At 41.6% G+C, this 70,837-nt stretch overlaps 5 protein-coding genes and 2 pseudogenes across 6 annotated transcripts in view; 3 read left to right on the top strand and 4 right to left on the bottom strand.

Moving 5' to 3' along the window:
- pgfa (placental growth factor a) overlaps positions 1-1,013 on the bottom strand; it is an 11,562-nt gene extending 10,549 nt beyond the window's left edge. The window contains exon 1 of the mRNA XM_052098548.1: positions 877-1,013. Within this exon, the coding sequence (XP_051954508.1) occupies positions 877-924 (48 nt within the window). The 5' untranslated portion in view covers positions 925-1,013. The remainder of the gene's footprint in view (positions 1-876) is intronic.
- LOC127623982 (zona pellucida sperm-binding protein 4-like) lies at positions 944-7,919 on the bottom strand. Its single transcript, XM_052098547.1, has 9 exons — positions 7,376-7,919; positions 7,109-7,296; positions 6,940-7,037; positions 6,712-6,869; positions 6,447-6,639; positions 6,228-6,375; positions 6,070-6,145; positions 5,936-5,996; positions 944-1,034 (listed from the first exon to the last, which is right to left on the bottom strand). Exons 1-9 carry the CDS (start codon positions 7,917-7,919, stop codon positions 944-946), a joined length of 1,557 nt encoding a protein of 518 aa, XP_051954507.1.
- An 8,241-nt stretch (positions 7,920-16,160) lies between these two features.
- LOC127623981 (zona pellucida sperm-binding protein 4-like) lies at positions 16,161-18,290 on the bottom strand (annotated as a pseudogene).
- A 13,353-nt stretch (positions 18,291-31,643) lies between these two features.
- On the bottom strand, positions 31,644-43,860 carry LOC127623599 (uncharacterized). The gene is made up of 8 exons (XM_052098000.1): positions 43,716-43,860; positions 40,202-41,077; positions 36,556-36,924; positions 34,448-34,552; positions 34,213-34,371; positions 32,750-32,781; positions 32,517-32,651; positions 31,644-32,074 (listed from the first exon to the last, which is right to left on the bottom strand). Exons 2-8 carry the CDS (start codon positions 41,055-41,057, stop codon positions 32,003-32,005), a joined length of 1,728 nt encoding a protein of 575 aa, XP_051953960.1. The 5' UTR covers positions 41,058-41,077; positions 43,716-43,860; the 3' UTR covers positions 31,644-32,002.
- Positions 43,861-45,889: 2,029 nt separating this feature from the next.
- On the top strand, positions 45,890-54,587 carry LOC127623613 (actin-related protein 10-like). 2 transcript variants are annotated; one of them, XM_052098022.1, is made up of 13 exons: positions 45,890-46,051; positions 47,297-47,369; positions 47,495-47,577; positions 48,612-48,720; positions 48,811-48,918; positions 49,661-49,728; positions 49,811-49,890; positions 51,338-51,373; positions 51,455-51,534; positions 51,852-51,925; positions 52,108-52,189; positions 53,227-53,428; positions 53,772-54,587. In XM_052098022.1, the coding sequence occupies exons 1-13, from the start codon at positions 45,975-45,977 to the stop codon at positions 53,951-53,953; spliced, it is 1,254 nt and encodes a 417-aa protein (XP_051953982.1). In that variant the 5' UTR covers positions 45,890-45,974; the 3' UTR covers positions 53,954-54,587. The 2 variants fall into 2 exon arrangements, with proteins under 2 accessions (XP_051953982.1, XP_051953981.1); XM_052098021.1 differs by having other exon boundaries at positions 51,332-51,373.
- A 1,230-nt stretch (positions 54,588-55,817) lies between these two features.
- LOC127623980 (zona pellucida sperm-binding protein 4-like) lies at positions 55,818-59,869 on the top strand. The gene is made up of 9 exons (XM_052098546.1): positions 55,818-55,943; positions 57,208-57,712; positions 57,789-57,976; positions 58,048-58,145; positions 58,216-58,373; positions 58,446-58,638; positions 58,710-58,857; positions 59,634-59,709; positions 59,793-59,869. Exons 1-9 carry the CDS (start codon positions 55,818-55,820, stop codon positions 59,867-59,869), a joined length of 1,569 nt encoding a protein of 522 aa, XP_051954506.1.
- Positions 59,870-61,721: 1,852 nt separating this feature from the next.
- On the top strand, positions 61,722-69,311 carry LOC127623979 (zona pellucida sperm-binding protein 4-like; annotated as a pseudogene).
- The last annotated feature ends 1,526 nt before the right edge of the window (positions 69,312-70,837 follow it).

Raw genomic sequence — 70,837 nt, 5'->3', positions numbered from 1 at the left:
CCCCCATTGACTTCCATTGTGTCTCACTGTAACACACATTTACAGAAAATGAAGGAGTCGAAATTAATTTTTATAGTAAATCAACATTATGACACAAATGCTGCTGATTGAACAGAACTTATATTGAAACCTTTTTTTTTATTTATTAAAATATAGCCTATCATACAACATTGCATTGATATCTTTGGATTTTGAGAGTATGCATGCAGTTTTAAATTGTTCTTCTGCATCTTTTTACAAAGACAAATTGTGCGTAATAAAAATTATGATCATTTTTTGCACAAGATTTCCTTTTGTTATTTCTATTTGTTCACGTCAACGAAACAAACAAACAAACTAGTAGCCTATGAAGAAGAGTGAAAGTGCAATTAGCCGCTTAAAAGCTCGCCAGTTTTCTTTACATACTATTACAATTAACGCTTGCGTACCATTTTTACATATTCTGTCTCATTGATTCATAAATAAGTCAAATCAACTATTATTCCATTAGGGATTATTATTCTATGGTTTTAACACTTTTAAATGTGTCAATTTTTGTAAAGTTTTCTTTATTCCATTTTTTGGCATTTAAACGGTTAACCATATAGTTTCTGCCTAAATACCATTACTATTGTCACTACAATAAAACTATAGTAATACAACTAATATAAAAGTGCATGTTTCTTCAATATTGATTTTTGTTGTTGTCAGTGGCTAATTCAATTAAAGAAGTTAAACTACATGACAAATATTCTGTAAACATTGTTTAAAGCCAATATTAATGCATAATGCTTTAACACTACTAACTAGAATACCTGCATTAGGTCTGGTATTTCGATGGAACTTGTTCACTAAGGTAAATGTCTGTAAGGGTGCCTGTGGGAGACATCTCATTACCTGTACGAGCGGAATGTACAGCAGTAATGCGGCGATGAATGTCTTCATGTCGAGCGGGCAGAACGCATCACCCGAGCTGCTCCACTATGTTAATCCACTGCAGTGACACACTGTCTCCAAAGTCCATTGCATCTTCTTTTATCCAGCAGTAAACAGCCCTTTAATGAGAGAAGGCAAGAGTTATAGGGAACTCCTGAAGACAATCCACAGGTGTTCAAGAACTCCCAAACGAGCTGTTCCGCAACTTTTCCTCGCTGGCAATTGTTTTAAGGATAGTGGCCTTTGTTTTGAGTGAGTCACCCCACCCTCTGTGTCTTTCCCTCAGCCCCCCAAAAGCCTCCAGTTAGGCCCACATGATTAATGCTGTGTAATTGGGTCATCAGGGATGTGACAGACTGCACTGACTGCCACTTTCACCAATACAACTGAATCTCTTGAAACCTGTCAAGAGCATGGCCTAGTCAGATTTACTTAAAAACTCGAGGCAAAAAAAATAAATAAAAATAACATTTGCATTTTAAGAAAATTACGCCTAGGTTATTTTATAGGACCATTAAGAGTTTTTGTATTGTGACATTATTTTCATACTTGTAATAATAATTCCAACCACATTTTTATTACTACTGCAATGCTAAAAACATCAAATTCTCGATACTGTAAAGGGAAAAAAAGACAAGGAAGGTTCCTGAGAAATGCAAGCTTGTAGTACCACCTGTTTACTCCAGAGGGCAGTAAGTGAAACATCAGCTGTGTGGCAACCATAGACTGTAAAAAAAGATGGCCGACGCCCCTTCGCTCTTTTCCATTGGTGAGAACTGAAGCCGCCAGTGTCCCGATATGGCGCTGACATCTTGGGACTTGAGTCTGCGCAGTTGCGATTTCGGGACCAGACCTGCGCAGTAGTGAGCAGGAAGTAAAGCCGCGAAATCAAGGCCCCGCCCTCACTCTCGCTGAATCAATCGCAAGGACACGCCCCTTTTGACTTATGACGGTGTGAAATAATTAATTATAGAAATTTAGATATTAAATTTAAAGCTCCAATCTCCTCAGTCCTCCGAAGATCCCGAAAAAAAGTCCGCTCAGAGAACCTGTCAATCACAGCTGTCAATCATGATGTCACAGCAGCGTTTTTATAGCATCAAATAACTAAAAACAAACTTATTTTGAAAACAAACACTTGAAATGACATCAACGTGATAGAAACGACAGTAAATGACAGAAACTATATTTGGAAAAAAGATATGTGAAGTGTCATTTAATTGTTTAGTTGGTCTCACGTCCTGTTGAATAACATGGGGAGGCGGGGCTTATGACCTATACAAGGACCAGCCACCGGGGGGCGATCGAGACGTTTTGGCTTCACTTTTGAGGGCTTGTGTGGCACACTTGGTGGCAACACACAGTTTATACAGTGAACAAAACAAACCTGCGTTATGTACTTGCGTACAAATCCGCACTAAGGGATCTCAAGATGTGTTCTAAGTATTAAACTATATTTAACTTGACACAATTAACTAATAATGTATGTTTATGACGCAACACACCCGAGACGCTACACAAGCATGTCTAATGCAGGTGTACATTAACGGTTCTTAAACAAGCCCTCATAATAAATCTCTGATTGATAAATTCACTTGTGTAATGGATTACTGTGAACTGTGTGTCAATGATTGACTTATGATCAATAATATGGTAATAATCAATACATTATATTCTAAAAACATATCAATGATGAACTCTTCTGCTACAAGAATGTGATGCATTTTAATTATCTGAGTATTTTTATTATATATATATATATATATATATATATATATATATATATATATATATATATATATATATATATATAATTTTTTAATATTTAAAGATAACTATGTATCATTATTTAATCATTATATATTGAATTATTGTTATATGAGGGGCTTTCTCAGCAAATATTTGTATATGCGATTAATCAGGACACCATGTAATTAATTCGATTGAAATATGTATTTATTTTAGGGCTGTCAATCGATTCAAAACTTTAGTCTCATTGACACAAAACTCATCCTTATAAAACTCATACCAATTAACCCATAACCCTAATCATGACATGTTGACAAAACATGCCAGCCAGAGTCGGTTTAGTGTGTTGTGTTGTTTGCAACAACAGCTGGTGATGCCCCGTGAGGTTTCATGAATGCAGAAAAGCCTCTATACATCTAAGAGAATTCAGGACAAATAGGCTTGCATGACACAGAGAGGGGCTTGTGTTGCCTTCATGTCATGTCAGAATGATCGTATTTACAAGATGAGCGCACATGAACAATGTTGTCTTTTCCAGTAGGAAACCTGGGATTTTCTTTGAGGCCCAACTTGGAAAGTTGGGGGAGAGTCAATTAAATAATCATGGCACAATCTAATTGGTATTGATCCTTATTACAGTTCGAATTGTGTATGTCGACTGTTCAATTTAGTTTATACACATTTCAGGTGAAGCTAAGGCTGATGAAAAATACATTAATAATACAAATGGATAATTTGTACAGTGCCTTTCAAGGACCCTAGGATGCTTCACAAAGCATAGGCAAAAAAGAAACAATCACGTGAAAGGAAATAGATGCTTGACAGAGCAAAGTCAATGAGAAACAATGACATAGTTGTAAAAAAGAAATCCCTTTTTCCAGGACACTGCATTTTAAAGAATTTGACACATCCAAATAACTTTGAACAAGCACGAAAAACATTGTTTAAACCCTTTACAATAAATATCAGCAATGAACAATAAACAGTTAATGAACATGCACCTGTGGAGCGGTCGTTAAGACACTAACAGCTTACAGACGGCAAATAACGTCACAGTAGAAAGGTGTCTTTAGTGTCCTAAGTTTTAATAACTGACTCCGAAAAACACCAAAAGAAAGATGCCCAAGGTCCCTGCTCATCTACGTGAACATGCCTTAGGCATGCTGCATGGAAGCATGAGGACTGCAGATGTGTCCAGGGCAATAAATTGCAATTTCCGTACTATGAGATGCAGAAGACAGCGCTACAGGGAGACAGGAAGGACAGCTGATCATTCTCGCAGTGGCAGACCATGTGTAACAACACCTGCACAGGATCGTCCGAATATCACACCTGCGGGACAGGTACAGGATGGCAACAACAACTGCCCGAGTTACACCAGGAATGCTAAATCCCTCCATCAGTGCTCAGACTGTCTGCAGTAGTCAGAGAGGCTGGACTGAGGGCTTTTAGGCCTGTTGTAAGGCAGGTCCTTACCAAACATCACCAGCAACAATGTCACCTATGGACACAAACCCACGTTCACTGGACCAGACAGGACTGGAAACAGTGCTCTTCACTGACGAGACAGGGTTTTGTCTCACCAGGGGTGATGGTCGGACTCGCATTTATCGTCGAAGGAATGAGCGTTACACCGAGGCCTGTACTCTGGAGCGGGATCAATTTGGAGGTGGAGGGTCCGTCATGGTCTGGGGTGGTGTGTCACAGAATCATCAGACAGAGCTTGTTGTCATTGCAGGCAATCTCATCACTGTGCGTTACAAGGAAGACATCCTCCTCCCTCATGTGGTACCCTTCCTGCAGACTCATCCTGACATGACCTTCCAGCATGACAATGCCACCAGCCATACTGCTCGTTCTGTGCGCGATTTCCTGCAAGACAGGAATGTCAGTGTTCTGCCATGGCCAGCGAAGAGCCCGGATCTAAATCCCATTGAGCAAGTCTGGAACCTGATGTATCGGAGGGTGAGGGCTAGGGCCATTCCCTCCAGAAATGTCCAGGAACTTGCAAGTGTCTTGGAAGAGTGGTGTAACATCTCATGTCTATAAAGTAACTTAATCCATCCAATAAAAGTATTCCCAAAACTGTATATTTCCAAAATCTTAAAAAAAAAGATAATCCAGGGGCCTGGATATCCTTAGCCCCCCAGGATAGCCCCAGAGTTCGCTAGTTAGAATCCCAGGGCATACGGAGTGAATCCATCCAGGTCTCCTAAGCAACCATATTGGCCAGTTGCTACGAGGGTTAACCTCCTCATGAGCGCTATAAAAGTGGTTCGCTCTCATTGTCACACGTGGAGAGTCGTACATGGATGCCGTGAAGCCGCCACATGCAATATCTCCACTTGAATGTGCTCAAGTCACATAAGATGTGCAGGTTGACGGTCTCAGACGCAGAGAAAACTGCATAGTCACATTGAGAAAATGGCCAACTGTATTGGCTTTTAGCAGACTAAACTGAAAATAAAATGTTCATAATATAACAAAACAGAAGTCTACTAGGAAAGGTACTATAAATTCAACATTTATATGGCGCAAAAAGTGTCAGTTATGGTGGCCTCACAGAATATACACAATAGGGAAAGCTTGGACTAATTGAACCAAGAGTGTATTCAAACTTGCTTACACCAGCTTTCCCCAGTCTCTCATGGGATGCCCAAAACATTGGTTTGAGTCAATGGTTCAGGGAAGATCCATGTCAACTGGTTAATTCAAAAGTAAAACTTTTAGCTACTTGGAGCTGTTAAGAGTTTTTCTGTGGCGAAGAAAACCCAGTACTACAACTAGTTTGGTAAAAAATGTCAATCATTTGAATTTAGATGTGCATAAGGGTGGTTCTGGCAGTGGAAGTTTAGTCCAGAGATTGATAAAGATCAACACTGGAAGACGATCCCTTTTCAAATCAAAGCGTACACCATAAACGGTCAAAGCAATCACTTAAAAGCTCTTTATCTAGAGTTTGAATTATGCTGTGTATTTTTGACCCTCAGCTTTTCATGGTAGTGAGGTTAAGGACATCCATGGAGAACTCTCCCAAAGAACTCCATGTACACCTGATTGGTTTACAGTACCTCCTTGGTTTGAGCATGTCCCTTCTGCACTTAAGCAAATTCAAACACCGGAGACAATAGGCATATCGGTTAACAATTGCATACCCTCCTATATAATGGTCATGGTATTGCTTGCAGCCTCGGTGATTTTTGCGGATACACCACATCTCATTAAAACAGCTCAGACTGTTGTTTGTGTCTGGTAACTTTATTAAATTTACATGAAGAAAATGCCTCCACTGGAAACGACAGTCTTTTCAATGTTCTCACCAACATCTCTTTCTGGAATACAAGAGAAGGCAGAGGTTAAAAGCGGTTTACAAAAGGACAAACCACAGTGAAGTAATACACCTACTTTGCCTGGTGCAGCTCTGCTCACAGGAGCCAGTGGAAGAGGGATGGCACACCGATGTACTACAGTGGATGAAGACCTGAGCAAGAAGGGGATTAACCACAGCATTCATAAGAACCATTAAGGGTTTAGGGGTGTTGAAAGTTGGATGGTAATCATACCATTCCCTGCAGAGGAGCTAGTGATGCTGGATCCACAAACGTGAACATCTTCACAATAAAGCGCTTGTAATGGGTTGGGAACTGAAGACCAGAGGAGCCATCCACAGGAACCGGTGTGGTGAGGTAACGATCATCCTGGTAAGGGCATCTGGAAGGCAGAGTAACAGTCAGGACTAGCTCAAAACAGACCAATGACACAAATGCTGGGGTTATACTCACCCATTAACTAGAAGGTCCCACTGAGGCAGGCTGAGGGAATCAGGGGATGATGTCGCCCAGCAATGTCCCAGCATCAGGACAATATTGGGGTCAGTCCTCTCCAAAAGGTGCACCTCAACATACACAGGTTGTCGTAGGACTTTTGTGACTGGGTAATCAGCATCACTGTAGTAGGACGTGTATGCAGCATCCTCTGCAGGAGGACAACATTTTAGAAACCCTAGTTACACTTTCAAGACAGCGATATAGAGAAGCAGTACATTACCTTCTGCACATCCTTTTGTGACACATTGTCCATTTGCCAGGCGAAGCTCCACTCTGAGGGGTCCAGGAGCAGCTACAGGTGGAGGTGGAGGAACGGTGTTGACCTCCACAACCAGAGCTTGAACAGCAGTGCCAGAATACCTACACTGGAAGAGAAGCCTGGACAACAGACAGTGAGCTTGTAGCACAAGTCAAAGATTGCATTTAAGCTAAAGCATAGATCACCTACTCAAAGTGACTGTCCCTTGTGATGGAACCAAGTGGTCCAGTCCCCACTTCATAGGATGAAGTCATTCTGTTCTCATACACCACATATCCATTGTCCTCCTGCAAACAGCAACACGGTTAGCATCCACTCCTTTCCAAGCAAAACAAGTCTAAACAGCACCAGTACCCACCATCATGCTTGTGCCACAAGCTGTGACAGGGAATTGGTAAACGGCAAAGGAAGGTGTGGACCCAACTGGAGCACAAGGTGGGTCATTTCCACCCAACAGACGGACTGTATCCAGACTTAGTGAAGGCAGTGTAACATCTCTAGCCACCACAACCACAAACTGGCCATCTCTAATACACTGGACGGTCACTGTTTCAAGGTAGAGTGTAAGTTACCGCAGAGAATCAGTTGAATACGAACAACCTTACAATTGGCTCAACACACTTACCGGCTTTCCCATAGTAACACTGCTGTCCATCAAAGCAGCAGTTTATAGCGTCACACTCAGCAGCACTGATACCAGAAGGTCCACATTGGATCTGCTCATAATCAGCTACAGCACACTTGTCAAGAGGCTCTGCCTGTGCCACTGGCTGCTTGGGTGGAAACGCTTGAGAAACCTGTTGTGCGGTTTGCTGTTGCAGGGCCTGTTGAGCCAAAAACTTCCGATCACTTGGCTGGAACACAACATCTTGAGGATTCTTGGCTAAAATTCCTCCTCTAGTTCGCTGGAGGACTGAAGCTTGAAGATTCTGGACTGGATTTCCCCCTTGTCGTCGAGTCTGCTGTGGAGTTAAAAACTGTTGATCACTTGGCTGAAATGCAAGAGATTGACCACTCCTGGCTGGAATCCCTCCTTGTTGGCCACTTTGCTGAAAGACTGAATCTTGAGGCACCTGGGGCAGATTACTCCACTGTGGAACAGCATGACAGAAAGCACAAAACCACACACAAAGTGCCAAAAGATGAAACGTACCCATACTTTCTGCCATTACTCCACAACTGAATTCATCATTCAAGTGGATCCCTTTTTAATCCTATGAAGAGCAGCTCATTAACGATGTCACTCCCTGTTCAATTAACAGTCTTCATTCATCAGACTGGGCGTTTACAGATAAGGTGATTCTAATTGATTCTAAAAAGTTAACCTGAAGATTTTGTGTGGTCACATTTAGTCTAATTAACATGCTAGTCTTCACACAACTTAATTCAAAGAATTCACAACAAATGATGAAATGCCCAGAAGCCAATATGTAAACCAAAGCATATGTATATCAGTAAAAGGTGTACTAAAGTAAAGGACTAAATCCAAATCTTTGTCTCTGACAGTGTACTGCCCAGTAAAGGCTTTCCAGCCGGGCACCTTCCAGTGGCCCAAACAGGGCATTAAGTATTTGGCCATTTTATTCCCAGCAAATTTGTGATATTTAGTTCATTTTGACCCCTTAATAAAAGGTTTTCGAGCAATGTGGACAGCTGAGCTTCATTACATGTACCTATTACTGTGAAGGTTAATGTTATTAAAATGAATTGTATTCCAAAATGTAACTACCTGCTACTATTTCTCCCGATAGATGTCCCTCTCTCTTATTTCAAACAATTTGATAGCACAGCAAAGTTTTTTATTTGGAATGGTAAATGGTCCAGATTACATTTCAGTAAGTTACATAGGCTGCTTGACAAAGGTGGTCTAGGCCTACCCAAGAATTGATTTATTATTATGCATTCAGTCTCAGATATTTGGTTCATTGGTCGCTTCCACCTGAGAGAGTCCCTCCCTGCTTTTGTATTGAACAGAAAGTTATTGCCCCTATTTCGCCATTGCAAAGCCTTTCTATCAAACTAACCGGAGAAGTTAAGTTACACCCCGTTATCTGCAGAGTCCAGAGTGTTTAATTCAGACATTTAATTAAATGTTGCCTCGAGCATATGGCTGAACCCTAAATGATGTGTTATTAAGTCCCCTTTCTGCTGGTCAGAGTGTATTGTGAGGGGGGATTACTACACTCGGTGACTTATATGAGAGTGGAGTGTTTAGATCTTTTGAAAATTTGGTTCAACATTTTGGGATTCCCAGATATCAGTTCTCTAGGTATTTACAGCTGCGCCACCTCCTCTGTATTGTTTTTGGGAGTAGCACATACCCCCCTATAGCTGCAGATACTCTGGGAGGGGTGATTACTGCTTTTGGAAAAGGTCATGAGGCATCAGTGTATTACTCCCTGCTAATTCAGAGTCTGGGGGACGGAGCTTGAACTTTTATCAAGAGAATATGGCAGAAAGATTTAAACTTGGTATTGGAGGAAGGAGTGTGGGCTAGGATTCTAAAAAATGTCAAGTCTGTAGATGCAAAGGTTCTCCTTATGCAATTTAAGATTTGACACAGATTCTGTTGGACCCCCTCTAGATTGTATAAGCTTGGTCTTAAAGACTCACCCACCTGCTGGCCATGCCCATCAGAAGATGGAGACGCAACCCATGTTTTTTGGAGTTGTGATAAGATCCGAGAATTTTGGTAGAAGGTTCAGAGTTTTATAGGTTACGTTTCAGGGACTCAAATTGAATTCTGCCCCAGACTCTGTATTTTGGGGCGATGGGCCGGTCAAAAATTATTTTAAGGGAAGTCAGATGGAGCGCCCTCATTTCCGGAGTGGTGTGCGGAGATGGGGAGGGTGGCTGCTTTCAAGGAGATTTCAAGCAGAAGGCTGGGGGTTCGGAATTTGTTTGATAGGAAGAGTGGCAAATATTTAGTGTTCTCTCGGAGAGGGGCTGTGGAGAGCGATGTTTAGTTTGTGTTTGTGACCACAGGGGTATTCGTTGAGGGTAAAATGTTGATTCAACATATGTTTTTATTTGAATCAATGTGAATTGAAAAAACTTCCCCGTTGAGCAATAATTAATGAGCAATACACAGCTTAATACATTTCTTCTGCCATTACATGGACTTTGAATTTATTGTCCTATTCTGTATTTCTATATACAGTGTGACGTGCCTCTAGGCCCGTCCTACTGAGGGATTAATGTGAAACACCTGCAGAGGATTATAAAAGGTAATGGTTCTCTGACTTTAGGGGCTTCGGTTACCCTCTGGTTTTCTGTTAATTTGGGTTGCTGTTTTCATTGTTATTTGTTTGCTTTGCTTTGTGTATTAGTTTAGTTTGGAAAGTTATGTTCGCAGGCCAGTGTTTTTGGAGTGTGTTTCTTGGGTTGATTACGTAGTTTATTCTTTATTGTTAATAAAGATTCTTTGACTGACTTTGTTCTCATTGCCTCCCTGATTTGTCGCGGCTCAGAGCCGGCCATGACAAATATGGGGGCTCGTCCAGCCGTTCATTATAATTAAAAACACCGGTTGGTTATTATCTCCGACTCCATGAGCGAGTGTTCAGCGTGCGCCTGTTTAGTTTGTTTGGGAGGCTTTGAGTAACAATTGTTTGGGACGTAAGTATATGTTTTGTTTGTAATTTGAATTTGGGAAACACTGTGGAAATAACTAATATAATTGCGTTGCATGCTGATTGGAATGAGCTATCAGGAGACGAATGCGGTAAGTTATAAATTATTTGAATGGTCTGATTGAATGTGTATAAATAGTAGCCTATACATTTATCAGTGTTCGTTCGTAATCTTAGATATGTATATTTTTTTTTCTCTTTTTTCGTTTTTTAATTTGTTAGGGGTAGTAGAAATGTAAAATATGACTTCCAATATTGATGAGTTTGTTCGTAATCCGTCGGAAGACCTTTTAAATGAGTTTTCGAAGGATCAGTTGTTAGCGCTTGCGAATCATTCTTGAGATCTGCTTTGATGGAACAGAATATACTTGAAGTTGAACAGTCAGTGTCTGCTGTTCAGGCTAACAGAATGTCTTTGACTTATGAGCAACAGAAGGAGTTACTTTTGATAGAAATGAAGTCTAAGGAAAAGATTGAGCAGCAAAAAAGTGAAGCAAGACATGATATTGAAAGTAAGAGATTGGAGCTTGAGCGTTATAAGTTGGATTTGATAAATGCTGGAAAATGCTCTAGAGAAGCCAGAAGATTGTCTGTTGAGGGTAGTGAGCATGATTTTCTTGATTTTGATGTGGTCACAAATTTGAAACTTGTGCCTAAATTTGATGAAAGGGAAATTGACACCTTTTTTTCACTGTTTGAGCGAGTATCTGGTACTAGAGGTTGATCCGATTCAGAGCGTGTTTTGTTATTGCAATGCGTTTTCACGGGAAGAGCTCAGGAGATTTTTTCTTCATTAAGTACTCAGGACTCGGAAAAATATGAATGTGTCAAGTCAGCTGTTTTGAAAGCTTATGAATTGGTACCAGAGTCATACAGACAGCGGTTTAGAGGTTGGCAGAAATCTGAAAGACAAACGCATGTGGAATTTGTGAGAGAAATTCAAACTCATTTTAATCGCTGGTGTTCTGCTTCTGATGTCAAAACTTTAGGCGATTTAAAGGAGCTGGTATTGTTAGAGCAGTTTAAAAATTCGGTGCCACCCCTTATTGCTGCTTATGTAACTGAGACTAAAGCTCGTACCGCGTATGATGCTGCGATCCTTGCTGATGAATATGCTCTAATTCACAAAAAACAGTTTGGACAAAGGGCATTCAAAGAAATTAGACGAGAACCTGATTGGATTGTACATGATAAGAGTAGGGAAAATCTTGATAGCTTTAGAGGTAGATCATTGCGTTCACTTGGGGAAAATGAATTCGTTGATGCATGTAATTACTGCCAGGCCAAAGGGCATTGGAAAAATGAATGTCCGATGCTGAAAGCCAAAGCTCAATATGTATCAGGGAATAGAAGGCCTCAAAATGTTGTTTTGGGAGCAAAATCAGTAGGTTTGGTAACATCTATTCAATCATCGTTCAAACTAGCCATTGAAAATGACTGTGAAACCTTGAATTCTAGTTTTTCACCTTTTATTACAGAAGGTTATGTCGCACTAGTAGGCTCTAAAGAGAATAAACAAGTCAAAATCCTCAGAGACACAGGTGCAACGGAATCGTTTATTTCCAATGAATCATATACTGGAAACAATGTTTTGATTAGAGGAATAGGGTTAAATGTAGTATCCGTTCCTCTACATAAAGTGATGATGGTTTCGGATTTGGTTCAGGGAGAGGTAACACTTGGGGTACGTCCCCATTTACCAGTTGTAGGTGTAGACATTATTCTTGGAAACAATTTAGCTGGAGGTAGAGTGTGGTCCGTTGGTCCACCAGCTTTGATAGTGTCTCCCCCTTTATTGGTTTCAGAGGTGTCAGATGAAAATGCCCAGAGTTTTCCAGAAGTATTTGTTTCTTCTGTTGTAACCCTTGCTGGGAGTAAATCTTTGTCTGTGACTCAGTCAGATGTTAAGAGAGATGGTAAGACACTGACAAAAATACCATCAGTTTTGACTATCTCACGTAGTGAATTGGTGAAAGAACAGCAGGCAGATGCCTCACTTGTTGTCTTGTTTGACAGACTTCTGTCTCCAGAGGTACTGCAGGATACACCGTCAGGGTATTATCTGGATGGAGAAGTATTAGTCAGAAAGTGGGTGCCCCATGGTAAAGATTTTGTAGGAGATCCAATTGTTCAGATCGTTGTTCCAAAAAATCTCTGTGATCTTGTGTTGAAAACAGCTCATGATACCTCAGGACATTTGGGTGTTAAAAAAACGTATCAATTAATTTTGAAAAGTTTTTTTTGGCCCAAGCTTAAACGAGACATGTCTGCATATATTAAAACATGCCATACTTGTCAGTTGACTGGAAAACCCAATCAGACCCTGAGACCAGCACCACTTTTTCCTGTTCCAGTGGTAAAACCAACCATCCCACTAAATGATAGGAGGAAGAAGGCACGTGTTTGCCATGTGAATTTGTTGAAACCCTATTATGTACGTGATACTGTTGAAGATGCTACCCAGGAGGCTGCTAATTCTCTTTTGACTGTTGAAAATCCAGAAGGACCCCAAGTGAAGCCTGTGCTTTTGGTTGGCGCAGGGGTGGGAACATCTTTAAGAGGTGTTCCTGCGGTGCCTGTTTCTGATGATGAGGGTCTGGATCCGGGTGAATCAGTCACACAAGACTGTTTTAAAAACACAGAAGCCCTTGAAAATTTGGGGGTGATGTTGAAGCATCTTCCTGATGTTCAATATTCTGGTGTTTGCTTTAATAAATGAGTACTTATCTCTTTTTCCAGATACTCCCACACAGACGAATTTAATTGAACATGATATTGATGTGTGGGACGTAAAACCCGTTCACCAGCACTATTACCGTGTTCCGTTGGAGAAAAAGCGACACCTAGAGGCTGAGGTTGAATATTTGTTGGAAAATGGGTTAGCGGAGCCTTCTTATTCCAGCTGGGCGTCTCCGTGTATTCTGGTTAGAAAAGCCAACGGCTCATATAGATTTTGTACAGACTACAGGAAGGTAAATGCACTAACCAAACCTGATTCCTTCCCTTTGCCACAAATTGAAGATTGCATTGACCAAGTTGGGTCTGCTACTTATGTGACCAAATTTGATTTGCTAAAGGGTTATTGGCAGGTGCCTCTAACAGCTAGAGCCCAAGAAATCTCTCCATTTATCACTCCGTCAGGCCTATTTTCCTATAAGGTTATGAGTTTTGGCCTGAGAAACGCTCCAGCTACGTTTCAACGATTAATGAATCGAGTTATCTCTGGCTTGGAAGGTTGTGCAGTTTACTTAGACGATGTAGTCATCTATAGTGACACTTGGTCAGAACATCTAAGTCGGATTAGAGCTTTGTGGGATTGTCTGGTTGCAGCTAACCTCACTGTTAATTTGAGCAAATGTGAATTTGCTAAGGCCACTGTAATCTATCTTGGAAAAGTTGTAGGTCAGGGTCATGTATGTCCGGTTCGAGCAAAAGTGGCAGCAATTGATCAATTTCCTACCCCTACAACTAAGAAGGAGTTAATGAGGTTTCTTGGGATGGTTGGTTTTTATAGGGGATTCTGTCAGAATTTTTCTACTGTGGCAGCTCCTCTTACCAACCTGCTTCGAGATAAAATCAAATTTGAGTGGACTTCTGTCTGTCAGAGAGCATTTGAGGATGTTAAGTCTCTTCTCACTGTGTCTCCAATTTTGGTTGCACCTAGACTGGATAAATCTTTTAAATTGCAAGTTGACGCTAGTAATGTGGGAGCTGGAGCTGTTTTACTGCAGACCTCAGAAGATGGTGTAGACTGTGTGGTGGGGTACTTCTCTAGAAAGTTTAATGCTTATCAACTTAACTATTCAGTTATTGAGAAAGAAGCATTAGCTCTAATTTGGTCACTTATCCATTTTGAGGTTTATGTGGGTTCAGGAGGAGGACCATTGGTGGTTTTTACAGATCACAATCCTCTAACTTTTCTTCATTCTTTGCAGAACCCAAACCAGCGACTCATGAGATGGTGTATATTCCTACAAGGGTATCATCTTGATATAAGGCACATCAAAGGAACAGAAAATGTGATTGCGGATGCTCTATCACGAGTATGATGTGTTACCACAATGTTGTGTTCTGTTTTTTTCTGTTTCTCTCTTAAGCTTGTCTCTTAGGTGCCGAGATCGATGAGTATTATGGTGGGAGGAGATGAGTGTGTTCTGGAAGATGCTGTCACATTGTTGTTGTGGGAGTTCTGTAGTCTAGTAGAGATTTGTCTAGTTATTTTTGTTTGTTTTTGTTTTTTGTGTGTGTACATCCCAGTTTAGTTAGGGGGGTTGTTTTTGTTTTGGGTGGTAATCCTGAGTGGGGGTACACTTCAGTGTTCTTCGGCAGCCCTGGTTATGGGATTGTTGAGGATGCTGAGTTTAGTGTTTAAAGTCGCCTCGAGCTCGGCAAGCCACTGAAGACTAGATAGGCTTTAGGAAGTTTGGGATGTTAGTTAGGAGGTTGGGATGTACCCTGTTGGAATTATATATTTATTATTTTTATTTTTTGTGTGTGTGTTGTATGTGGGTTTATCTTTTAAGGGGGTGACGTGCCTCTAGGCCCATCCTACTGAGGGATTAATGTGAAACACCTGCAGAGGATTATAAAAGGTAATGGTTCTCTGACTTCAGGGGCTTCAGTTACCCTCTGGTTCTGTTAATTTGGGTTGCCGTTTTCGTTATTTGTTTGCTTTGTGTATTAGTTTGGAAAGTTATGTTCGCAGGCCTGTGTTTTTGGAGTGTGCTTCTTGGGTTGATTGCATAGTTTATTCTTTATTGTTAATAAAGATTCTTTGACTTTGTTCTCGTTGCCGCCCTGATTTGTCACGGCTCAGAGCTGGCCGTGACAACATTTATGGAGCTGGTTTTAATAAAACTAGAATAAGCGGTCTTGTTGCTGTATTGTATGTGTACTGGAAGCGTCGGTCAAAGTCAAATTCCTTGTGTGTAAGCATACTTGGAAATAAAGCTCATTCTGGTATATGAAAATAGCTTGTCATTTTCTTATTGTTTTGAAAACTTTACACCCAGGTCATTTGTGATGTATACAGTAAGTGATTGATTCAAAAGAGCCAAATATGTATGGGCATTTAAGGGTTAAATATTTTAACAAGTCACATTTGAGATTTGTCTAACTGTACTGGCTTTAAGCAGACAGAAAGACTACATTGAAGAGAAGCAATGTTCATAATATAACCATCAAAACTGAAGTCTATTAGAAATGTACTATAAAGTCAGCATTTACTGGCACAAAAACGATGTCAATCAGTTATGGTGGCAACATGGTCTCTCCTCCCTCCCAGTTCTCGGAGCACGTACACACTAGGGAAAGCGTTGACTAATTGAATTGAGCCAAGAGAGTATTCAAACTTGCTTGTCTCTCTCATGGATGTCCAAAACATTCAAGAGAATTGTCAAACACTTGGAAAGGCACCTCTATTGACACCCACAAAGCAAAATTGTGCATTTATCACCACAGTTTAAATTATGTGGTGTACCTTTTGACCCTCTTAGCTTTTCATGGTAGTGAGGTTGAAGACATCCGTGGAGAGAACTCCATGTACACTTGATCCTGAGGAAATCTTGAACTGTTTACAGTACCTCCTTGGTTTGAGCATGTCCCTTCTGCACTTGAGCAAATTCAAACACCGGAGACAATAGGCATATCGGTTAACAATTGCATACCCTCCTATATAATGGTCATGGTATTGCTTGCAGCCTCGGTGATTTTTGCGGATACACCACACCTCATTAAAACAGCTCAGACTGTTGTTTGTGTCTGGTAACTTTATTAAATTTACATGAAGAAAATGCCTCCACTGGAAACGACAGTCTTTTCAATGTTCTCACCAACATCTCTTTCTGGAATACAAGAGAAGGCAGAGGTTAAAAGCGGTTTACAAAAAGACAAACCACAGTGAAGTAATACACCTACTTTGCCTGGTGCAGCTCTGCTCACAGGAGCCAGTGGAAGAGGGATGGCACACCGATGTACTACAGTGGATGAAGACCTGAGCAAGAAGGGGATTAACCACAGCATTCATAAGAACCATTAAGGGTTTAGGGGTGTTGAAAGTTGGATGGTAATCATACCATTCCCTGCAGAGGAGCTAGTGATGCTGGATCCACAAACGTGAACATCTTCACAATAAAGCGCTTGTAATGGGTTGGGAACTGAAGACCAGAGGAGCCATCCACAGGAACCGGTGTGGTGAGGTAACGATCATCCTGGTAAGGGCATCTGGAAGGCAGAGTAACAGTCAGGACTAGCTCAAAACAGACCAATGACACAAATGCTGGGGTTATACTCACCCATTAACTAGAAGGTCCCACTGAGGCAGGCTGAGGGAATCAGGGGATGATGTCAGCCCAGCAATGTCCCAGCATCAGGACAATATTGGGGTCAGTCCTCTCCAAAAGGTGCACCTCAACATACACAGGTTGTCGTAGGACTTTTGTGACTGGGTAATCAGCATCACTGTAGTAGGACGTGTATGCAGCATCCTCTGCAGGAGGACAACATTTTAGAAACCCTAGTTACACTTTCAAGACAGCGATATAGAGAAGCAGTACATTACCTTCTGCACATCCTTTTGTGACACATTGTCCATTTGCCAGGCGAAGCTCCACTCTGAGGGGTCCAGGAGCAGCTACAGGTGGAGGTGGAGGAACGGTGTTGACCTCCACAACCAGAGCTTGAACAGCAGTGCCAGAATACCTACACTGGAAGAGAAGCCTGGACAACAAACAGTGAGCTTGTAGCACAAGTCAAAGACTGCATTTAAGCTAAAGCATAGATCACCTACTCAAAGTGACTGTCCCTTGTGATGGAACCAAGTGGTCCAATCCCCACTTCATAGGATGAAGTCATTCTGTTCTCATACACCACATATCCATTGTCCTCCTGCAAACAGCAACACGGTTAGCATCCACTCCTTTCCAAGCAAAACAAGTCTAAACAGCACCAGTACCCACCATCATGCTTGTGCCACAAGCTGTGACAGGGAACTGGTAAATGGCAAAGGAAGGTGTGGACCCAACTGGAGCACAAGGTGGGTCATTTCCACCCAACAGACGGACTGTATCCAGACTTAGTGAAGGCAGTGTAACATCTCTAGCCACCACAACCACAAACTGGCCATCTCTAATACACTGGACGGTCACTGTTTCAAGGTAGAGAGCAAGTTACCTCAGAGAATCAGTTGAATACGAACAACCTTACAATTGGCTCAACACACTTACCGGCTTTCCCATAGTAACACTGCTGTCCGTCAAAGCAGCAGTTTATAGCGTCACACTCAGCAGCACTGATACCAGGTGGTCCACATTGGATCTGCTCATAATCAGCCACAGCACACTTGTCAAGAGGCTCTGCCTGTGCCACTGGCTGCTTGGGTGGAAACGCTTGAGAAAACTGTTGTGCAGTTTGCTGTTGCAGGGCCTGTTGAGCCAAAAACTTCTGATCACTTGGCTGGAACACAACATCTTGAGGATTCTGTGCTAAAATTCCTCCTCGAGTCTGCTGGAAGACTGAAGCCTGAGGATTCTTGGCTGGACCCCACCCTTGATTTTGCAGTTGCAGACCCTGTTGAGTCAAATACTTCCGATCACTTGGCTGGAACACAACATCTTGAGGATTCTTGGCTAAAACTCCTCTAGTCTGCTGGAGGACTGAAGCTTGAGGATTCTGGGCTGGATTTCCCCCTTGTCGTTGAGTCTGCTGTGGAGTTAAAAACTGTTGATCACTTGGCTGAAATGCAAGAGCTTGACCACTCCTGGCTGGAATCCCTCCTTGTTGGCCACTTTGCTGGAAGACTGAATCTTGAGGCACCTGGGGCAGATTACTCCACTGTGGAACAGCATGACAGAAAGCACAAAACCACACACAAAGTGCCAAAAGATGAAATGTACCCATACTTTCTGCCATTACTCCACAACTGAATTCATTGTTCAAGTGGATCTCTTTTTAATCCTATGAAGTGCAGCTCATTAACGATGTCACGCCCTGTTCAATTAACAGTCTTCATTCATCAGACTGGGCGTTTACAGATAAGGTGATTCTAATTGATTCTAAAAAGTTAACCTGAAGATTTTGTGTGGTCACATTTAGTCTAATTAACATGCTAGTCTTCACACAACTTAATTCAAAGAATTCACAACAAATGATGAAATGCCCAGAAGCCAATATGTAAACCAAAGCATATGTATATCAGTAAAAGGTGTACTAAAGTAAAGGACTAAATCCAAATCTTTGTCTCTGACAGTGTACTGCCCAGTAAAGGCTTTCCAGCCGGGCACCTTCCAGTGGCCCAAACAGGGCATTAAGTATTTGGCCATTTTATTCCCAGCAAATTTGTGATATTTAGTTCATTTTGACCCCTTAATAAAAAGGTTTTCGAGCAATGTGGATTGTGAGTGGATTGTGAGGGGGGATTACTACACTTGGTGACCCATAAGAGCCACCTCCTCTGTATTGTTTTTGGGAGTAGCACATACCCCCCCCCTATAGCTGCAGATACTCTGGGAGAGGTGATTACTGCTTTTGGAAAAGGTCATGAGGCATCAAATCAAATCAAATCACTTTTATTGTCACACTACCATGTACACAAGTGCAACAGTAGGTGAAATTCTTGCATGCAGGTCCGAGCAACATAGCAGTCATGACAGTGACGAGACATATACCAATTACAGTAAACAACATACTTACACAACACAATTTACATATCAGATGTACACATACTTACACAACACAATAATTATATACAATGTACAGTAAACAATACACACAATATAGAATACACAATATACAATAAGTAAAGAGTATACATTATATATATATATATACACTCACCTAAAGGATTATTAGGAACACATACTAATACTGTGTTTGACCCCCTTTCGCCTTCAGAACTTCCTTAATTCTACGTGGCATTGATTCAACAAGGTGCTGAAAGCATTCTTTAGAAATGTTGGCCCATATTGATAGGATAGCATCTTGCAGTTGATGGAGATTTGTGGGATGCACATCCAGGGCACGAAGCTCCCGTTCCACCACATCCCAAAGATGCTCTATTGGGTTGAGATCTGGTGACTGTGGGGGCCATTTTAGTACAGTGAACTCATTGTCATGTTCAAGAAACCAATTTGAAATGATTCGAGCTTTGTGACATGGTGCATTATCCTGCTGGAAGTAGCCATCAGAGGATGGGTACATGGTGGCCATAAAGGGATGGACATGGTCAGAAACAATGCTCAGGTAGGCCGTGGCATTTAAACGATGCCCAATTGGCACTAAGGGGCCTAAAGTGTGCCAAGAAAACATCCCCCACACCATTACACCACCACCACCAGCTTGCACAGTGGTAACAAGGCATGATGGATCCATGTTCTCATTCTGTTTACGCCAAATTCTGACTCGACCATCTGAATGTCTCAACAGAAATCGAGACTCATCAGACCAGGCAACATTTTTCCAGTCTTCAACTGTCCAATTTTGGTGAGCTCTTGCAAATTGTAGCCTCTTTTTCCTATTTGTAGTGGAGATGAGTGGTACCCGGTGGGGTCTTCTGCTGTTGTAGCCCATCCGCCTCAAGGTTGTGCGTGTTGTGGCTTCACAAATGCTTTGCTGCATACCTCGGTTGTAACGAGTGGTTATTTCAGGCAAAGTTGCTCTTCTATCAGCTTGAATCAGTCGGCCCATTCTCCTCTGACCTCTAGCATCAACAAGGCATTTTCAGCCCACAGGACTGCCGCATACTGGATGTTTTTCCTTTTCACACCATTCTTTGTAAACCCTAGAAATGGTTGTGCGTGAAAATCCCAGTAACTGAGCAGATTGTGAAATACTCAGACCGGCCCGTCTGGCACCAACAACCATGCCACGCTCAAAATTGCTTAAATCACCTTTCTTTCCCATTCTGACATTCAGTTTGGAGTTCAGGAGATTGTCTTGACCAGGACCACACCCCTAAATGCATTGAAGCAACTGCCATGTGATTGGTTGATTAGATAATTGCATTAATGAGAAATTGAACAGGTGTTCCTAATAATCCAGGTGAGTGTATATATATATATATATAGTAGTTGTATTGAGGAGAATATGTTGACAGTCCAGTGTGAGATTATAGATTAATAAAGTGCAGTGCTGACTGTTGATCGTGAGAGATCAAGTGTTCAACAGTCTGATTGCTTGGGGGAAGAAACTGTCATGTAGTCGGCTAGTGCGGGTCCTGATGTTGCGATACCGCCTGCCTGATGGTAGCAGTGAGAACAGACCATGACTTGGGTGACTGGAGTCTCTGATGATCCTCCGAGCTTTTTTCACACACTGCCTGGTATATATGTCCTGGAGGGAGGGACGCTCACCTCCGATGATGTTTCTGGCAGTTCGCACCACCCTTTGCAGGGCTTTGCAGTTGTGGGCGGTGCTATTGCCGTACCAGGCGGTGATGCAGCCAGTCAGGATGCTCTCTACAGTACTGGTGTGGAACCGTGTGAGGATGTGCTGGTTCATTCCAAACTTCCTCAGCCGTCTCAGGAAGAAGAGGCGCTGGTGAGCCTTCTTCTCAACGGCCTCAGTGTGGACGGACCATGTGAGTTCCTCAGTAATGTGGACACCGAGGAACTTGAAACTGCTGACTCTCTCCACCGGTACTCCATTAATGGTGATGGGGCTGTGTTCTCCGTCTTTCCTCCTGAAGTCCACTACAAGCTCCTTGGTTTTACTGACGTTGAGGGAGAGGTTGTGCTCCTGACACCAGCGTGTCAGAGTGTGCACCTCCTCTCTGTAGGCTCTTTCATCATTGTCAGTGATCAGACCTACCACCGTCGTATCGTCAGAAAACTTAATGATGGCATTGGAGCTATGTGTTGCCACACAGTCATGTGTGTACAGGGAATACAGGAGTGGGCTGAGAACACAGCCCTGTGGGGCTCCAGTGTTGAGGGTCAGTGATGAGGAGGTGTTGCTGTCCATTCTAACCACCTGACGTCTGCCTGACAGGAAATCCAGGATCCAGCTGCACAGCGAGCTGTTTAAGCCCAGAGCCCGGAGTTTCTCATCAAGCTTGGAGGGCACTATGGTGTTGAATGCTGAGCTGTAGTCTACAAACAGCATTCTCACATATGTGTTCCTTTTTTCCAGGTGGGAGAGAGCAGTGTGTATTGTAGATGCAATGGCATCATCGGTGGAGCGGTTGTTGCGGTAGACAAACTGCAATGGGTCCAAAGAGGTGGGCAGAACAGAGCAGATGTAATCTCTGATTAACCTCTCGAAGCATTTGCTGATGATGGGGGTCAGAGCAACAGGACGCCAGTCATTTAAGCAAGTGATTGTGGCTTGCTTCGGTACAGGCACAATGGTTGATGTTTTGAAGCATGTGGGGACTACAGACAGGGAGATGGACAGACTGAAAATGTCCGTAAAAACACCTGCCAGTTGATTCGCGCACGCTCTGATGACGCGGCCCGGAATGCCGTCTGGACCCGCAGCTTTACGGATGTTCACCCGTTGGAAGGATCGGTTTACATCCACAACAGAGACGGAGAGTGAACCAACCTCTGAAGCATCAGCCGCGAGTGCTCTCTCCGCGAGGGCGGTGTTATTGTCCTCGAAACGAGCATAAAATGTATTAAGTTCGTCCGGGAGAGATGTTAAGCGGTGTTCACGGCGGAGTCTTTATTCCGTTTGTAGTCCGTGATGATGTTAATTCCCTGCCACATACTTCTAGAGTCAGTGGTGTTGAACTGACCTTCAAGTTTGTGCCTGTACTGGCGTTTGGCTTCACTGATAGTGTTACGGAGGGCATAACTGGCTTGTTTACGCTCCTCTGTGTTAGAAGAATTAAAAGCGGAGGTCCGCGCAGTGAGTGCCGCGCGAAAATCGGCGTTAACCCATGGTTTCTGGTTGGGGTATATCCATATTGTTTTGGTCGGAACAACATCCTCTACGCACTTCCTGATGAAACACGTTACGCTGTCAGCGTAAACCTCGATGTCATCATCAGAGGCAGACCGGAACATCTCCCAGTCCGCGTGATCAAAACAGTCTTGTAGCGCAGAGTCTGATTGGTCCAACCAGCACTGGATCGTTCTGAGGGTGGGTGCTTCCCGTTTCAGTTTCTACCTGTAAGCGGGCAGTAGAAGAACGGAAGAGTGGTCCGATTTGCCAAATGGGGGCGGGGGAGGGATTTGTAGCCATACCGGAAAGGAGAGTAACAATGATCTAAAACCCGGTCCCCTCGTGTGTTGAAGTTTATGTGTTGGTGGTATTTTGGTGCTATTGTTTTAAAATTTGCTTTGTTGAAGTCCCCGGGAACAATGAATGCGACCTCAGGGTGCGCGGTTTCCTGCTCACTTATACACCCATACAGTTCCCTGAGTGCCCGGTCTGTGTCGGCTTGTGGGGGGATGTACACAGCTGTGATAATGACCGCTGTGAATTCCCTCGGCAGCCAGAATGGTCGACACAGAAGCATGAGATATTCCAGATCAGGAGAGCAGAAAGACTTGATGAAATGTACGTTCCTCTGATCACACCATGATTTGTTGATCATAAAACACACACCACCACCTCTGCTTTTACCAGAGAGGTCTTTCGCTCTGTCCGCTCTGTGCACGGAGAAGCCCGTGATTTCGATGGCCGAGTCTGGAATCTCCGTAGACAGCCAGGTTTCTGTAAGGCAGATAACACAGCAATCTCTCGTCTCTCGTTGGAAAGAGATCCGCGCTCTCAGAGCTTGTTGTCCAGAGACTGAACATTTGCCAGTAGTATACTGGGTAGCAATGGTCGATTTGCACGACGTCTTACTCTGATGAGAACGCCGGCTCGTTTTCCTCTTTTCCTTCTGCGTTTCCGCGGCCGAGCAGCCCAGACAGAGGGCTCCGCCGGCGTGTTTGTAAACAGCGGGTCGGCGTTGTGGAATTTAAAGTCCGGTTTTCGATGTGTAATTGTAGAACCAATGTCCAAAAGCGTTTGTCTGTCATAAACAATAAGGCAGACAACATCCAAGAAAAAAACAAAGAACTGTAAACAAAACAAACAATAAACCGCAGTGTTGTATCGGAGCTCGCAACGCAGCAGCCATACTGGGCGCCATCTTGAACACGGTGTATTCAGTGTATTACTCCCTGCTAATTCTGAGTCTGGGGGGCGGAGCTTGAACTTTTATCAAGAGAATGTGGTAGAAAGATTTAAACTTGGTATTGGAGGAAGGAGTGTGGGCTAGGATTCTATAAAATGTCAAGTCTGTAGATGCAAAGGTTCTCCTTATGCAATTTAAGATTTGACACAGATTCTGTTGGACCCCCTCTGGATTGTATAAGCTTGGTCTTAAAGACTCACCCACCTGCTGGCCATGCCCATCAGAAGATGGAGACGCAACCCATGTTTTTTGGGGTTGTGTTAAGATCCGAGAATTTTGGTAGAAGGTTCAGAGTTTTATAGGTTACGTTTTAGGCACTCAAATTGAATTCTGCCCCAGACTCTGTATTTTGGGGCGATGGGCTGGTCAAAAATTATTTTAAGGGAAGTCAGATGGAGCGCCCTCATTTCCGGAGTGGTGTGCGGAGATGGGGAGGGTGGCTGCTTTCAAGGAGATTTCAAGCAGAAGGCTGGGGGTTCGGAATTTGTTTGATAGGAAGAGCGGCAAATATTTAGTGTTCTCTCGGAGAGGGGCTGTGGAGAGCGATGTTTAGTTTGTGTTTGTGTCCACAGGGGTGTTCATTGAGGGTAAAATGTTGATTCAACATATGTTTTTATTTGAATCGATGTGAATTGAAAAAAACTGCCCCGTTGAGCAATAATTAATGAGCAATACACAACTTAATACATTTCTTCTTCTTTTTGCTTTATTGTCCTATTCTGTATTTCTACATTTATGGAGCTGGTTTTAATAAAACTAGAATAAGCGGTCTTGTTGCTGTATTGTATGTGTACTGGAAGCGTCGGTCAAAGTCAAATTCCTTGTGTGTAAGCATACTTGGCAATAAAGCTCATTCTGGTATATGAAAATAGCTTGTCATTTTCTTATTGTTTTGAAAATTTAACACAGAGGGCATTTGTGATGTATACAGTAAGTGATTGATTCAAAAGAGCCAAATATGTATGGGCATTTAAGGGTTAAATATTTTAACAAGTCACATTTTTTTGATATTAGGGTTCTTTCCATGTTTTTCATTATACAAATTTTAAGTAATGAAATGTGTTTTTATATGGTTCCTCGGCAGCCTAGTTTCCATATTTTCAATGGGAGAAAGCTGTAGTGGCTGAACATGGTGCCCCCTCAAAATACAATTGGTGCATGACGCCCCTGATCATGGTAGCATTTGTTGTTACTGCCTTTACCTTATGCTGTTTTTAATCCTTCAGTAAAAAGAGTGAATTTATGCATTAAAGTAATGAGAATCTGTGGAGAAAATGGGTTAATTTGTCATAAAAAACAAAAATTCAAAATGCAAATACCACAATGCAAAAAGTCCAATATATAAATAAATAAAATAGGCTGCATTTTCTTTATGCAAAATGTAATTTCTTATTTCTTTCTGTTGATTTTAGGATGAAATATGACTGTATGTTTTCATGAGGTTCACTCTGATAGTTTCTGTCCATACATTATTACATCATCCCGACCTGAACACCAGACATCTGATTTGTGTTTTGGCATGTTGGAAATTAAACCATTTAATAAAATCATGAAGAACTGTCCCGTGACATCAACAGAAATCATTCAAATATTCTTTGAACAACAGTACCAGTTTTTCAGGTTTATTTTAGGCTTTTAAACGGTCGAGTAGTTTTACAGCTAAGCTTCGGGAGTTTATTATGATAGCATGTGGCTGTTTCTGCAGCACTGGTGACCATTCTTCCTAAATTACATTTTTTTGTTTTTGAGATTTTGCATGTCAGTATTTTATCATCATATTTCTCAAACTTGTTTGCATTGACGTTTGCTTAACCATTAAATATCCGAAAGAAAAACTCATAAATAAATCATTATTTACAGTGATGTACTGTGCATTATTTAATGGTTTCACATGTCTCTGTATAGGATACTGAACACCCTTTTAGGGTCAAGATCTATTTCACAACTTTGACAAAAATATTTTTCAAATGCAATTAATCAAAAAAATACCATAACAAAATAAACTATGAATTAAAACACGATTCACATTACAGAGGCACATGTAAAGAGTTCATTTTGAACTGCACATTGTCTGATTGTCATAACACAATTAAAACATTTGGCATTGTGACAGTTATATATTTACAGTGAAAACATCCTATAGACTGTATATACAGTACATGAACATTTCATGATGTTTTGTGAATTTCCCCACATAATGACATTTAAAAGAAGCATCAGTGGTGCATTTTACATTTAATATTAGATGTAATGTAGCTCAGATAAATAAAAAATATTATTTGAAATGTTTATAATAGCTCTGGGGACGTGGAATGTCACCTCACTGGGGGCGAAGGAGCCGGAACTGGTGAGGGAGGTGGAGCGTTACCAGTTGAATCTGGTGGGGCTTACATCAACGCACAGTTTTGGCTCTGGATCCGTACTCCTGGATAGGGGATGGACTCTATTCTTCTCTGGAGTTTCCCAGGGTGTGAGGTGACGGGCGGGTGTGGGGATACTCACGAGCCCCCGGCTGAGCGCCACTACGTTGGTGTTTACCCCGGTGGACGAGAGGGTCGCCTCCCTACGCCTACGGGTTGTGGGGGGGAAAACTCTGACTGTTGTCTGTGCATATGCACCAAACAGCAGTTCAGAGTATTCGGCCTTCTTGGAGACCCTGAATGGAGTCCTGAATAGGGCCCCAGTAGGGGACTCCATAGTGATGCTGGGTGACTTGATGCTGCGGCCTCGGCTGTGAGGGAGGCAAAGCAGTGGGTGTGGGAAAAGTTCAGAGAAGCTATGGAGAAGGACTTTCGGTTCGCACCAAAGTGCTTCTGGAGAACCGTCCGCCACCTTAGGAGGGGGAAACGGGGAACCATCCAAGCTGTATACAGCAAAGATGGGACGCTGTTGACCTCAACCAAGGAGGTTATTGGGCGGTGGAAGGAACACTTTGAAGAACTCCTAAATCCCAACACACCCTCTATGCTAGAGGCAGAGCTGGAGGCTGATGGGGGATCAGATTCTATTTCCCTGGGGGAGGTCACTGAGGTAGTCAAACAACTCCACAGTGGCAAAGCCCCGGGGATTGATGAGATCCGAACAGAAATGCTAAAAGCTTTGGATGTGGAGGGGGTGTCATGGATGACACGCCTCTTCAACATTAGCGTGGAAATCTGGGACAGTGCCTAAGGAGTGGCAGAACGGGGTGGTGGTTCCCTCTTCAAAAAGGGGGATCAGAGAGTGTGTGCCAACTACAGGGGTATCACACTTCTCAGCCTCCCTGGTAAAGTTTACTCCAAGGTGCTGGAGAGGAGGGTTCGGCCGATTGTCGAACCTCAGATTGAAGAGGAACAATGCGGTTTTCGGCCCTGGCCGTGGAACGACGGACCAGATCTTTACTCTCGCAAGGATCCTGGAGGGGCCTGGGAGTATGCCCATCCGGTCTACATGTGTTTTGTGGATCTGGAGAAGGCGTATGACCGGTCCCCGGAGAGACTGTGGGAGGTGCTGCGGAGTACGGGGTGGGGGGTCCCTTCTTAGGGCGATCCAATCCCTGTACGTCCAAAGCGAGTGCTGTGTCCGGGTCCTCGGCACAAAGTCGAGTTCATTCCATGTGGGGGTTGGTCTCCGCCAAGGCTGCGCTTTGTCACCAATCCTGTTTGTGATATTCATGGACAGGATATCAAGGCGTAGTCGGGGTGGGGAAGGTGTGTGGTTCGGTGGGCTGGGGATCTCTGTTGTCTTCATGTCATCATCGGTCCGTGACCTTCAGCTCTCACTGGATCGCTTGGCAGTCGAGTGTGAAGCAGCTCGGATGAGGATTAGCACCTCTAAATCTGAGGCCATGGTTCTCAGCAGGAAACCGATGGAGTGCGTACTCCAGGTAGGGAAGGAGGTATTGCCCCAAGTGAAGGAGTTCAAGTACCTCGGGGTCTTGTTCACGAGTGAGGGGACAATGGAGCGGGAGGTTGGCCGGAGAATCGGGCAGCGGGGGCGGTATTGCACTCGCTCTATCGCACTGTTGTCACGAAAAGAGAGCTGAGCCGAAAGGCAAAGCTCTCGATCTACCGGTCAGTTTTCGTTCCTACCCTCACCTATGGTCATGAAGGTTGGGTCATGACCGAAAGAACTAGGTCGCGAGTACAAGTGGCCGAAATGGGCTTCCTCAGAAGGGTGGCGGGCTTCTCCCTTAGAGATAGGGTGAGGAGCTCAGTCATCCGTGAGGAGCTCGGAGTAGAGCCGCTGCTCCTTTGCGTCGAAAGGAGTCAGTTGAGGTGGTTTGGGCATCTGGTAAGGATGCCCCCGGCCGCCTCCCTAGGGAGGTGTTTCAGGCACGTCCAGCTGGAAGACCCAGGATTAGGTGGAGAGATTACATCTCCAAACTGGCCTGGGAACGCCTCAGGGTCCCCCAGTCAGAGCTGGTTAATGTGGCTCGGGATAGGGAAGTTTGGGGCCCCCTGCTGGAGCAGCTGCCCCCGCGACCCGACTTCGGATAAGTGGTTGAAGATGGATGGATGGATGGATGGATGTTTATAATGTTGCAAAGCTGATCTGAGTATGTATATACACACACTGGTGGCCAAATGTTTGGATTAATGCACAGTTTGGATTTTGCTCTTATAGAAAGAAATTGGTTCTTGTATTCAAAGTGGCATTCAGCTGATCACAAAGTATCATCAGGACATTAATAACATGATAAATTACTATTAATCTTCAGAACTTCTTAAACTACTTCAAAGAGTTCTCATCATAAAATCCTCCATGTGCAGTGACGACAGCTTTACGGATCGGGGTGAAAAGGTGACCTTTCACCCCACACTTCCTGAAGCACTTGACCTTTCACCCCACACTTCCTGTAGCACTTAACCTTTCAACCCACACTTCCTGTAGTGCTTGACCTTTCACCCCACACTTCCTGAAGCGCTTGACCTTTCACCCGGCACTTCCTGAAGCACTTGACCTTTCACCCCACACTTCCTGTAGCGCTTGACCTTTCACCCCACACTTCTGAAGCACTTGACCTTTCACCCCGCACTTGCTGAAGCACTTGACCTTTCACCCCACACTTCCTGTAGCACTTCACCTTTCACCCCACACTTCCTGTAGTGCTTGACCTTTCACCCCACACTTCCTGTAGCGTTTGACCTTTCACTCCACACTTCCTGTGTCAACTCAAACACAAACACAATGTTAAACTTAATTTAATGAACCAAATATCTTTCAGCTGCGTTTGATATAAAGTGATTTTCTAGTGTCAAATGATCAGTGTATCACGATTACTCAAGGATAAGGTGTTGGACTGATGCTGCTGTCTAGATTCGATCACAAATGACTTTTTGAAATAGTGATGGAGCTGTTTTACATCAGTAATGTCCCGACTATACTGTGATCAGCTGAATGCCACTTTGGTGAATTAAAGTACCAATTTCCTTCCGAAAGAGCAAAATCTGTCCATTAATCCAAACTTTTGGCTACCAGTGTATAAGTATTGTACATTTCCATAGTCTGTGTACTACAGCTTGAGAAACACTTGAGCTAAATTTAATTATAACATGCCTGATGTTTAATAGTTTCAAAGACATTACACCAAAGCAGGCTGCGTAACTTGCAGAAAACATTGCCCACATATTAAAGGAATACTCCGGGTTTCACACTAGTTAAGCTTAATCAACAGTATTTGTGGCATAATCTTGATTAGCACAAAAAATTATTTCGACTCGTCCCTCATTTTGTTTTTTTTAAATGTGTTCCAGTGACACAGCTAGCACAGTTCTGCTCAGCTAGCTGATAGTGTTTCCAAGGCTAAATGCTCCAGCTGTGAGTCCGATGTAATCTCAACTAGTCTTTCAAGGAAGTGTTTATAACCTTGAGCCCGGCTGTAACAGCCATTATTAACCGTACTCTAGGAAGTGGATTTGTACCTGCTGTGACTCAGGTGGTAGAGCGGGTCGGCTGCTAATCGCAGGATTGGTGGTTTGATTCCCGGCCCACATGACTCCACATGCTGAAGTGTCCTTGGGCAAGATACTGAACCCCAAGTTGCTCCCAATGGCAGACTAGCCCCTTACATAGCAGCTCTGCCGTCATTGGCGTATGTTTGTGAATGGGTGTGTGATTGGGACGCAGTGTAAAGCGCTTTGAACACCGCTAATGTTAAAAGGCGCTATATAAGTGCAGAACATTTACCATATTCAATGATTGGCCTCTTACCTCAAAGATAAAACCTTCTCAGGGAAGTTTCCTTCTTCGTCGGTTCCCCTATTATGCGGTGTGCCCCAAGGGTCCATTTTAGGCCCTCTTCTCTTTTCACTTTATGCTCCCCTTGGGTGCCATTATAAGATCTCCTACCACTGCTATGCTACGATACACAATTTTATCTGCCAGCTAAAACTGACAGCAGTTATCCTTGAGACTGTTTTGACGAGATCAAATGCTGGATGGCTAACAAGTTTTTGCAATTAAACGAAAGCGAAACGAAATTCTGATTTTAGGCCCCTCCAGGTCTCCATCTTATTTTAATTTAGGTTCTCTTTCTGCCAGTGTTCAACCTCATGTAAGAAATCTTGGAGTTACATTTGATTCGTCACTAAATTTTGAGAAACACATCAGTACAGCGGTAAAGGGCAGATTCTTTCATCTGAGACCGGTTGCGAAAGTAAAACAGTTTCTACCCCCGAAAGATTTGGAGACTGTAATCCACGCTCTCATAACATCACGCCTGGACTACTGTAATTCCCTAAACTGTGCGGCCTGCCTCAAACTGCGATCTCACGCCTGCAAATTGTCCAAAATGCTGCAACGAGACTTCTTACCGGAACTAAAGAGGGATCACACATCTCCCATTTTAGCGACTTTACATGGGATTCCTGTAAAGTTTAAAATCGTCACACCAAAATAAATTAGTGACCTTCTGATTCCTTACTCTCCCCAAAGGGCACTTAGGTCTAATCAGCTTCTATTAACTGTCCCACGTTGGCACTGTAAAACTAAGGGTGATCGGCAGGGACGGATTACCGACCGGGCCAATGGGGCCAGTGCCCAGGGCAGTCAAGTCAGTCCCCCCACTGGGCATGAACGACGAACACAACCCCCCCCACAACCCACTCAACAACTTTTGGGTGGAGGGGGACCCTTGGAGATAACTGGCCCCAGGGCCTTTGCAAGTCATAATCCTTCCACCCAAACTTTGGATCAGTCTGCTGATAAATGTGAGGTTTGCTCCTTCCCTGGCTCTTAAATCTTATTTGTTCTCTCTGGCTTTTGATTAAGATTCGTTTAAGGGTTTTATGTTGAGGTTTTCTGATTGTGTTTTATTTAATGTGTTTATATTTTGGATGTTTTCCTTTAATCCTTTCTTTTTATATGCTCGACGTTTTATTGTGCAGCACTTTGGTGCAACTCTGTAGCTTTTGTCTTGACACACTTACAATGGAAGTCAATGGGGCCATTTTTGATGGTTTAAAGTCAGAAATGTGAAGCTTATAATTTTATAAAAGCACTTACATTAATTCTTCTGTTAAACACATGTATTATTTGAACTGTAAAGTTGTTTAAATGTTTGTTTTTACAGTCATTTTAGGGTTTAAGGGTGTGTTGACGTTACGTTGTCATGGTAACATAGTAATATTGTCTATATCTTCACACAGATAAGTGATTTAATGACAGTAAAATCATGTTAACACACATAAATCCTTATTCCTTAAATGATTTTAGGGCACGATGATTAAACAGTCAAGTTTGTATATTTTTAAACATTTAAATCTATTAAGTAATTAATTAATAAGTTTTTATTGTAGGATTTAAAAATTTATTGTAGGACAGGGGCTTTCAAACATTTTTGTGCTAAGGACCCCTTGCGAGGGACCCCCTGTGTGATAAAACTAGTACACATGATATTATGTCGATTTTCGGTTTGCAAAATTAAATAATTGGCTTTTATATTATACTGAAGCCAGAATAATGTATTCAAATATTAGCTGGAAAATGATTAATTTTTATTAAGTTGTAAGAATAACATTTGAATAAATGAATTAAAAAAAATAATAATAATAATTTTAATCATCATTGTAATTAATATTAAATGAATTAATTAGCAAAAGTATTAAAAACAAAACAAACAAATTTCAAAGCAGCTTAACAGAGAATAGCGCATTACAACCAACATTTCATACAAATACGATGTATCACTATAATATATGAAATTACAGTATTATAGCAGTATTTAATATTTCTACCTATAGCTCTCATAAAGGTGATTAATCTAATGATTTCAGAATGAAATATTTGTACACATAATTTCACAGAAATGTTTTGTGGGCCCTCTAGCACTCCCTTGCGGCCCCCTGGAGGTCCCCGGACCCCAGTTTGAAACCCCCGCGGGTCAACAGTATATACTGATGTGCTGCGGCGCTATTAAGGAGGCAGGCGGTGAATCCACAAACCACGACTGCTTGTATCTGAGCTGAAGCACACACGGTTTCTAAAAGCCTTCCGCAGTGATGTTTGTGTGTCTTCATCAGAATTCATCCTCTGAGCTGTCGGCCAGAAGCATTGCATTGTCAGGTCCGCTCCGAACCTCTCTGGGCGGCTGAAATGTATAAACATCACGAGACAGATTAACACCTGTGAGCTGCACATGCACTCAACGTCACGGCAACAACATCACAACCGTGAGCTCGCTTCCATATAATGTCCACGTTTACATCTCAGCTCTAATTCAATATTCAGCAACCTCACATAATGCTATAAACATGTAGAATATGACCCAATTCATCTCCAATTAAAGGAACAGTTCACCCAAAAATGAAAATGCTCTCATTATTTACTCACCCTCATGTTGTTTCAAAACTCAATGACTTTCTTTCCTCTGAAACACAAATGGAGAAACTAAGCAAAATGTTGGTGAACGAGGCCGTCATTTAGCTAAACATCTCCTTTTATGTTCCACAGAAAAAGTCATACCTGTTGTGGAACGACATGAGAGTGAGCAAACGATGAGAGAATTTTCATTTTAAGTTTCTCTGTCTTACCTTCCTCCTCTGATGTTTAAAGTTGTCTCTCCGTTTGTGATGAATCACTCTGATACTGTACAGAGCGCCAACCAACAGAAGAGCACCAGCTATTCCGATGCCAACCGGTGCCAACATACCAGACACATAGCCGGCCTGCGGAAGAGACACCACACAATATTTACAGGTTACTCGCAAAATAATTAAAGGGTTAAAAATAAGTATTTGTTAATTTATTTTGTCAATAATCTCACCTTTTCTCTTATAAGTTCAACCCAGCTCCGCACTACAAATAAATGAAAAGACAATTAAAGGATTCGTTTTGCTGAACTTCTCATTTATGTACTGTGGCAGGGCAGAGAGCGGGTCGTGATCCTACACACCCGGTCCCGTATCAGGCTAATCATGCCTCCGAGAGGGATAAAGGCCGACTGCAGAGGATCGTGCGGGAGAGAGAGATCGTTTACGGACATGTCCGTCGTGTGTGTGTTTATGTTGTCTTTTAAGTTTATAATTAAAATATTATTTATGTTGAAAAGCCGGTTCTCGCCGCCTCCTTTCCATTGAATACCATTTCACTGGTGCCGAAACCCGGGAAGGAGGAGGGATACGCAAGGGAATAGTTCTCGCCACTACCGTCCACCCCAACGGAGCAGCCGCGGCCATCTGCCGGGGGACGAGGAGCCCAGCTGCCTGAAAGAGGACGATGGCGCCGACCGCAAGGGGAGAAGGGGCTCCTAACCGACCGCCTGGAGCGGTCAGGTCTGCTGCCAGGGGCGGAGGAGTCGCCTACCGACCGCTGAAACGCAGCGGGGTTTAAGACCGCCGACCGCGAGCGGGGAGGGGCTCACTGGCGACCGCCTGGAGTGAGAGAACCGTTGCCAGGGGCGGGAGAGACCCCTTCTGTTCCCCGAGAACGCGGCGGGGCGTTCCGTCCGCCAGGGGCTGGAGGTCTGCCTCGGATCCGCCCGGAGAGGCGCGGCTGTCGTCCGATAGAGGGTGGAGGAGTGGCCGAGGAACAAGCTGCGGCGTATCGGAGAACTGGCGAGTAAGAGTTTTTTTTTCCATCTCTCTCTCTCTCACTGTCGCTCTGCGTTGGCCTTTTCCCTGTTTTAAATTTTACAGTTTTTTGGGGGGTACTACACTGTTACAGGAAGTACCCCCCATTTTAATTATTTCTGTTTCCCTCCCCTTGTCCCCTCCCTCGTCCAGGTAGAGAGGGATGACCTGCCGGCAGACAGCGCAGAAGGCACGCCCTCCCCCAGGGAAGGGGGTGTACGTCAGGCCGGGGGCTCCCCAGCCTGAGAGAATGAGGGAGGAATGTGGCAGGGCGGAGGGCGGGGCTGGGTCGTGATCCTACACACCCAGTCCCGTATTAGGCTAATCAAGCCTCTGAGGTTTAAAGGCCGACTGGGGAGGATCGTGCGGGAGAGAGAGATCGTTAGTGGACATGTCCGTCATGTGTGTGTTTGTGTCTTGTTTTAAGTTGCTCATTAAAACCATCATTTATATTATCAAGCCGGTTCTCGCCTCCTCCTTTCCACTGATCCCTTTACATGTACATTCAAATATCTGCTCACTGTATGCTTCAATAGTGTGGAAAAGAGCAGCGTGAACATTCTGCTGAACATCTCCATTTGTGTTCCACAGAAGAAAGGGAGACATACGGGTTTGGATTGACATGAGGGTGAGTATATCCAATAATAATAACTCTCACCCAGTCCCTGGTTCCGCTGCACCCAGACTGGAGGAGGAGGTATGAGGCTGTAGGGGGCGCGTGTGGGGGTTGAGGTGGTGGTTTCTGTCAGGTCCTCTTCACTCTCTTCCTCCTCATCATTCAAATTCATCTCCTCGTCTTCCTCGTCTTCATCAGGCTCTATAAGACAGAATGTTTTATTCTGCACAGTGTTATAGTGATGAGTGTTAGTGCTGTTTAACACATGTGAACAAACCTCTAGATTCAACATCTTCCGTGTCTGTCTTTGGTTTTGATGCTGGTAACTGAACGGCTTCAGTCAGAGGTTGCTGGGTAACAGACCTCTGCATGATGTCATCACCTGCAGGACCAATCAGAACACATTTCAAAAAATAATTTCACCTTGTTTTGAAGTGTTTCATTCTGTTAGCTTGAAAATGTCGACGTCCGTCCGTCTATCTGTCTGTCTCTCTGATCTACCTATCTATCATCTGTCTGTCTGATTTATCATATATCTGTCTATCCATCTATCTGTCTGTCTGATCTATATATCATCTATCTGTCTGTCTGTCTTTCTGATCTACCTATCTATCTGTCTGTCTGTCTCTTATCTATCTATCTATCTATCTATCTATCTATCTATCTATCTATCTATCTATCTATCTATCTATCTATCTATCTGTCTGTCTGTCTGTCTCTTATCTATCTATCTATCTATCTATCTATCTATCTATCTATCTATCTATCTATCTATCTATCTATCTATCTATCTATCTATCTATCTATCTGTCTGTCTGTCTGTCTGTCTGTCTATCTGTCTGCCTGCCTATCTGTCTATCTATCTATCTATCTATCTATCTATCTATCTATCTATCTATCTATCTATCTATCTATCTATCTGTCTGTCTGTCTGTCTGTCTGCCTATCTGTCTGTCTGCCAATCTATCATTTGTCTGTCTGTTTGCCTGTCTGTATGTCTTTCTGTCTGTTAATCTGATCTGTCTGTCTGTCTGTCATCTATCTATCTATCTATCTGTCTGTCTGTCTGTCTGTCATCTATCTATCTATCTATCTATCTATCTATCTATCTATCTATCTATCTATCTATCTGTCTGTCTGTCTGTCTGTCTGTCTGTCTGTCTGTCTATCTATCTATCTATCTGTCTGTCTGTCTGTCTGTCTGCCTATCTGTCTGTCTGTCTGCCTAGCTATCATTTGTCTGTCTGTTTGCCTGTCTGTATGTCTTTCTGTCTGTTAGTCTGATCGATCTGTCTGTCTGTCTGTCTATCTATCTATCTGTCTGTCTGTCTGTCTGTCTATCTATCTATCTATCTATCTATATATCTGTCTGTCTGCCTAGCTATCATTTGTCTGTCTGTTTGCCTGTCTGTATGTCTTTCTGTCTGTTAGTCTGATCGATCTGTCTGTCTGTCTGTCTATCTATCTATCTGTCTGTCTGTCTGTCTGTCTGTCTATCTATCTATCTATCTATGTGTCTATATCTATCTATCTGTCTGTCTGTCTGTCTGTCTGTCTGTCTGTCTATCTATCTATCTATCTATCTATCTGTCTATCGGTCTGTCTGTCTATCTATCTATCTGTCTGTCTGTCTGTCTGTCTATCTATGTGTCTATATCTATCTATCGGTCTGTCTGTCTATCTATCTATCTGTCTGTCTATCTATCTATCTATCTATCTGTCTATCGGTCTGTCTGTCTATCTATCTATCTATCTATCTATCTATCTATCTATCTATCTATCTATCTATCTATCTATCTATCTATCTATCTGTCTATCGGTCTGTCTGTCTATCTATCTATCTGTCTGTCTGTCTGTCTATCTATCTATGTGTCTATATCTATCTATCTGTCTATCGGTCTGTCTGTCTATCTATCTATCTGTCTGTCTGTCTGTCTGTCTGTCTGATCTATCATTTATCTGTCTGTCTGTTTGCCTGTCTGTATGTCTTTCTGTCTGTCAGTCTGATCTGTCTGTCTATCTATCTATCTATCTATCATCTGTCTGTCTGTCTGTCTGTCGTGAAACAGTGACTGTCAAGTTGCAAAAGCACATGAAACCACAATAAAAGTTGTGCAGGATATTTCAAGTCTTCTGAAGACATACTGTAGCTCTGCGTGAGGAACAGACCAAAGTTTAAGTGCTAAATTATTGTACATTTTCGTTATCACCCATTTAAATCTGGTGGAACGCATGTGAGGTCATCTTTGTTTACATGAGCACAGCTGACACCACAAAAGGGCGAAGGAAATGTAATTGCACACATGGGGGATTACGTGTATTTTCACCGAGGCAGATGTGACTGAAACTGAACCACTGAACTAATCATAATGCATAAAGTCTCACTCTGTGTGTTTTCGTCATGCTCTTTTGGCTCATCAGATTCTGTGACCGGACCGTTGACCAGCATATTTGATGGACTGACGGCATCATATTTCTGATCTCCAGACGTCTGCCATGATGGCGGCCAATTCATCACTCCTGAGAGAGTGGCATCAGAGGCGTGGCCTGTATCCATAGACATCATTTGCTCAAGCTCTGCGTCTCCCACGGTAACAGCTGTTGCTGCCATGGCGACAGAAGGTTCGGACACCGGTGCTGAGTCACCAAGCATGGTGACATCCTCAAACGGCTCAAATATCAGCGGCAGATCTTCAGAGGACATGGTCGCCTCTATAGCCACCTCCTGAGATGAGGGAAGAACACTCACTTCCTCTGCAAAAAAGGAAAAGACACCTGTTTACAAGACATTAATGAGCAGCACAGCCAAAACACAATCAACACTTCTTTTGTCCAGTAAATATCATGTGCCAGGATGCAGTGTGTATTTTAATGTTTATCTCAGTGCAGTGTCTTGCCCCATAGACTTCCATTGTAAGTGTATTAATGTAAAAACCATATTTTGTTTTCATAAACTCAGGGACGAATCAACGTTATTGTCTGTGATGCTGTACATACTGTAGATCTGAACTTGTACCGAAATATTCCTTCAATCTCAGAATTTTAACAATCATATGCAAAGCTCCCTGACAACACATACAGCTGGTTGCTTGGGTGTACTAGGTAGTTGCTAGGGTGTTCTATGTGTTTGCTAGGGTGTTCTAGGTGGTTGCTAGGGTGTACTAGGTGTTTGTCAGGGTGTTCTAGGTGGTTGCTAGGGTGTACTAGGTAGTTGCTAGAGTGTTCTATGTGTTTGTCAGGGTGTTCTAGGTGGTTGCAAGGGTGTACTAGGTGTTGGCTAAGGTGTGCTAGGTGGTTGATAGTGAGTTATTTTTGATTGCTAGGGTGTTCTAGGTGGTTGTTAGGGTGTTCTTAGTGGTTGCTAGGGTATTCTTAATGGTTTTTGGGGTGTTCTAGGTGGTTGCTAAGATATTCTAGGTGGTTTCTAGGGTGTTCTAGATGGTTGCTAGGGTGTTCTAGGTGGTTTCTAGGGTGTTCTAGGTGCTAGGGTGTTCTAGGTGGTTTCTGGGGTGTTCTAGATGGTTGCTAGGGTGTTCTAGGTGCTAGGGTGTTCTATGTGTTTGCTAGGGTGTTCTTGGTGTTTTCTGGGATGTTCTATGTGGTTGCTAAAGTACTGTAGGTGAATTCTAGGACGTTCTAGGTGTTTGCTAGGGTGTTCTAGGTGGTTGCTAGGGTGTTCTTAGTGTTTTCTGGGATGTTCTATGTGGTTGCTAAGGTATTCTAGGTGGTTTCTAGGATGTTCTAGGTGTTTGCTAGGGTGTTCTAGGTGGTTGCCAGGGTGTTCTAGGTGTTTGATATAGTATTCTAGGTGTTTGCTAGGGTGTTCTCGGTGGTTGCTACAGTGTTCTAGGTGTTTGCTAGTGTGTTCTAGGTGGTTGCTAGTGTGTTCTTGTCGATTGCTAAGGTGTTATAGGTGTTTGCTAGGGTGTTCTAGGTGGTTTCTATGGTGTTATAGGTGTTTGCTAGAGTGTTTTAGGTGGTTGCTAGAGTGTTCTTGTCGGTTGCTAAGGTGTTCAATGTGTTTGCTAGAGTGTTCTAGGTGGTTGCTAGATTGTTCTAGGTGTTTGCTAGAGTGTTCTAGGTGGTTGCTAGAGTGTTCTTGTCGGTTGCTAAGGTGTTCTAGGTGTTTGCTAGAGTGTTCTAGGTGGTTGCTAGAGTGTTCTTGTCGGTTGCTAAGGTGTTCTATGTGGTTTCTAGGGTGTTCTAGGTGGTTGCTAGTGTGTTCTTGTCAGTTGCTAAGGTGTTCTAGGTGGTTTCTAGGGTGTTCTAGGTGGTTGCTAGTGTGTTCTTGTCGATTGCTAAGGTGTTATAGGTGTTTGCTAGGGTGTTCTAGGTGGTTGCTAGAGTGTTCTAGGTGGTTGCTAGAGTGTTCTTGTCGGTTGCTAAGGTGTTCTAGGTGTTTGCTAGAGTGTTCTAGGTGGTTGCTAGAGTGTTCTTGTCGGTTGCTAAGGTGTTCTATGTGGTTTCTAGGGTGTTCTAGGTGGTTGCTAGTGTGTTCTTGTCGGTTGCTAAGGTGTTCTAGGTGGTTTCTAGGGTGTTCTAGGTGGTTGCTAGTGTGTTCTTGTCGGTTGCTAAGGTGTTCTAGGTGGTTTCTATGGTGTTCTAGGTGTTTGCTAGAGTGTTCTATATGGTTGCTAGAGTGTTCTTGTCGGTTGCTAAGGTGTTCTATGTGGTTTCTAGGGTGTTCTAGGTGGTTGCTAGTGTGTTCTTGTCGGTTGCTAAGGTGTTCTAGGTGTTTGCTAGAGTGAATGTATTTACATTACTTTGGTAAGACATTGTGAGCATTAAGTAAATAACAACACAGAGCTGTAACAACCTGTTATGAATGAATAATTCATGAAAGCTTCTAAATCAAATAGCAGAACCTGTTGAAGTTTCTTTTAGCAGTCTCAAGTGTGACTCAAAATAGAAAGTAATTAGGCTGCTGTCAGAGCCCGCTGGGGTTCAAAGTGGAGCGGGTAAAATACAGTCTGTCTCAGCCACTCTGCTGTTTGTTGGGGTATAGCAGTCTGTTTTACAATCGAGGCACTGCTGAGACAGTTGTACGTATTCATTCCTAGGCGAAATAAATATCAGCAAAGAAATGAAATTGAATGGAGAGCAATTGGAGACTTTTGCTGATGTTTCTCCTGAGAAAAAGACCCCAGTAATCTCACATTTATTCATCTAGAGTTTCACAAGAGATCTCAAGATTAAGTGCATTTACATGCACACCAATATGCTGATAACAAACCATACCCCGATAAAGGAAAACCAAATCCCAGTGTGTGACTTTCTTTCTTCTGCAGAACACAAATGAAGATGTTTAGAAGAATATTTCAGCTCTGTAGGTTCATGCAATGAAAGTGAATGGTGACCAGAACTTTGAAGCTCCAAAAAGCCCATAAAGGCAGCATAAAGGTAATCCATAAGACTCCAGTGGTTAAATCCATGTCTTCTGAAGCAATATAGTAGGTGTGGGTGAGAAGTCCTTCTTTACTATAAATTCTACTCCCTCCCATTAGGGACCGATATGCATGAAGAATGCAAATCACCGAAAACAGAAGAAAGTGAAAGTGAAAGTGGAGATTTATAGTAAAAGTGTACTTTAGAGACTGAATCAGAATTGAGGCAAACGATTATCACAGTCCCATGAAAGGAGTAAAGCCTCATTTGATGGTGATTACACCAGTTGCTAAGATAGGATTGATCAGAAACGCTTTAAGGAGGGGACTTGACGTAGAGTCATTATCAAAAATTGGCTTATTAAAAAAAACGCACTTTAATGAGACTTTAAATCATCGGGTTATTCTCTTCTTTTGGCGTCAAAATGTAAACAGTCATGCGCACAACACTTCCGCACATTGGATAAGCCGGTAAGAACACGTGTTTACATGCCACACAAAATCGGGGTAATGGGCAAAAATCTACAGGTTTTGATTAAACAGTTTATGACTTAACCCAGATAAAGGAAAACCTGTATATAACATGCTCATTTGCATATTTTGCATTAAAGTAAATGACATTTAAAGCAGTCGTGTATGTCACTCACCTCCCAGCAGGTGAACTGGTTCTGTCCAGGTATCAGAAGGATCCACCAATCTGGAGTTAAAGGTCAGATCCAGCTGACGGAGTCCGGACACAGGTGTGTTATCCTGGAGATCTAACCCACCCAGCGAGTCTCCACTGGTAATGGTTAAAGATGTTTGGGGTGTGGTTGGGTTAGTGGTCAATGGAGAGAACCTGAATGGACCATCGGTTGGGTCTGACGGAGTTCTGGTGATCGTATCTGCTTCCAGTCTTCTGTCGTTCTTCTGTAGAGGAGTTCTAGTTTGTGGCGTCGCCGTCCCCTTTTCGTCTAACCCTCCTGGTTGGATGTTCCCACTCTTTCCTTTTGCAAATGACGACCCGTTAGATCCTTCAACATCCTCTGAGATTAATCTAACAGGCTCATCTCTCTCTTGTTCAACGGTAGAAGAGGTTGTCGAAGCCTGTAGGAGAGACACCCCATCTGTTGTCACCAGCAACTGATCCACAACCGATTGTCTGGAGGCCGGAATGGTTGAGCTCTGCTGCTCATCTACAGAGAGTTTCTGATACCGAGAGTAAGACCAGACTGCTCGCTCACCCGCCCCGGACTGTCTGTCCTCGTTTCCAACCGCTGTCGCTCTGCCCACCCCTTCTCGAGCACTGCCGTTTACAACTGCTTCCTCCTCAACGCTTCCAGGACCATCTGGAGAAGATGACTGTGGAAGTTTAGTGGAGATCACATCTGTTTCAAGCATCCTTCGCTGTTGTCCACCGCAGCACGTGCCATCCGATGTGACGGTGCTCTCTAATGGAGCGGCCCAGCTTGAAAGAAACACCGCAGCCAGCAGGAGACTTTGGAGAGTTGCACCGTTCAACATGGCGTCACTTGGGCATTGAGCTAGAAGAAGACAGGAAGTAAAGCCGAACAGATCTGAAACGTGTGTGCTTTAGCATCATTTCAAAAACATATCTGGAGTCTGGAGGCACACAGGCATAAATCGGTTAGAGATAGACTTGTTCTGACCAATATTTTTTCCCTCTATTAAAAAAATCTTCTACTGAATGGGTTATCGGTTCTTTAAAGGAGACCTATTATGCCCCTCTTTACAGTATGTAATATAAGTCTCAGGTGTCCTCAGAATGTGTGTGAAGTTTCAGCTCATAATACCCCAGGGATCATTTATTATATCATGTTATAAAAGCCTCTTTTTGGGTGGAATCAAAAACACGCTAATATCGTGTGTGTCTCTTTAAATGCAAATGAGCTGCTGCTACTCCCCGCCCCCGACATGGATCAGGCTGCATTAGTCGTGGAATCAGCTAACAAGCACATTCAGAACGGTGATTTACAAACGTCCTGTTTTATATTGACACTCATTAACATAGCAGACATGTGTAAAATGATTTACACAAACACACACGGATTTTTTGTATGTTTTGGGGAACATTTGCTTCAAAAACTAAACTTGTCCGCTGTGTCTTCAGTGTCTCTGATGCGGGAGTACATGAAGACTCTTATGAACACTTATGAGACATTATTCTTCTCACTGTATCTGCTCCAGGACTGTGTGTACATCACTCAGGGGAGGAGCTATGATAATAGGGCGGAGTCATCACCAGTTGTGGGCGGGGCCTGATCTAATGTGACGTCACTTTAGAGCAGAAAGGAAAAGCGTTCATTCTGACACACTGTTTATGATGAATAGAAATATAAGAAAGACTTTTATCATTATAGGGTGGTTGTGTACACACACTGCCGACTCACATTTATGTACAAACACCATCATGTAAACGTACATTTTGCATAATAGGTCCCCTTTAATATCAGATCTCCCGATAAATAGCAGTATTTGGTGGCCTTTAAATGAACATAAAATGAAGCCAAACATTACAGCACTATGCATTCAAGAGGAAACCGCAGATTTCACATGCAAAATAACTTAAAGGAATATACCGTTAAAGTTCAGCTCAACTGACAACATTAGTTGCATAAAGTTGATTTCCAAAAGAATATTCTGTATATATTTGACTCGTCCCTACAGTGAGGCACTTAATCCGTAAACATTGAAATACACATTGTTTCAAAAATATAAACATTAAATGTGTTAACATGATTTTAGTTGCTAACAGGGTTTACCGGTGTTGCGTCGTCATGGCAACGGAATTGGTAAGCTATAATCATATTAATGCAGTGTGTGTTGAATGTTTACGGATTGGCCCGATTCACTTCCATAGTAAGTGCCTCACTGTACCCCTGATTTGGGCTTTTCTTTTCTTTTTTTTAAATAAACAAGGGACGAGCTGAAAATCAATATTATGCCACAAATGCTGTTCGTTGAGCTTGACTTTTCTTGAACCCGGAAAATTCCATGAATTTTTTCATTTGTTATTTGTTTGTTTACATAAATTGTTCAACTGTTTATGTAACAGATATGTTTAATATAGCATTTTAAGAGAAATTATTATTGTTTTTAAATATTAATAACTTTTATTGCTGTATTCTTATGTTGATGTTATTAATGTCAAAAGCAAAAACAAAAAAAATAAAATAAAATATATATATATTTTATTTTATTTTTTTGCTTTTATATATGCTTATATATATATATATATATATATATATATATATATATATATATATATATATATATATATTTTTTTTTGCTTTTTATATATGTTTTATATATATATATATTTTTTATTTATTTATTTTTTGCTTTTTATATATGTTTTATATATATATATATATATATATATATATATATATATATATATATATATATTTATTTTTTGCTTTTTATATGCTTTATATATATATATATTTTTATTTATTTATTTATTTATTTTTTGCTTTTTATATATGCTTTATATATATATATATTTTTATTTATTTATTTATTTATTTTTTGCTTTTTATATATGCTTTATATTAGCAATTAGACACTTAAAAACAAACTGTATCTGTGTCTGTCATATAATAATTTTAATAAACAACATCAATCAATCTCTAGCATTAGTGCATTTATATAGGATTATTCTATGTACATCTTCTATTTTTGTTTTGTTATTTTAATCTTCCATACACTCATAAATCTGCAGTGGTAACCTGACACACAAGAAACCCCTGCAATTCTCTGCACACACTTATTCTCAAGACAATGCGCTCTAATATTACACATTAATAGGTTTTCAAACCATTTCTATGCATTAATAACCATAACAAGCAATATTACAGGCACAAGAGTATAGAATAAGTATAACATGCATAATCGCGCGCATGCACACCTGTAATTTTCTTTGGCACTGAACATCTCAAATGCTGGACTGTCAATCATTCTGAATCATATGACACAACAATGATCTGTCAGAATTTAACAGCGCAATACATTCATCCGAAGCAGAGAAACATTGTTGAGTCATGTGCTACAACATGCAAAAACGCAACGATATGGACAACTTTAATATTTAGTAAACAAACACAATGGCACGTTCGCACTCAGAATGACGCGCAGATGCACACACACGATCATATTTACCTGCATGAATGTTGTGCTGCTGATCTCAAATCAATGAACTGGCAGAATTAGAAGATGCTCTTAAGATGCATTATAGGATGTCAGTGTCTCTCTGTCTGCTTGTGTCAGCTGATATCAGCTGAAGTTTCCCCTAGCGCTCATCTGCAGACACACAGACGCGCTGACAAGGGCGCATGCGCAGTCGACTGCTCATCTGTCTGCATGCAGAAAACTTCACCAGGTAATTAACATATTTAAAACAGTAATAAACTGTCCTATTTAAGAATTAGTCATGCAAAACAGATATTCCCGCCCACGTCAAAATTATTATTATATTTATATTATTATTAATAATAATATTTATTATAATAATTATTATTACTGATTATTTTTTATCATTATTATTATTATAATTATAAAAATATCTAGTTGATTCTTTTAGGAAGCCGAACACTCAAGAAAAATATAGTTTTTTTTGTTTTTACACATTTCAATTTCATAATGAAATTTCATCAAATTTAATTGAGTTATCTTTAATAAAATAAACGACATATTTTACGGTTTATTCATTTAATTTTGCTAAACATCACACAATTCAATTTCGATGGAATTTGATTACGTAATTAAAATGTATTTTCAATTTTAATATTTTTTTTGAAGACCATCATCCTTGTAAATATCATTTTTATGATCATCATCATTTTTATATTGGACGTTAAAAATAAACCAGAAATAATACAATATCAAAATAATAATTTTTTGTTTTTATATACAGGCCTAATTTACGAAAAATATGTTTTATATTATATATATCTTAAAAACAATGCTAAATTAAGATAAATAATAATAATACAAAATAAAATATAAAAAACAAAACAAAGGGAAGTCTATACATTTGAAAAGCTTTAAAGGAATATTTCGTGTTCAGGACAAGTTAAACTCAATCAACAACATATGTTGCATAATGCTAATGGCTACAAAAACTAATTTAGACTTGCTCCTCATTTATTTAAAGAAAAAAAAAACCGAAAAGAAAAGAGCAAATATTGTAGTTGCATTAAGGCACGCCAGTCCATAACCTTTAAAATATGTGTAATATATTGTTGGTCTGTTTGTCGGAGTACTTCCAGGATGTCCATTAAAACACATTAAATCCAGTTCACAGTCTCATTGGTCTTTTATTTGATCCAGCAGCATAATTAGATATCGCATGACTCCTCAAAAGTTCTAGAAGGTTTTGGAGGTAATTGGAAGAACTGTTCTAGGAAGTGGCTTGGAAGAAATTGTTATAAATCCACAAACGCAACACTTCCAAGATGAAAAACACTAAAAGGACAGGAGATCACCAGCCACATTCAAAGCACCCCAAATAAAGCACTGCAGCAGTCCACAAGGCAATTACACTGATTAGTCACACGTGGAGCTCCAGTGGGTGGAGCTAAAGCTGTACTAGTGATCAGCTGGTGGCAAAACACACTGTTTCAAAAGTTAATACACAAGATGTACATATTATGTGTGTTAACATGAATTTAGTGTGATGAAATCACTTTTAATGACCATTTTAGGCCTCAACTTTGTTGTAATGACAAGAAAACCCCTATGATCCTGATATTGGATATAACTTTTTTCACAGAAAAGGTTAGTAAGCAATTTTAGCACCCTAAAATCATGTTAATATGTAATTATGCAATGTCGCTATAATTTTAAAACTGTGTATTTTTATGTTTATAGATTGGGCTCCATTTACTTCCACTGTAAGTGTAATTGTGAGATTATTTTTTTAATAAAGTAGGTACAAATTCAAATTATTGTGGTAATCAATGTTATGCCACAAATGCTGTCGATTAAACGTGTCGACGGAACCCTAAACATTCCTTTAAAGGTTTTAGTAATGTTTTTATGTTGTAACGCTTGCACAGGCGCCTTCGGCTCTAAGAGCGGATCTGAGTTCAGTTTTACGCACTTAAATCCCGTGTGATTGAGCGGTGAGTAACATGTGAAAAACTGATCTCAGATCAGAACACGCCCATTGCATTACACATTTTATTATTTCATATAATACATACAAATAATGTCGTGTCTGTTAATGTATACAATATACGTGTTGGATAATATTTTAAAAATTGTTTTAAAGGGACTTTTATGTTTTTGTTTATTTGTATTCAGGCAAATGAAGGGCAGTCCTTGTGAAGGACCCCGTCCTGTTGTGATTGTCGGCGCTGTATCTGTTTTTTTAATCCTCTCTATTTCTGATATTTTTATTCATTTATAAGCATTAAAATGCCCTTGTTTGAAGGCTTGGGTAGTGGAGGAGAGAAGACCGCAGTGGTCATTGATTTAGGAGCGGCGTACACAAAGTAAGTGACCGTTAATTTAGGGAGTGTAAAATAAACGAGCACTTCTTTCGTGAGTACAATCAATGTGTTGTTTTCATCATATAGCTACATATATGTGTTCAATAAACTATTGGAAGGTTGCACAGAAATAGTGAAGCTGAGTTATGCTTCACTAATCAAAATGTACCATATACAATAGTAGTACCATAATCAGTGTTGCGTGTAATCTGATTACAAAGTAACTGTAATCTAATAACGTTTTTAAGTAAGTAGTGGGACGTATTACAATCGAAATTCTTGCATTTAGATTAAAGTTACTCCGTTTCAATTAAGTTGAATATTTAGTATTAAGTACATTACTTGGGTTACACATTTCTAAAATAATATTTTTGGATTGGTACACATTTCAAACATGTGTTTATATTATGTACTCCAGTTTTCTTTTCTGTGTCAGCTGATGGGATAACAATGAACAAGGAAACATGCATACATACATACATTCACAATAATACAAACATTATTGTGAATATAATTAAAGTAATATTCTGAGTTCAGCTCAATCAGCAGCATTTGTGTCATAATGTTGATTACCATAAAAATTAATTTCGACTCGTTCCTCTTTTTCTTTAAATCTGTGTTACGGTGGGACACTTACAATGGAAGTAAATGTGGAAATTTTTTTGAGGGTTTAAATGCAGAAATTTTAAGCTTATAATTTTATAAAAGCACTTACATTAATTCTTCTGTTAAAACTATTATTTGAGATGTAAAGCTGTTTAAATCGTCGTTTTATAGCAGTTTTTGGGTTTACAGTGTTTCGTCGTCATGGCACAAAGTTCTAAAACTGTTCTTTACACCGATGTTGTTAATAAGTGATTTTATCATACTAAAATCATGTTAACACATTGTTTATGTCTGGTGTCTATTCTTTTCAAACAGTGAGTATTTTACTATTTACAGATTATTAACCCCATTCACTTCCATTGTAAGTGTCTCACCGGAACACAGATTTGTGGGGTTTTTTTAAAGGAAAGGAGGGACGAGTTGTTTTTTTTTTTTTAGGTAATTGGCATTATGTCGAGTGTAAATAGGTTTTTGAACATGTCTGCAGATGTTTTATTATTTATTTACAAATATCTTACCATGTTTATGGACATCTTGCATAAATAAGGCCTTAATGTGTAGTTGAGTATTGGGCACGCAGGTTATTTCTTTGGTACAGACGGATGAAAGGTTTTGTTCTGTTTTCTTGTTTGTGATGTGTAGATGTGGTTTTGCTGGAGAGACGGGGCCGAGGTTCATCATTCCCAGTGAAATTAAACACCCTGGATCTCAAAAGGTGAGTCTGGAGGAAGGTTGTTAATATACTTAATCTTAAGAGATTTCAGATTTGGCTTTTTATCCTCAAGTGTCTTCCAGGGAGAGTGCTTCTAAGTTAAATCCATTTGTCTCCCGCTTTTCCAGGCTGTTTGTGTCGTCCAGTACAACATCAACACAGAGGAGTTGTATGCTGTTCTGAAGGAGTTCATTCATCTGCTGTACTTCAGGTAGGAGGGATACAATGTGTTTTAGTGATATTTGTTTAAAGGGACAGTTCACCCAATAATGATAATTCTCTCATTGACTCATTGACATGTATGCATCTGCCAGACTAATCCAAAGTGATTTACAGAGCGCTTATTACAGGGACAATCCCCCCGGAGCAACCTGGAGTTAAGTGTCTTACTCAAGGACACAATGGTGGTGACTGTGGGGATCGAACCAGCAACCTTCTGATTACAAGTTCTGTGCTTTTACCACCACTCCAGCACGACTCAACCTCATGTCATCTCTAACTCAAATTACTTTCTTCCTTCTTTGAAACAACAAAAAAGATATTTTAATGGAGATATGATCTTGTCTGTTTGTCCATTCAATGCAAGTGAATGGTGACCAGAACTTTGAAAAAGCTCATAAAGGCAGCATGAAAGTAATCCATACGACTCCAGTGGTTTAATCCATGTTTTCTGAAGCGATCCAGTTGGCTTTAGATGAGAACAGACCAAAATGTATCACCTTGCCATCGCAGTCTTCAGGCACGATCATGATTTCAATCTCGATTACACTTCCTAGTGCTTGATGCACGCACGGAACGCAAAACATGATGCTAGTAAGTGTAATCGAGCTTGAAATCATGATTGCCAAGGAGAACGCTGATGTCAAGATTTACAGTGAAAAATTTTACATTTTGGTCTTTCTCTCCCAAAATCGTTTGTATCGTTTCAGATTACATGGATTAAACCACTGGAGTATTATGGATTACTTAAACGCTGCATTTTTTGATCTTTGGTGCTTCAAAGTTCTGGTCACCATTCACTTGCATTGTATGGGCAAATAGATATCTTGTGATCAGCTGAAGAAAGAAAATAATACGAGTTTGAGATGACCGAGAGATGAGAGTAAATGATGAGAGAATTCTCCTTTTTGGGTGAATTATTCCCTTGGTCATACCTGCAGTAAAAAGCACATGATGTAGACGGTTTTATTTGTGTTTCTCTCTCATGATTGTGTCTGAACTCATGATGCTGTTTTCTCCCTTCAGGCATTTGCTTGTGAATCCTCGTGATCGGCGTGTGGTGATCATTGAATCCATCCTGTGTCCGTCGCACTTTAGAGAAACGCTCTCCAAAGTCTTCTTCAAACATTTTGAGGTTAAACTTCAAGTCTTGCTCTTCTCCTCCGCCTCAGATCCACTACGATATGTTTAAACCGAGTGTTTGTTGTTTTTGTGTGTGCTGTAGGTTCCGTCGGTGCTGTTTGCTCCGAGTCACCTGATGTCTGTTATGACTCTGGGCGTTCAGTCTGCTCTCGTGATGGATTGTGGCTACTCCGAGACTCTGGTGCTACCGGTATCCATTTCTGTCGACCAGTGTCCCTGGTCTTATTGTGAATGAGTGATCAGTGCATGTTATTTATATATGTCCACCTCTAAATGACTTTCCTTTTCAGGTGATGCCTTTTAGGCTGATTATTGATTCATGTTAATCAATAGCCAAACAGCTGTAGCAAATTTACGTTTACATTTATGCATTTGGCAGATGCTTTTATCCAAAGGGACTTACAGTGCACTTATTACAGGGACAATCCCCCCGGAACAACCTGGAGTTAAGTGTCTTACTCAAGGACACAATGGTGGTGACTGTGGGGATCAAACCAGCAACCTTCTGAGTACCAATGTATTATACAGAGCACTTATTACAGGGACAATCCCCCCCGGAGCAACCTGGAGTTAAGTGTCTTACTCAAGGACACAATGGTGGTGACTGGGGATCAAACCAGCAACCTTCTGAGTACCAATGTATTATACAGAGCACTTATTACAGGGACAATCCCCCCCGGAGCAACCTGGAGTTAAGTGTCTTACTCAAGGACACAATGGTGGTGACTGTGGGGATCGAACCAGCAACCTTCTGATTACCAGTTATGTACTTTAGCCCACTATACCACCACCACTCCAAATGAAATTTGAACACAGATGGAACGACTATAATGTTCTCAGACTATATTTACTTTCAAATGTCTAAAGCAACCATGAGCACAGTATCATCTGATGCGGTTGGATGTGAAAAGATGACCTTAACGGTTTATTAGATCTATGAAGGGATTCCGATCCTGTCAGCCTGGGAATCGCTGCCAATGGGAGGAAAAGCCATTCATAAGTAAGTCCAGAATGTCACATCATATCGGTGTTCTCCGCTGAACTAATGTGTGTCTGACGCATTTTCTTTTGTGCTTTTGCAGGGAGTTGCACAGTCTGTTGTCCGAGCAGTGCACAGTGGGCACAGACGCTGGCACAAGCCTCAATCTGCCCTCCGTTATTAGTAAGAAATATCTGTGTGTTTGAAATGCAGTACCCGTATTTAATGACTTAAAAATTTTATGTGGTGCAGTAAAATGCATTAAAATAGTTTCCTATAAAGATTGAGCACCACTCAATGTTTTCAAACGTATGTTTCAAGGTGAAAAATATTTTTGACATCATGAATTTTAAAGTCAAGAATATTTTCGTGTTGTCATGGTTGCACCAGATGACCTGAACCAAATGTGCCTTTTTCATTAGAATGTTAAAATATTGGTATTTAATGATGTGATACAAATTCAAGAGACTCTGGGCTGGCATTAAAGGGTTAAACGTTCAGTGCACCAAGTCATGTGACAAAGCAACATGGTGCCAATCGTAGGCGAGTTTGTCTTTGGGAGAAACGGCAAGAACTACATCTGGTCAGAATCCAGCTCAAGTTTTCACATTAAAACCTATTTGAGTCAAAAGATTAGAGTCTCTAGTTTCATCCGATATACCATTTTAGAAATTGCATCGATTTATCGCGAAACCACACGCTGTTAAACACAATGACCACATACGTGGCCAATAGGACTAACTTTCCATAAAACTCCTACATTCAATGCAAGTATCCAAAAACTGATAAGTGTCTTTCAGAGGCTTTATATGGAGTTATGATGAAAATAAGATTCATTTCAAACTGTTCTGAGACCAGTGCAGACAGACCGCACACTGGAGGTTAAGTCATGCACTAAATAGGGAGCAAGGGAGCATCCTATAGCTCTCTATAACTGTTCTGAGACCAGTGCAGACAGACAGCACACTGGAGGTTAAGTCATGCACTAAATAGGGAGCAAGGGAGCATCCTATATCTCTCTATAACTGTTCTGAGACCAGTGCAGACAGACAGCACACTGGAGGTTAAGTCATGCACTAAATAGGGAGCAAGGGTGCATCCTATAGCTCTCCTATAACTGTTCTGAGAGCAGTGCAGACAGACAGCACACTGGAGGTTAAGTCATGCACTAAATAGGGAGCAAGGGAACATCCTATAGCTCTCCTATAACTGTTCTGAGACCAGTGCAGACAGACAGCACACTGGAGGTTAAGTCATGCACTAAATAGGGAGCAAGGGAGCATCCTATAGCTCTCCTATAACTGTTCTGAGACCAGTGCAGACAGACAGCACACTAGAGGTTAAGTCATGCACTAAATAGGGAGCAAGGGAGCATCCTATATCTCTCTATGCAGTTAAGTGCGTTCACTCCTTAAATCTGATCAAAAGTTCAGTTTCAGGCTGCAGATGATGTTTGGACACTCAACATGTTTGACACACAATATCATAATGACTTTGAACTCAGTCATTGAAAACCTGTTCATAGAATCGGTGTATTTAAGTCATTGTTTTGTGTGAATTGCGTTTGTAAAGCGGACTAAAAAAAACGAGCGTCACGTCATTGACCCTTTGTCTTTTATTTGAGTCACAGGTGCTATTTCGGAGGACGTTGTGGAGGATATTAAAGGTCAGTAGTACACTGAACTCATTCACATGATTTGTCTCCAGTTTGGTGTTTGCTCTATTTTTCACGTGTTTGTGTATGTAGTGCGGATGTGTTTTGTTAGCGACTTGCAGAGAGGCATGAAGCTCCAGGAGGCCAAATTTAACATGGATGGATCAGCTGAGGTGAGAGAACATGCTTGGAAACCTTATTAGACATGCTTTCACACTTTCTACACGTGTAGTATTGAATATCAGCATGAGGTCTGGTCCACTTTAGACATGTGATCAGGCTCACATCTTTTTGTTTTTATGTGCCGTTTAAGGGTGGGTTTGTGTGAGATATACCACAATAACAAAGCTAAAACTCTTGCACAGCAGTGGTGCCCCTGCGACCAGCTCTACAGAAGACATTGTGTGTTCATCCTAAAGTAATAAATGCTGCGATTAAGTTAAAAACAAAGTACAATGTACCATTTTACTTCTTGTTTCTTGTCCATCAGAGACCTGCTCCTCCTCCAGATGTAGAATACCCATTAGATGGTCAGAGGATTCTTCACGTTAAAGGATGCATCAGGTAAACGCCTGCAAAACACATGTCCTTTTTCATTTAGTGAACTCAGATTTCAGTCGTGAGATCACAAGTTCAGTGTCTGTTCTCCTGTAAACCGGGATGGTCTCTCTTACAGACAAGGTTTGTCTCTTAATCTGACCCACATGCAGAGTGATTCTAAATCCAACGTGTTTCACTGTTTCCAGAGATTCTGTGGCTGAGATGTTGTTTGAACAGGATAACGAGGAGAAGTCCATCGCCACTCTGCTGCTCGACACTCTGGTTAAGGTACCAAACATTAGAACTTCAGATCGGCTTATTGTCTGTTGCGGCGCTACACACATTTTGTCCGAACACATCCGAGCACATGTACAGTTAAAGGCAGTGCTAAATCTAATCATCCATTTAGCATCGCACACTTGCCCTGACGGTGTCTTAGACGTGTTTATGAACATTTCAGTCTTTAAACGATGTGATGCTTGTTAGTGGTGTTTTCTAATCATGTGTGTTGTTGAGAGAGGTGTGCTGATACTTTACAAACAGATCACACTTACCATTTACACCTGGAAAAACCCCATAGACTTACATTGGAGGAGGAACTCCAGTCAGATCTGGAGAACAGAAATCACAGAGACTCGAGACACTTAAAGGAATATTCCAGATTTAATCTCTATCAGCAGCATTTGTGTCATAATGTTGATCACCACAAAAATGTATTTCGACTCGTCGCTCGTTTTCTTTAAATGTGTTCCAGTGAGACACTTCCAATGCAAGTCACTGGGGTTTAATCTGTAACATTAAAATACTGTTTCACAAGTATAAACACAAGACATAAACAATATGTGTGTTAACATGATTTTACTGTCATTAAATCACTCAATGACCACATCTGTGTGAAGATAGACAATTTTACTACTTTGTTGCCATGACGACTTAACACCATAAACCCTGATGCGACAGTTGTAACTATTTAACAGCTCAAATAATACACACGTTTTTAACAAGAATTAATGTAGATGCTTTCTGCCTTTCAAACCCTCCCAAAATTGGCCCCATTGACTTCCATTGTGTCTCACCGGAACACACATTTAAAGAAAACGAGCAACGAGTCGAAATACATTTTTGTGCTAATCAACATTATGCCACAAATGCCTTCGATAGATTAAATCTGGAATATTCCTTTAAACATCAACTCGGAACACCTTCGCAGTGCCCTAGCAACTGCATAACGACATGCTAAAAACAACTCGGACCGTCATAGCAACCACCCACAACACTCTAGCATCAGTGTTCCCAACATTCCTCTTGTTTGTTGTTCTCTTCAGTGTCCCATTGACACTCGTAAGGTTCTGTCAGAGAACTTGGTGATAATCGGTGGGACGGCCATGCTACCTGGGTTCCTGCACCGCCTGCTGGCTGAGATCCGCACGCTGGTGGAGAAACCGAAGTACAGAGATGCTCTAGCTACCAAGAGCTTCCGTATCCACAGCCCACCAGCAAAACCCAACTGCACCGCCTGGTTAGGAGGTAAGCGAGGAAGGCACAACAGAGCGCTACTCGTACCTGCTGGGCTGTTTTCATGCTTTGTGTGAACCAGTTCCGTTCCACTAGAGATTGGGTATTATGATCGACTAGTGGGGAAGACTAGTTTCAGGTTAGATTCGATTATTTTAGATTGATAAAGTCAGTGCTGACCAAGTGTTGTCATTAGAGACAAGGAGTTGTGAGCAATGCATTAAACTTTAACAAGCAAACTTGTGTTAGGTCAGATTGCTTTCATGCAACAGAAATGAGTTTTATAACAGCTCATGATGTGTTTTATGCAATAATACGATTGAATGCCAATGTGATGTTTTGTTTTCCTACGTAGGTGCTATATTTGGAGCTTTGCAAGACATCTTGGGCAGTCGGTCTGTGTCCAGAGACTACTACAACCAGACGGGCCGCATCCCGGATTGGTGCTGTCTCAGTACCCCCCCACCCGATTTAGTTTACGAGGCAGGAAAAACCCCCCCACCTCTGATGAAAAGGGCTTTTTCCACCGAGAAATGAGCCACATTCTGTGCGTCCTGTCTGTCTGCTCGTTCACAGATGCTCTTTTATGTTTATGCCATATTACCGACAGAGATGACTCATGTTTCATGTTCTGTAATAATCTAAAGTCCATCAGACTTGTCAGCTGCACTTAATATGAAGACTGGGACAAAACCACCAGAGGGCGATCAGCAACACAACAGATCATCTGCAGTACTAATATATGGTTGTGAATGTAGCAGTGGTCTTGTACAAACATCTTTAAATGGAAACGTTAAAGGAAATTGAGAGAAATGTGCCAATTCAGCTGCTTTTATGTAAAACTCATTGCAGGGAATGCCATTTACCTGGCCTGAACAATTTCTGTTATTCTCTGTAATGCACAGAGTTTGGGTCCATTTCTTTTCTTCAACATCTGTGTCTGTTCTAATGCAAGGAAAGGACATGAAAGGTTTCTTGATCATAGATGTCAAGAGAAAATAAATCCAATATGTACTATCAATTATATTTAACCACAGCTTTGAAACTTTCAGTGTGTTAAAGGGGTATTTATTTGGTTTCTAAAAGAATAAACATTCCAAATATAGTCTTTGGATCTTTTGTTGTTTGTTGACTGATAATTTAACCCTTGTGCGTCAATAAAAAAAAAGTTACTCAGATCTGCGTCAAAAAACTGCCATAATTATTTTCCACTTTCAATTAGTTATATATATTTTTTTCTGATCATAACTACCAAATATATATATATATATATATATATATATACACTTATTTTAGTTGCATCATGTATTCAGTTGTCCTGCAGGTCTCTATAATACAGTAAATGGTAAATTGGGGAAAAGCTTGTATTTGCTCCACAGGATAAACATGAGGGAAATGGCGCCATCTGGTTGAAATATTAAAAATGTACATTTTGAAGACAGGGCTCCGGAATGAAAGTATAATATCATATATTTCATGATTTTTGTCCTGAAGGTCCCGAGTGTGACTTTTGTGTACACAGGGTGTTATAGATGTATTATAGGAACTGAGTTTGAAATGTCAAAATTACCCCCAAAATACACACCTCTGGCAAAACTTGTGCCATTGGCATTAACAGAGCCAAAATTATCGAAAGACAATGTCCCGAAGGTCACACAATGGTTAAGCTATTTATATCAGTAACTAATAAGGTTCAGGCATGTGAAAGATACAATACAGAAGACTTCTCATTAAATGTATCATTAGAAATAAAGTACCATTATTGAGCCAGTGCATAAAAACTAACTCTGTTCTTGCCGTATCCTGGGTCCCTATGGTGAGCCAATGTGAATGATTGTACATTTAGAGCTGTCTTGGACTATTTGGTGTGAAATTTCAGGATTCTGTCTATTGTTCTTGCATTTAAGTCACGTCCATAAACACAAAAAGAAGGTCCAGCAGCAGAGATGCTACTTATTTGCTCAGATTACATGTGTTTCAGAAATACATCTTGTCTGACTTGCTTCTTACTGTCAATAACTCTTGGTGTACCCAGTCAGATCTGTTCTGATATTGTGAAAACAGGTAACCACATTTCTTGGTGTACCTTTAACCTAAATGGCAAGTGCACCCAGGTGCAAACAATGGTAGGTGCCATGTACACCCCACCCAACCCTGGTGCAAATAGTGGATCCTAATTGCACCCCAATTTAAATGTTTATTTGGTGTCCAACAGAAACCCTTCAGCTTTCCCTCTGTCAATGCTCCACACTCCATCCCAGCAGGTGGTCGAATATGCACCAGAAGCCAGTTTGGCAACCACCTTAAAACGTCAAAGAAGAAGAAGAAACCCTAAACCTAACCTTAACCCTGACCTTAGTTTCTCATGAAACTTTTGCAAAAGGATCAATACAATGTAGACATGACCGATGCCAAGCTGCGAGACGGAGCCATCTGCCCTTGCGCCCCAGAACAGGAAGCGAATATGTGCACCCGACATACCGCACTACTGAAGACCAAACCCTTCTCTGAACTCCCCAACTTCACCGTGACTAAATCCCTATTACTAGTAGTAGTTAAGGAACTGTTAAGAGTGGAGACAGGAAACAGGATGGGCAGAAGAGTGGGACAAAAGGCAGATTTGAACTCGCTTGAGCAAATAAATGCACACCCTCTCTTCTCTCCATATCACTGCAGTGCCACTAATCTCACACTTTGTCATAGTTTCCCACAAATGAGCAATAGTATCTAGAGTAGTAAAGAAGGTAGAGCAGAAGAAAGACACTGTGAGGAAAGGTTTTTAAACTAAGTGCCTTTTGCCTGTGGACTAAATGCTCATGGAAGACATGGGTTTCAGCTATTTCATCAATGCTGAGATGGTCTCAACAGATTGCCTTATGGTTGAAAGCTCCTTCCTCCACAGAGAAACAAAGTGATTGATCTGCAAAGGAACTATGTGCCTTGTTGTGAGGGAACCTCCAGATAATGCTTGTTTATCACAGGGAGTGAGGGGACATAGAACTGGAGTTGGAAGCATAACTCGCTGTCCTGAAAACCAAGGTCAAAACCTTGAATTTGATGTGGGCAGTGGCAGATAGCCAGTGGAGTTAGGGGGGTGATGTTATCCCCCTTTTGTTGATTGAAGACCAGACATGATTTGACAAGAGCTTAGACCAGGAGCTCTGCAGCATATATAGACAGTAAGGGTCTGAAATTCCTGATTTTTTAAAGCACAATCCTTTGGCCGGTTGATGGAGATGTGGGCAGGTGAACACTACTCCCAGGTCCCTGGCTGTCCCAGTTGGCATGAGTATTGTAGAACCAAGATAAATTGTGAGCTTGCGGTCAACAGATGGGTTGGCTGGGTTCATAAGGAGATCTGCCATGCCAGATAAGTTAGAAGTTCAGTATTTGCATGACAGTTTGGAAACATGTAAAAAAGGAAATAACTTTGTAACCTTGTATGTAGAGGATGCTCTTAAAGCAAAGATACATTGGTTTCATTGAATTAAGCCCAGATCTTGCTTGTTTTTTCTTGTTATGTATCTTAATTGTGAAAAATACAATTCTTAAAAAAATCACCAATGAAAGACAGATTCACCTTGTAAACTCCCACAAACTAAATGATTGTTAATGAACAGGGAGGGGTCACCAATTAAAAGCTGCAATCTATCAAGTATAAAAATGTCAAAGAGAGCCACATGAATGATGAATTCAGTTGTGGAACAATGGCAGAAAGTATGGGTATGGGTATGGTTCATCTTTTGGCACTTTGTGTGTGGTTTTGTGCTTTCTGTCATGCTGTTCCACAGTGGAGTAATCTGCCCCAGGTGCCTCAAGATTCAGTCTTCCAGCAAAGTGAACGAGGAATGCCAGCCCAGAGTCGTCAAGCTCTTGTGTTCCAGCCAAGTGATCAACAATTTTTGACTCCTCGTGCTCTGCAACCGCGAACTCGCCAAGGAGGGTTTCCAGCCCAGAATCGCCAAGCTCTTGCATTCCAGCCAAGTGGTCAGCAGGTTTTGACTCCACGTGCTCTGCGACCGCGAACTCAACAAGGGATTCCAGTCCAGAATTCTCAAGATGTTGAGTTCCGGCCAAGTGATCTGCAGGTTTTACCTCGAGCTCCGGAACAGCAAACTCAACAGTTTTCTCAGGCTCTTCTGCCCAAGCAGCCAGTGGTGCAGGCAGAGCCTCTTGACAAGTGTGCTGTTGCTGATTATGAGCAGATCCAATGTGGACCACCTGGTATCAGTGCTGCTGAGTGTGAAGCCATAAACTGCTGCTTTAATGGACGGCAGTGTTACTATGGGAAAGTGGGTAAGTGTGTTAGCCGATGTTAAAGCTGTTTATATTTAACTGATTCTGAGGTAACTTGCTCTCTACCTTGAAACAGTGACCGTCCAGTGTATTAGAGATGGCCAGTTTGTGGTTGTGGTGGCTAGAGATGTTACACTGCCTTCACTAAGTCTGGATACAGTCCGTCTGTTGGGTGGAAATGACCCACCTTGTGCTCCAGTTGGGTCCACACCTTCCTTTGCCATTTACCAATTCCCTGTCACAGCTTGTGGCACAAGCATGATGGTGGGTACTGGTGCTGTTTAGACTTGTTTTGCTTGGAAAGGAGTGGATGCTAACCGTGTTGCTGTTTGCAGGAGGACAATGGATATGTGGTGTATGAGAACAGAATGACTTCATCCTATGAAGTGGGGATTGGACCACTTGGTTCCATCACAAGGGACAGTCACTTTGAGTAGGTGATCTATGCTTTAGCTTAAATGCAATCTTTGACTTGTGCTACAAGCTCACTGTCTGTTGTCCAGGCTTCTCTTCCAGTGTAGGTATTCTGGCACTGCTGTTCAAGCTCTGGTTGTGGAGGTCAACACCGTTCCTCCACCTCCACCTGTAGCTGCTCCTGGACCCCTCAGAGTGGAGCTTCGCCTGGCAAATGGACAATGTGTCACAAAAGGATGTGCAGAAGGTAATGTACTGCTTCTCTATATCGCTGTCTTGAAAGTGTGACTAGGGTTTCTAAAATGTTGTCCTCCTGCAGAGGATGCTGCATACACGTCCTACTACAGAGATGCTGATTACCCAGTCACAAAAGTCCTACGACAACCTGTGTATGTTGAGGTGCACCTTTTGGAGAGGACTGACCCCAATATTGTCCTGATGCTGGGACATTGCTGGGCGACATCATCCCCTGATTCCCTCAGCCTGCCTCAGTGGGACCTTCTAGTTAATGGGTGAGTATAACCCCAGCATTTGTGTCATTGGTCTGTTTTGAGCTAGTCCTGACTGTTACTCTGCCTTCCAGATGCCCTTACCAGGATGATCGTTACCTCACCACACCGGTTCCTGTGGATGGCTCCTCTGGTCTTCAGTTCCCAACCCATTACAAGCGCTTTATTGTGAAGATGTTCACGTTTGTGGATCCAGCATCACTAGCTCCACTGCAGGAAACGGTAATGCCATCCAACCTTCAACACCTGAACGCTAAAGCACAGTGTACACCGCATGACTTGCACAGTTTTATTTTTTGTTTTGAGTTTTTGGCTGTTCCGTAAGTCTCCCAGTGAACAGACTTGTGCGCATACCTGCGACATGCCGAGACCGTCTTTTATATCTAGACTTGTCGTCCGGTGTATGTGCTGGCAAATGAGTGAGACGCCAAATCAAGGGAGCACAAGAGGGAAGGGTTTTTGGATGCTGAAGTCTCCCTTTCCCTCCCACTGCAAATGGGGCCAGTAAATGCAAAAAAATAGCGAGGGCTGTATGGTTTAGAATTGGGGTTAGGAGTTATAAAAAGTGTATGTTGGATGAGTTTCCACAATGGTGACCTGGATATGAGCAGCATGAACCCAAGGAGCTCCATTACAAATAATGGACTTTGACTTTGACTTACAACAAAAAATCTGTGAAACAGTGTGCCTTTTTGAACCAATCATTCCGTGTATATAGATGTAATAATCCGTCTTCCTCCCTCCAATCAAAACCCAAGTGGTCCAAAGAGACTACCGGGTGTAACGCTGGTGTCTTGAGTACGTTTTGTGATCCATCTCAAACTTTGTACACATGGCCTCAGTCAGGGGTTGGTTGTGCTGTTGACTTGGACTACAGTCCTCTGAGGAAAACCGAAGACCAGACCGTCAAAGTGCTCAGACTGCAAGTCGTGTAGTGTATGCTTTGCTTTTAATGGTTAAGCTTATGAATGCTGTGGTTAATCCCCCTTCTTGCTCAGGTCTTCATCCACTGTAGTACATCGGTGTGCCATCCCTCTTCCACTGGCTCCTGTGAGCAGAGCTGCACCAGGCAAAGTCAGTAATTTATATGCAACCCTTTTGGTAACCTTTTGTGTTTTCACTTACACAATCTCCAAACCCCCCTTTTTTTTTTTCAGGAAGGAATGTCCATGTTAAGACTCGCTACAGTAAGGAAGCTGTGGTTTCTAGTGGTGAAATTAACTTTGTTCTGTGAACTTAAGCTGTTTTTAATAAACCTATTGAAACATAATATCAACATTTACTGTCTTGCGTGTCCTTTTCTAGTTCTGTAATGGCCTTCATTTTGCCTATGCTACCTTTTTTACTTTTACTGTAGTGCACATTAGTTCTGATTGCATCTGGAATGGCAATTAAGTTCTGTACCATTTGCATCTGGATGTTTTGAGACCCTTAAAACAAAGACCCACTTTGCACAAATAGCCCATTTCTTTGTTCCATGTCTAGTGCGGTTTATCTCTTGTTGCAATGATTTGACTCCAGTTTTACTGGATAATTTGAAGCTATTCTGGTAGCTTGGTCTGTATTCTGAGGTCAACTGGCATTCAAATTTGAGGTTTAGCTCTAGTGTAGACTGCAGGCACTTTTTTTTTTTTTTTTTTTTCCTTAGAACTGTTATTTCACATATGACCTAGTTCCTAAGAACTGATCCTTTTCTAGTACCTGCTCCTGATGTGGTACTTTATTTGGTAGTGGATCGGAGTCCGACACAAGTGTAAGGGGGTCCACCTATTGGTCCCATGGACTGAATCCAATAGCGTGGCTTAAGGTCTCCTGGTTGTTGTACACATTTAATTAAACAAAGTATTTATCTTATTCATTCATCTGACGCCTTAAACCTTGTTAATGTATCTATGCTTTTAGAATAAGTTCTGTATCTTTAGTAATTCTCTTTCTCTCTCTTATTTGGGTCCTGTGCCTGATTTGATGCAGGTCCTTAACTACGAACTCATCAGTTTGAGATATTAGTAAGTTTTAGAAAGTCCCTATAGGTTCTCGAATCCTCATTTAGCTCTAGTCAATTAAGTTCCATTTTACAGATTCTCTGTCCTACTTTGTATTCCCATTTAATTCTACTTGGCATTCCTTTTTACAGGTTCTTGGCCTTGTTTAGCCTTTTACTTGACTAATGGGGTTCTTCTGCAGTAGCCTAGTTAAGCAAACTCTGACCATAGATTTGTAGTTAATAAGAAATATACTAGCAGTCCTCAAGGATAGGGTAACAATTTATTTTAACAGGTAATAGTTATGCATTGAACAATCCAATTAAGATAATACATCAAACTCTACATTTATGCATTTGGCAGATGCTTTTATCCAAAGTGACTTACAGTGCACTTATTACAGGGACAATCCCCCCGGATCAACCTGGAGTTAAGTGTCTTACTCAAGGACACAATGGTGGTGACTGTGGGGATCAAACCAGCAACCTTCTGAGTACCAATGTATTATACAGAGCACTTATTACAGGGACAATCCCCCCCCCGGAGCAACCTGGAGTTAAGTGTCTTACTCAAGGACACAATGATGGTGACTGGGGATCTAACCAGCAACCTTCTGAGTACCAGATTACCAGTTATGTGCTTAGACCACTAAACCACCACCACTACTATCAATGAATAATAAAATTTAAAGTTGCATTGCATTCAAACATTTACCAAACATAATTACCTGGTAGAATACACCGTAAACTGTGGGAGATCAGGCTAACAGATTCCCATTTCAATTACACAAATTTGTGGGATCGTCTGACTACAGGGAACAATGCATCAAATTTTCATAAATACCTAAACCATGAACAAAGGGAATTTTGGGAGTGGTTAGGTTTGGAAGTCCTGGGGACATCCCTCAGGCAGGGATGGGGACCGACCTTCAGAATTAGGCAGCATTTCGCAAAGACCTTAACTTTGTTACCATTAGTTTTGTCAACATGGGATAGACCAATATACCAGTTGCACTGACATTTTAAGTTATATCAACATGCCTAGATACATTGTTACATTTTGTGTGTGTGCATTGTGGGTGAGACCAGGGGGGTGAGCGAACAGATGAGTGAGGTTTTGGAGAATTGGCCTGAGGTGAGATTTGTGTTTTATGCTTGCTCAGTAGGATGCCTTGACTCTGGTGGAGATGCTCATTGGTTCTCGCCATGTTCATTTGACTTTTACATCTTGATGTCAGCCTTGAACAAGAAATATGCATCCTATAGCCAATACCAGACATATTATGTCACTATTGTGTAAGTGTGCTATTGTAGGCTTGTTAAATTGAATTGTGTAGCTGGACAAATGCTGCTATGCAGGATCTGGAATATTTATGGGGAAGGGGGGGAAAGATTCTGTCGACCAGAAACCAGGCGTATAAATCTGCCTTGTGAAGTTTAGGCTTTGGCAAACTATGTGGATTGATTTTAGACTAGAGATTAAAAGTTGATTAAGTCACAAGTTCCATGATCCTGTAAATTGTGTATAATTTGATTGGTAGCTCATTCTACTGTTCAGTGCTTTTAAAGTTTTACCTCACCACACTGGTTCCTGTGGATGGCTCCTCTGGTCTTCAGTTCCCAACCCACTACAACTTTTAACCTTTGCCTTCTCTTGTATTCCAGAAAGAGATGTTGGTGAGAACATTGAAAAGACTGTAGTTTCCAGTGGGGGTGTTTTCTTCATGTAAATTAATAAAGTTACCAGACAGTTCTGTAAACCAATCAGGGGGAGTTCTCTCCATGGATGTGCTCACTACCATGAAAAGCTGAGAGTGTCAAAGATACACCACATAATTTAAACTACAGGTTTATAAATGCAAAATTTTGCTTTGTGTGTGTCAATAGTTGTACCGTCAAGTGTTCGCTTTAAGCTTTGACCGTTTACTGTGTACACTTTGATTTTTAAAGCAGATCATCTTGCAGTGTTCATCCACATCAAACTCTGGACTTCCACTGCCAGAACCGCCCTTATGCACCAATACATTCAAATGATTTGCTATTAAACTGAAAAACGTGATCCAACAGCTCCAAACACCTAAGTGTTTTACTTTTAATTAACTGAATCTGTGGATTATCCATTTAAACTGTTTAATCTTCTGTGAACCATTGACCCAAACCAATTTGCTTGGATGTTTTGGACCTCCCATGAGAGACTGAGGAAAGCTGGTATAAGCAAGTTTGAATACACTCTAGATATGGTGTGGGGCAAGGGACCAGGGAGGAGCCCATGGGGGGTGGTGCTACTCCCAAAAATAATACAGCGGAGGTGGTGCAGCTGTAAATACCTAGAGAACTGAGATCTTGGAATCCCAAAATGTTGATCTAAACACTCCACTCTCATATAGGTCAAAGAGTGTAGTAACCCCGCCACAATCCACTCTGACAGAAAGGGGACTTATTAGATAATTTAGCGTTCAGCCATATGCTTGGGGCAATATTTAAATAAATGTCAGAATTAAACCCTCTGGACACTTCTACATACCGAGTGATAATGCAAGATAACGGGGTGTAACTTAACTTCTCCGGTTAATTTGATAGGCTTTAAAATGGCAATATAGGGGCAATAACTTTTGTTCAATACAAAACCAGGGAGGGGCTCTCTCAGGTGGAAGTGACCAAATATCTGAGACCAAATGCACAATAATAAAGAAAAATCTTGGGTAGGCCAAGCCCACCTTTGTCAATTGGCCTATGTAACTCATTCAATTGTATTCTAGAAGGCTTACATTCCAAATGAAAGAATTTGCTGTGCTATCAAATTGCTTGAAATAAGAGAGAGGGACATCTACAGAGAGAAATTGTTGCAGGTAGTTACATTTTGGAATACAATTAATTTTAATAACATTAACCTTCCCAATCATAGGTAAATGTAATGAAACCCACCTGTCCACATCGCTCGGAAAAACTTTTTATTAACAAAATAAACTCTAACTAAACACATTTGCTGGGGATAAAATTGCCAAATACTTCATGCCCTGTTTGGGCCACTGGAAGACACCTGGCTGGAAAGCCTTTACTGGCAGTACGCTGTCAGAGACAAAGATTTGGATTTAGACCAATTGACTCTGTATCCTGAGAACTTAGAAAAGGAATTCATAATTCTGTGCAGGCAAAGCAGAGATCTAACGGGGTCAGAGACAAATAATAAAATATCATCTGCATAAAGCAGAAACTTTTCCCACATCACCCCTGGAAATTAATCTTCCTTTCTTATCGCGACTGTTAATGGTTCAAGGGCAAGACAGAACAATAATAGGGAAAGAGGGCAACCCTGCCGGGAGCCCCTATCCAGAGTAAAATAATCAGTAATTAGAGAATTCTGATGAATATCAGCTATCATTCTTTTTCTCTGTAAGTGGCAACTCCTCCACACATTCTGTGAAGCGTCAATGTTGCTCTTGGGGGCTTACACACTTTTGCTTCAATATAGGGATTATAATGATTCTGTATAAACATCTAACAAAAGTGGAGCCAGTTCTGTAGCATAAGATCTAAAGCCATCTGGCCCCGGAGACTTCCTTGTAAGCAAGGCCTTAATTACCTCGCCAAGCTCCTCCAAGGTTATATCAGAATCAAGAGAATTTTTTAGCTCAGCCTAACACCAAGATTTGTACACCTTCTGTGAAGCGTCAATGTTGCTCTTGGGGGCTTAGGACTGAATCCATCAAAAGATTAAAGTCTCCTTCCAATATTATATCACGAGGGGTGCCAGCGGCTTGCAACATCCCTTCAAGATCCATAAAAAAACCTGATCAACAGCGTTAGGTGCATAAATATTTGCCAAGATCAACCGCTGCCCTTGAATTTCTGCTAAAACAATAATGACTCTTTCTAATGTATCTTTAATCTGTTTGAGACATTTGAATTGTGGATGTTCACTCATCAGTGTATTGACTCCCCTGCTCTTACTTGAGCCAGCACTAAAGAAAACCCCATATCTTCTCAAATTGTTCAGCTTCCTGCGGGAAAAGATGCATGTCTTGAAGAAACACTATATCATATTTCTTATGGTTAAGTAAAGAAATAACCTTCCTTCTTTTTATGGGGTGCCCCAACCAATTCACATTCCACATGGAGTGAGGCAGTCCACTAATATTAACGTTTTATATTTTTCATCATATGTAAAAAATAAAATGATAAAGACCACCTTCCAACATTCGTGCAACAATTAACCACCCCGAACATGCCCCAGAACAAAACAGAAAAAAGAAAAATGTGCACATTAACCCCATGCATGACAGAGCCGACCAGCGTCAGTCCGTGTACGCCTACAAGAGTCCCTGTGACAACTTTGCCATCTGATTGCTCATGTCTGGTGCTTCTTTACAAATTTTACGAGATACAATTACACAACAGAATATAATCTATAAAACAAACTCTAGGCAATATAAGCACAAAGAACATGTAGATTCATCCACATAACTGTCCTAAAGGTGTGTTCCTCCAAAAACAAAGTTCCAGCCACTACGCGGAACCAGCTCAAAAAGAAACAAAAAGGCGCTCAGTTTCCTCAGACAGTCAAAAGAATGTTCAGTGAGTCAGGCCCAAGAGCATCACACAATGACCCACTCATTTCATTGACTTTATGAAGAACATAATTTACTGTGGGCTTGTAAATATTTGACAGTCATCAAATATGGCCAGAAACATAAGTGCAAAAGCAACCTTCCGTTGATGTAATAGTTTCTTGCATTCCTTGAACTGATCACGTTTCACTTTTGTCGAATTCGCAAAGTTTGGAAACAAGAAAAAACTGTGATTCTTCCACGAAAGCCTTCCTTTATTCCTTGCCTTGCGTAACACAAGATCTTGATCAGATGATCTCAGAAATTTGGCCAGAATTGTTAGGGGCCTGTCTCCCTCAGAGGATCTCTGAGCCTGAAGTCTGTGAGCTCCCTCGATTTCCAGTTTCTGGCCTGTTATGTCTAGCAGACTCAGGAATAGCTTATTCATGAATTTCACCATATTTCTGCTGCCTTCGACCTCAGGAATTCCAACAATTCGGACGTTGTTTTGCCGGTTACAATTCTCAAGGTCTTCCAACTTTTCCCAGACGTGCTCCAAGTCTGTCTTGGTCGCTAGAGGGTTAGCAGCTAATTCCCTCTCAGATGACTCCAGATAATTGATCAGTTTCTCAACGTCCCCCACTCTAATAACCAATGATTTTAGTCTCCATAGCAGTGATCGAACGACGTATTACAGCAAGATCCTCCAAGTCAGTAACAACCTTCATCAGCATTGCCGTCATAATCAACATCTGATGCTGAATCTCTTTCACCTTAATGGCCAAATTGAGTCCTTAGTCTGTGGCCTTGTCAGGGGTATCAGCTTGAGCATGTAAGTGTCTCTAAATGTCTCCAGAGCCCGAGGATTTTGAATTCTTTGACATATTGTCGTCATAGAACAGTTATGAAACAGGGTGTATCAAATTTCACCAGTTTATGACACAAAAAGTATTAAAACTAACAAAGTACGCAGAGCTCGCCATTAAGGTGTCCGAATCTCGCATGGCACCCCACGACTCACACACACCGGCCCACCCTTGACTACGCCACTGCTTATATATTGATCTGTTTCTCACCCAAAGCAATTGTATCACTTTAGGAGACTGTATTACTTTTACTATGATCGTATGTGCTTTTTGACCTTTTGAGTTCTGATCACCAGTCACTTGCGGTCACTACGGACCTACAGAGCTGAGATATTCCTCTAAAAGCCTTAATTTGTGTTCTGCAGAAGAAAGAAAGTTTAACACATTCAGGATGGCATGAAGGTGAGTAAATGATGAGAGAAATTTCATTTTTGGAAATTTGGAATTAGAAATTAAAACTTAGAACTTTAAAAAAAATCTTTAGGATGTTGTTAGTTTGTAAAGATTTCAAATGTGTTATTTCTGTTTTTAACAGTAGCGGTTATAGCTTGTATGGCACAATACAAAACCAGCTCACATTTTGACATTAAAAGCAAAAAAATAATCAGATGATTTTGATTATGATCATTTTGATTATTGCCAAGATACAGTCTAACTACTTGATGGAAATGAACCACCATCTGTTCCTGTTGGTTCCACCGATTCCTTTAACATCATTATGAGAAAATACTGCAGGGGACATTCTTATTACTAAAAGTACTTTAAGTGGGTAAATATGTCTGCCAAATTATACTAAATATAATATTTAAAGAAGAGGTGACATGTAAACTAAATAAAAATACTTTAGTACATCTTTTACTGATATACATATGCTTTGGTGTACATATTGGCTTCTGGGCATTTCATCATTTGTTGTGAATTGTTTTAATTAAGTTGTGTGAAGACTAGCATGTTAATTAGACTAAATGTGACCACACAAAATCTTCAGGTTAACTTTTTAGAATCAATTAGAATCACCTTATCTGTAAACGCCCAGTCTGATGAATGAAGACTGTTAATTGAACAGGGAGTGACATCGTTAATGAGCTGCACTTCATAGGATTAAAAAGGAATCCACTTGAATGATGAATTCAGTTGTGGAGTAATGGCAGAAAGTATGGGTACATTTCATCTTTTGGCACTTTGTGTGTGGTTTTGTGCTTTCTGTCATGCTGTTCCACAGTGGAGTAATCTGCCCCAGGTGCCTCAAGATTCAGTCTTCCAGCAAAGTGGCCAACAAGGAGGGATTCCAGCCAGGAGTGGTCAATCTCTTGCATTTCAGCCAAGTGATCAACAGTTTTTAACTCCACAGCAGACTCGACGACAAGGGGGAAATCCAGCCCAGAATCTTCAAGCTTCAGTCCTCCAGCAAACTCGAGGAGGAATTTTAGCCAAGAATCCTCAAGATGTTGTGTTCCAGCCAAGTGATCAGAAGTTTTTGGCTCCACAGGGTCTGCAACTGCAAAATCAAGGGTGGGGTCCAGCCCAGAATCCTCAAGCTTCAGTCCTCCAGCAGACTAGAGGAATTTTAGCCAAGAATCCTCAAGATGTTGTGTTCCAGCCAAGTGATCAGAAGTTTTTGGCTCAACAGGCCCTGCAACCGCAAACCGCACACCAGTTTTCTCAAGCGTTTCCACCCAAGCAGCCAGTGGCACAGGCAGAGCCTCTTGACAAGTGTGCTGTAGCTGATTATGAGCAGATCCAATGTGGACCACCTGGTATCAGTGCTGCTGAGTGTGACGCTATAAACTGCTGCTTTGACGGACAGCAGTGTTACTATGGGAAAGCCGGTAAGTGTGTTGAGCCAATTGTAAGGTTGTTCGTATTCAACTGATTCTCTGAGGTAACTTGCTCTCTACCTTGAAACAGTGACCATCCAGTGTATTAGAGATGGCCAGTTTGTGGTTGTGGTGGCTAGAGATGTTACACTGCCTTCACTAAGTCTGGATACAGTCCGTCTGTTGGGTGGAAATGACCCACCTTGTGCTCCAGTTGGGTCCACACCTTCCTTTGCCATTTACCAATTCCCTGTCACAGCTTGTGGCACAAGCATGATGGTGGGTACTGGTGCTGTTTAGACTTTTGCTTGGAAAGGAGTGGATGCTAACCATGTTGTTGTTTGCAGGAGGACAATGGATATGTGGTGTATGAGAACAGAATGACTTCATCCTATGAAGTGGGGATTGGACCACTTGGTTCCATCACAAGGGACAGTCACTTTGAGTAGGTGATCTATGCTTTAGCTTAAATGCAATCATTGACTTGTGCTACAAGCTCACTGTTTGTCCAGGCTTCTCTTCCAGTGTAGGTATTCTGGCACTGCTGTTCAAGCTCTGGTTGTGGAGGTCAACACAGTTCCTCCACCTCCACCTGTAGCTGCTCCTGGACCCCTCAGAGTGGAGCTTCGCCTGGCAAATGGACAATGTGTCACAAAAGGATGTGCAGAAGGTAATGTGCTGCTTCTCTATATCACTGTCTTGAAAGTGTAACTAGGGTTTCTAAAATGTTGTCCTCCTGCAGAGGATGCTGCATACACGTCCTACTACAGTGATGCTGATTACCCAGTCACAAAAGTCCTACGACAACCTGTGTATGTTGAGGTGCACCTTTTGGAGAGGACTGACCCCAATATTGTCCTGATGCTGGGAAATTGCTGGGCGACATCATCCCCTGATTCCCTCAGCCTGCCTCAGTGGGACCTTCTAGTTAATGGGTGAGTATAACCCCAGCATTTGTGTCATTGGTCTGTTTTGAGCTAGTCCTGACTGTTACTCTGCCTTCCAGATGCCCTTACCAGGATGATCGTTACCTCACCACACCGGTTCCTGTGGATGGCTCCTCTGGTCTTCAGTTCCCAACCCATTACAAGCTTTATTGTGAAGATGTTCACGTTTGTGGATCCAGCATCACTAGCTCCTCTGCAGGGAATGGTATGATTACCATCCAACTTTCAACACCCCTAAACCCTTAATGGTTCTTATGAATGCTGTGGTTAATCCCCTTCTTGCTCAGGTCTTCATCCACTGTAGTACATCGGTGTGCCATCCCTCTTCCACTGGCTCCTGTGAGCAGAGCTGCACCAGGCAAAGTAGGTGTATTACTTCACTGTGGTTTGTCCTTTTGTAAACCGCTTTTAACCTCTGCCTTCTCTTGTATTCCAGAAAGAGATGTTGGTGAGAACATTGAAAAGACTGTCGTTTCCAGTGGAGGCATTTTCTTCATGTAAATTTAATAAAGTTACCAGACACAAACAACAGTCTGAGCTGTTTTAATGAGGTGTGGTGTATCCGCAAAAATCACCGAGGCTGCAAGCAATACCGTGACCATTATATAGAAGGGTATGCAATTGTTAACCGATATGCCTATTGTCTCTGTTTGAATTTACTCCAGTACAGAAGGGACATGCTCAAACCAAGGAGGTTCTGTAAACCAATCAGGTGTACATGGAGTTCTTTGGGAGAGTTCTCTCCATGGATGTCCTTAACCTCACTACCATGAAAAGCTGAGGGTCAAAAATACACCGCATAATTTAAACTGGTGATAAATGCACAATTTTGCTTTGTGGTCGTCAATAGTGGTACCTTTTTAAGTGATCGCTTAAAGCTTTGACCGTTTATGGTGTACACTTTGATTTCAAAAGGGATCGTCTTGCAGTGTTCTTTCTCAATCTCTGGACTAAACTTCCACTGCCAGAACCACCCTTATGCACATCTAAATTCAAATGATTGGCTAAAAAATGTCAAACTAGTTGTAGTACTGGGTTTTTCTTCAAAGTAGAAAAACTTGCTCTTAACAGCTAAAAGTTTTACTTGGAATGAACCAGTTGACATGGATCTTCCGTGAACCATTGGCGCTAAACCAGTGTTTTGGACATCCCACGAGAGACTGGGGAAAGCTGGTGTAAGCAAGTTTGAATCCACTCTTGGTTCAATTAATCCAAGCTTTCCCTAGTGTATGTGCTCTGAGAACTGGGTGGGAGGAGCGGCCATGTTGCCACCATAACTGATTGATGCTGTTTTTGTGCCAGATAAATGTTGACTTCATAGTAGACTTCTGTTTTGATGGTTCTATTATGAACCTTTCAGTGCAGTCTGCTAAAAGCCAGTACAGTTGGGCAAATCTCAAATGTGACAAATATTTAACCCTTAAATGCCTGGCATATTTCCAATACATATTTGTGTCTTTAGAGCCCCATTACTATTGTCATATACAATGAGTGTATAATTTTCAAAACAATATATTGATTATATTTTTCATGACTAAGAATCAGAATGAGCTTTATTGCCAAGTATGCTTACACCTACAAAGGGTTTATGCAGCTTTAGGGATGTATGCTACTCCCAAAAACAATAGAGGAGGTGGCGCAGCTGTAAATACCTAGAGATCTGGGAATCCCAAAATGCTGAACCAAATTTTCAAAAGATCTAAACACTCCACTCACAAATACGTCACAGAGTGTAGTAATCCCCCCTCACAATCCACTCTGACCAGCAGAAAGGGGACTTAATAACACATCATTTAGGGTTCAGCCATATGCTCGAGGCAACATTTTAATTAAATGTCTGAATTAAACACTCTGGACTCTGCAGATAACGGGGTGTAACTTCTCCGGTTAGTTTGATAGAAAGGCTCTGCAATGGCGAAATAGGGGCAATAACTTTGTTCAATACAAAAGCAGGGAAGGTACTTTTAGACACATTGAACAAATATTTGTCAATGCGAGTCCATAATTAGCACGCCATCAAGTGCACTGGGCGGCGCGAGTTTCC

The sequence above is a fragment of the Xyrauchen texanus genome, chromosome 30 (assembly GCF_025860055.1).
Source record: "Xyrauchen texanus isolate HMW12.3.18 chromosome 30, RBS_HiC_50CHRs, whole genome shotgun sequence".
NCBI classification, from domain to species: Eukaryota; Metazoa; Chordata; class Actinopteri; order Cypriniformes; family Catostomidae; genus Xyrauchen; species Xyrauchen texanus.
Note: the sequence above shows the minus strand (reverse complement) of the source record. Positions and strands in the feature narration are given on the sequence as shown.

Excerpts from the sequence above, each read along its gene's own strand:
- LOC127623982 (XM_052098547.1), bottom strand. The coding sequence starts at position 7,919 with ATGGCAGAAAGTATGGGTACGTTTCATCTTTTGGCACTTTGTGTGTGG. Across the intron at positions 7,038-7,108 it reads CTTGTGGCACAAGCATGATG|GAGGACAATGGATATGTGGT; the intron begins GTGGGTACTGGT and ends TGCTGTTTGCAG. Across the intron at positions 6,870-6,939 it reads ACAAGGGACAGTCACTTTGA|GCTTCTCTTCCAGTGTAGGT; the intron begins GTAGGTGATCTA and ends TCTGTTGTCCAG.
- LOC127623599 (XM_052098000.1), bottom strand. The coding sequence starts at position 41,057 with ATGTTGAACGGTGCAACTCTCCAAAGTCTCCTGCTGGCTGCGGTGTTT. Across the intron at positions 34,553-36,555 it reads GCATGACGAAAACACACAGA|GTGATGACATCATGCAGAGG; the intron begins GTGAGACTTTAT and ends TTGGTCCTGCAG. Across the intron at positions 32,075-32,516 it reads TTAAACATCAGAGGAGGAAG|CCGCCCAGAGAGGTTCGGAG; the intron begins GTAAGACAGAGA and ends TATACATTTCAG.
- LOC127623613 (XM_052098021.1), top strand. The coding sequence starts at position 45,975 with ATGCCCTTGTTTGAAGGCTTGGGTAGTGGAGGAGAGAAGACCGCAGTG. Across the intron at positions 47,578-48,611 it reads ATTCATCTGCTGTACTTCAG|GCATTTGCTTGTGAATCCTC; the intron begins GTAGGAGGGATA and ends TTCTCCCTTCAG. Across the intron at positions 51,926-52,107 it reads CACGTTAAAGGATGCATCAG|AGATTCTGTGGCTGAGATGT; the intron begins GTAAACGCCTGC and ends CACTGTTTCCAG.
- LOC127623980 (XM_052098546.1), top strand. The coding sequence starts at position 55,818 with ATGACCGATGCCAAGCTGCGAGACGGAGCCATCTGCCCTTGCGCCCCA. Across the intron at positions 58,374-58,445 it reads CACAAAAGGATGTGCAGAAG|AGGATGCTGCATACACGTCC; the intron begins GTAATGTACTGC and ends GTCCTCCTGCAG. Across the intron at positions 58,858-59,633 it reads TAGCTCCACTGCAGGAAACG|GTCTTCATCCACTGTAGTAC; the intron begins GTAATGCCATCC and ends CTTCTTGCTCAG.